Source organism: Cyrtonyx montezumae, unplaced genomic scaffold, assembly GCF_038088225.1.
Source record: "Cyrtonyx montezumae isolate F1298 unplaced genomic scaffold, pur_monq_1.0 scaffold_19, whole genome shotgun sequence".
Lineage (NCBI taxonomy): Eukaryota > Metazoa > Chordata > Aves > Galliformes > Odontophoridae > Cyrtonyx > Cyrtonyx montezumae.
In genome coordinates this window covers 9,045,029-9,102,795 of record NW_027071925.1, presented here as the reverse complement: position 1 = coordinate 9,102,795, position 57,767 = coordinate 9,045,029, and the positions used below count along the sequence as shown (strand labels likewise).

The following is a 57,767-nucleotide window of genomic DNA, read 5'->3' as shown; positions in this document are numbered from 1 at the left end:
AGAGCACGTCCCGCGGTGCGGGCGGCGGACGACCTCAGCGCTCCGCAGGGGGAGGACCGGGCCGCCCTTCCCGGCCCGAGGGCGGCGTCACCGACGGGGAGGGCGGGACGGGGCGCGGCGGGCACGCACCTCCCCGCCCCCGGACGGCACCGCCCGCTCCCGCTGCCCGGCGCGGCCCGGAGGAGTCCGCTCCGCTCCGCCGCAGCCATGGACGCGTTCTGCGGGTCCCGCTTCTGGGTAAGCAGCGCGGTGCCGCCCGCCCCGCTCCCTCCCAGTGTCGGCCGTGCTGTGCCGCCGCGGGTCCCGCCGGGGCGCGGCCGCCCCGCTCGGGGGAGGGGTGGGGGGGTCTGCACTCTCCGGACCGAACCGCGCTGCGGGACGGGAGCACCTCCGGGCCGGGCCACGCGCGTCGTTCTGGCCGTGGGATGCTCGCGTACCGCGGAACCGCTGCGCCGTCGGGCGGTGGGGCCGCGTGCCCGGCGCGGTGTGTCCCGCACCGCGGGTCGGTTTCTCCCGCGTGGACTCTTTGGGTTAAGTCCGCACGAATGGAGGACGGCTGTCGGCGGACCCCTGCGCGGTGCTGGAAGCTGTGGCAGCGCACAGCTGCGGAGCTTTGCTCGCACAGCCGATCCTCGCGTGTCCCCTTCGGCGCGCCCGCGGCCCATTGGTTTTGTTTCCAGGCGCTTCGTGCGCGCACCGCTACACGCGGTGGGTATGGGCAAGCTTGCTCCGACAAGTTTCGTTTCCACCTCTTATTTCTACTGCGCAGAGCAGGAACGAGCGCAGGCACACCGCTGCTTGCTGGTGCTGCCCGCCTGGCGAGCACCTTACCTTCGCACCGAGGGCTGTGCTGGGGCTGCTGACTGCGCCCAAAGCTTCGGCCGCTCCTGCTGAGCTGATGCAAAGCATCGTAGCAGTTTTGCCGTCTGTTAAGTGCGCGGTGTCGGTGCCGTTACCCCGTGCTGTGCTGTGCTGTGCTGTGCTGTGTCTGTTTCATGCTATCCTCAAGGCATTACCTTCTCTTACTTCTTGTAACGGTGCCATGCAGGCTGGATTTGCAGGAGGTGATACAAAGGTAATGCAGAGATGGGATTTTCATCAATGAACGTTTTCTTAGAGCCCGAATGATGGTGAGATCTAAGTATGTTTAACCAAACGAAATAATAACAAAAAAAAACCCCACACCTCCTGAGTTACTGGAGGTAATGGTGCCAATGTGATTAACACAAATTTAATCTGAAACACAGTAGTTGGATTAGCAGAGGAATACACTTTCTTTCCATGACTGTGGACGAAGACATCAGGTGCATGTTACAAGGCTCTCCAGAAACTTCTCTGTGTAATTTTCACACACACTGACCCAGGATATTACAGAAGAAGAGCAGTGCTCAGCATTTCTGGTAATCTCAGGGCTGGGTGGGACTGTCCTGGCTACGTCTCCCCCATCGTTCCTGCATCCCAGTCCAGGAGGAGCTTGAGATCCAGCAGGACGTGTTGTGTTCTGGTTGCTGATTATTCAGCTCAGTGTGATTTCATACTTGGAAGATGCTGTTCTTTGTTTCGGTTCCTGCGGTGCTATAAATGTGTTTTAACCAGGTTGTCTTTTGATTCATCGTTATCCTCTTCTGTGTACCTGGCTTTAGGCCATGGGGCAGAGTACCTGAGGACAGGCTTAGACTTCTTGCTGCTGCCTTGCAGTGCAGCATTGTTAATGCTCACGTGGTAAGCTGAGGATGGATTTTGGGCACAACACTCCATGAATGTAGATGTTGCTGTGTCTTAAAGAGGGCAGAAGGGGAAAGGCAGTTTCTGTGCACATCCACTCACGAAGTTCAGCCTCGTGGTTCAGATCAAGACTTCCATAAAATGCAAGCCAGTGCTCATGTTGGTTTTTTCATGGCTGGGGAGCTTAGGCACTTTGCTCATACTGCGCCAAATCAACTTTGGGTATTTTGGGAAGCTGAGTAATGTGCCGATGTCAGTTTTAAAGCTCTTCAGAGCCAAAGGAAACTTGGTCTTCCAATTTAAACACTTGTTTGTTTCGACGTTTCAACCAACTGCGATAGTTTTCTGATAAAGGGAGATCAGAACCAAGACAGAGCAGTTCAGAATTAGCTCACAGAAATGTTGAGGTTGAGCTCGGTCCACTTCGAAGAGTTGGTTGTTTTATGTGGGAATTTTTGGCTTATCAGAAGCATTATGGTTTCAGGACTTCACCCTTCTGCGAGGTGGGGAGTTTTGCTGGCAGTGACACAGGGTTGGCTTCTTGTGAGTGTGCAGAGGCAAAATGATTTCCTGTCCAACCCATTTTAGAAACAAAAAGCTTCAGAAAACGCTGTGGGTCACATTGGAGGTCTATGGGAGCTGCAGTCTTCTAGCAGCTGTCTAACAACACCAACACAGGGCATTCTGCATCTGGAAGAGAAACAGCATTATTTTCTCAAAATACAGCGTGGGCCATCTCATCACATTTGGAAATACCCTATATTGTTCAGTTAAGCATCAGAAACTAATTGTTAATATTTCCTGGCTGCCTTCCCATTCTGGATGCTGTTGGGGAGAGCTGACTGTGATAGCACCGTACCCGCGGTGCTCGGGTGTTCGTTCGCTGTTGTCTGTGCTGTGCTGTGCCACAGAACCACTGCTGGAGTGCTGTGGCAATTAACACCACACGCAATCTCTGTCCCAAAGAAGCAGACACCGAGGAGTTATCACCTTCGTGCCTACGTCCTCCGGGCAGTGCAGCACGAGCAGTTCCTCTTGGAAGTGAGCACAGTGCTCTGTTAGGGAGAGCTTAGAAAACCAGGTTGTTTCCCAGTGAGAAGACACGCTGCCTTCCCGTGGCACAGGCTCAGGGTGTGAGATGGCTCTGTGGCTGTGAGGGTACAGCATTCAGTGCTCTGCAGAGCTCGGGGGATGCTCTGCTGCTGGGTTGCTTAACGCTGCAGTCTGTGCCCAGGCTGAAGCACTGGCTTTTATTTTTATCAGTGTGAGGAGGAACTGGGAGCACAAGTGATGCAGCACCTCAAGTGAGAGGCCGCGACTCCTGGTTGGTCATGTGTGAGGTCAGGGCTTGTTCCTTTGCCCACAGAGCTCAGCTTCCTCAGCTGCACGCGTGCCTTGCTCTCCTGACAGATGTCTCTGTCCCACGAGAAGTGCTGCCTCATTCCTCACCCACGGGCTCTTGAGTAACTCCACAGGAAATTGCAGCAATTTTCTAAAGTAAACAATACCTCCGACTTGCCTGCGGCGCAGGAGCACCCCACCAGCCCTTGGTTTGCCTCCAGGCCTTCTCTTGAGTCCCTCTGTGGCCCTGGGGTGGGTTTGAGCTGGAGGTTGTGCTGCTCCCTGGCAGCACAGCTCTGCAGGGTGCTGCACTTCTCTCCACGTGGTTTCCCTCCTCGCTTCCTCATGTGCCACGCTTGAATGTGTTTGGTTTTCCTTTTATTTCATTTCAAGATGGCTTGGGATAGGTGTAGGAGGAGAAAAGCGCTTCTTTCAAGGCAGAGGACAAGGAGGTACTGCTTGGAGCATGTGTATAAGGAGATTTGAAGAAGGAACCACAAAAGCTCCACTGAAGCTGATCCTGTTTGGCCCCGCGGCACAGGGCGGTGGAGGGCTCAGCAGCGGGGCCGTGTCCACAGCAGCTCTTTGTGTTCCAGCTCCTTCTGCCATGCTGTGATAAACACAGAGAGTGTACGTATACCTCAAGGTGGAACTGATCTCTGTGTGATCTGTGTTAGCTGTGTCCACCTTGAGATAACCGGGTCCCACTCGCATAGACCTCTTCACAATCTGGTACATCAGTTATCTGATCAGAGATCTAAATGGGTAACTCGAGCAGTCTCTTCAGACATCAGGTCTGTGAAGTTGTTCTCTTACCAAGGGGTCTATGCTGGTAGCATCCTGAACTTAAAAGCAATTAAGTACTTAGATCCTCAAAGGGTGTTTGGATTCTTGAATTGGCTCAGTGCAAAGCTGTTAGGAAAGGATTTGGGCATCTAATTCTGCAGTGTCAGGAGCAGTATAAATATTTGTCGTTAGATCTGGGGTAGCGAGGAGCTATTACTCCTCAGTAAAGAACAGGCTGTCTGCAAATCTGTCTGGGAGAGACAAAGTCTGGGTTTGAAACTTGTGAGCAGAACAGCACCAGTGAGAGCTGCCAATGTCAGTAATTCGTGGCATCCCTCAGTGGCAGTGTCAGTTAATGAAGCGCGTGGAAATGACAATCCTTTCAGCTCAGTATGTGAATGTGATTGCTCATGTCTTTGTAGGAAATCAGCATTTGCTGTTGTCTTGAAAGCAGCATGCTGGCTGGTCAGACAGTCACTGCTTCCCAAAGGCCTTTTGGACAGTGAGCCCTGCTCCTCCTTCCTTCCCATGTGTTTCTTGGAGCGTGGGGCAGGAGGATGCCTGGAGGGGGGAGCAGGCGTTGTGGGGCTGGGGTCCTGCTGGAGGTGAGGCCCTGTGTGCTTGGGCTGTGACTTGAAGCCCCACGGGGACTCGGTGTCTGTAGCAGATCCATGTTGGTTCTGGGGCTTTCAGCACAGCTCTCCCTGACGGCCGTTCAGACGTTCAGCTTCAGTGACACAGCCAGCAGCTGTGCAGGTGGAGGTGTGGGGGCTTGGGAGCTGGATGATGCTGACCTCCCGAGGAGCAAGAGCTGGGATAAAATGACTTGCTGAGGAGCTCCTTAAAATGGAGCTGCATTAATCGCTGCAGTTAAGAATAAAAAGCATTTCAGGATGGGGCTCTTCCACCTGCAATACGAATGCTATACTGCTGAAGATACAATCCCTTTCCTTTCTGTGAGTGTTTGTAATTCATTAAAATGAAGAGGCTCTGACAGTTTAAAACGTAATTAAAAAAACACTCATTTGAGAAACCTATTAAATGGTACCTTTGATTTTTTTCCAGCGAGTTAATGCTGCGTTGCTCCCCTGGCAGGGCCGTGGGTTTGACGGGCCATTACCCATGGCACATTATTGGCAGAGCAGGGATGCAGAGCAGGCAGGCTGCCAGCGGTGTGCTGGGGGACGTCGGGGGACATCTGTGCCTCAGCACGGCCAGCAGTGCTGTGCCTGGAGCTGGCAGCTCGTGCCCTGGCAGCAGGGGCAGCCCTGGCATGGGAAGGCTTGTGTCCTTCGCAGTAACATCGCGTGCTGGTGTCTTAAGGCTTTGAACCTGAGCACCGTGAGGAATGAAGGAAGAGGAGGGAAGAAAATATTTCACAAGAGTTGTTTCCGATTGTGAAGACATTCGGGCTCAGACACAATTCATTTTTCCTTTCTGAGCTTTTTGAGAACAGAGAAATACATCTGATGCTTACGTATGTGCAGGTGTTGTTTCTTGCCTTTGCCTCTCTCCTGCCCATTGTCCAGATGTTTCTGGAGTCTCCCCTCCTGCTCCTGTTGTTTTCTTCCTCTTCTATTTTTCCCTTTTTATACATTTGGAAACGTGGGGAAATTAAAGGAAAAAATTCTCCATGTTCTGGATATCATCCTTTATTATGGAAAGGGGAGTGCAAGCAGGCAGTAGAACAAAAGGTGTTCAGAAGCTTCAGGCTCTTGAATTTAGTGTGCTCTGAAGAAGCAAGGTGTCTTCTGGGGAAGCAGGCTAACCAGTGTTACACCGCCTAACGGAAATTTGGTGGTGGTAGTAATATTCATAGGTACCAATGCTATTCTGTCTGTCTTTCTCTCCCTGTTTTCCTCCCACCCCAATGCAGAGATGGTTCCTCTTGCTTACGTGTTGGTGGCTTCCAGAAATCTGCTTTCCATGCGGAAGCTGTGGGTGGCACAGCATCCTTGGGGTATTTGGAGTGTAATTCCTGGGAGCGTTTTGCAGTTGGGCCTTTGCTGCCTCACAGAACTCTGTTACTGATGCACTCCTCTTCCTGTCAGCACTCGCTGTGCAGATCCACTTCAGGATGTTTGTACAGATCGCAGATAAACACAGTTCTTTTAGAGATACGGGGTTTATGAGTGTTGAGAATCAAGTGTTAAGCTTTACATTGACGTTGCTTAGCTGGTGTTGGATGGGAGCAGTGAGAGCAGCATGCCAGGAGGGCTCTGCCTCTCCTCTGCTTTCTGTGATGGGCATATCCCTGCTCCACAGCCACCGACCCCATCTTTTCTTTTCTCTTTGGTTATTTTTGGCTTCACAGCACTGAAGGTCAACCTCCCCTTGAATAAGAAGTGAAAAGCAATGGGTTGAAAGGGTGTGAGCAGCGTTTCCTCGCTGTGGTCCCTGTAGTACTGCACTACCACGGATAGATATTGCAGGGCTTTGTAAACAAAGCAAGCTCTTTCTGCGGTGCTTCTCAACCCTCTCGTGCTTTCAGCCCCAAGCAGTATTGCTCCGGTGTTGCAGTGAAGAGCGTTATTACCTTTTGCCCTGTTTTAAAGGGAAACAAAAGGTTTGTGTAGGGCACGGAGGAGTTGAGCTGTGCAGCAGTCGCCCGAGATCAACCACGCTGTTACTCCTTCTGTGCATAAAGGTGAAACTGTTCCTCTGGAAACGTAAATGGACGATCCTGCTCTGAAAAGGCCGTTTGAAACTGGCAGCCTTGTGCAGAAGCAGAGCACGGAGTTTGCTTGTGTTTCCTCTCTGAAGTGAGGATTGAGTTGAGCCCTCAGGGTCTTAGCAGCAAGGACCGAGGAGAGGAGGCAGATAACAGCTGGAAGTGGGAGGGGAGGCAGCAGGGCTGAGATAAGGCAGTGCCGTGGCTGAGCCTGAGCCCTGATAATTGTGCTGCTGTGTTGGGAGCAGCCCTTGTGCCTGGGAGGAGGCCATCGTTATTTGCTGGAACTCGTGGGTGGGATATGGACCAACTGTGGGCTCTCACTGTCAGTTGTCTTCTACATCAGGCACCGTTTCCATCTTTATTTGCTGCAGGAAAGAGTTCCAGTTACCGTTTCTGTTTCCCTGCCTATCTTTGCAGTCAGCTTTCCAATCTCGTTGTTAATCTTCAATAACCTACTGAGTAGTGATAACCGGCGTGGAGTCATTGGCACGGCACGCGTTAACCTTGCGCACGGTGTGAATGGCATCAGCGCAGCAGCCTTCACGTTCCCCTCAGATAAAGAATGGATTTGTGTTTTCCATCACTTCTGCAGTTCTTTCTGCTGTACAGCGTTCTCGGAAAAAGCACGTATTAATTTTTCCGTTCAGTGAAGGTAACTGCTTGGTACGGAGGATGGGAGCCTTCCCAAGGCTGGGAGCTCTCTGCTGGGGGCTGTGTGGGGAGCAGCACTGTGGCAGCAGCTGGCTGCTGCCTCAAACATGTGTCAGGCACTTTGATTTTGGGCTTCTCTGGTCAATAGGAGCTGGTTTGGACCTAAAACCAGGACCAGAGCCACAACCGGTCTGTGTCTCACTATTGCTGCTGGAGTTTGGGAAATGGATAGGCAGAAATCTCACTGCTTCTGTTTTTCAGCCTGGCTTTAGGTGGTTCGTCCCTCTCTTTCTTTGAAAGCTGTAGGGGATGACGTGCAATAAGCCCAAGATATATGGCTTTGTTCTGTTCTTTCCCTTATAGGCATTATCACTTTTAAAAACGATCTTTTCAATAGTGGTGTTCTTTTCCAGAGGGGAAAGTGTAATAGGAAATACTAAGCATTAGGGCAGATTTAATGTTGCTCAGAACTTTCTCTGTTGAATACCATCCTTTAAATCAAAGTCAGGGGTTTAACTGGTCATCTGTGTGTGAGCTCGGTGGCACAGGGGTCACACGTACCCAGAGACTGTGGCTGGAGCTGTGGGTACGAAGGATGGCTGTGTGTCAGTGATGTTCTTAACTGATCAGCAGGAGGGTCCACTGACTTGTAGGTTTTAGTCTCCAGGAGATGCCTTACCTGCTGGGAAGCTTATCGAGCACCTCTAAGCTTGCAGCACAGAGCTGGGAGCGGAGGGAATGTACGTGCTATCCAACTTCAGCATCACAGACCTCTTTCAGTGGCAAACCCGAAGGAAACCCTGCGGCTCAGCAGCCCACCGTGGGATTTTCTGCCTGCAGTCAGACCTGGCTGCAGTTAGCATCGTGCTTGTTCTGCTCAGCAGGTCAGAGTGCATTGTAGGCAAAGGCGAGGGAAGGCAGAGCTGGTCCCCCCCAGCCCGTGCTGCCTGTGTTTGTTCTCGAGGGTGGAGTCCTATAACTTGATTGCCGCTTGAAGGGAATTTAGTAACATTTAACAGTGCTGGTTTGGTCAGGATAGGTGGCCTTGAAACTCAGTGTCATGTCCCAGCCCGGTGTGACGCTTTGGGTTGGAGTGGGTGTTGGAATGTACACTTTCAGAGCATTGATTTATTGCGCAGCCAGCTCCACGAAAACAGCCCGAGCTTGGTAAGAAAGGTGGCTTTCAGATTCCCAGATAAAAAAAAAAGATAAGAATTCACAACAGAGCCCCTGCTCCGTGGTACATACGGGACAGCCCTGTCCGCAGCACTCTGGTCTTGGGAGGAGTTTTGGGGTGCACATAATTGTATGGAATTCGGTGTCTTGGGTACTGTGTCCTCGCAGAACTCCCTGGGATAACAAAGCAGAGCCGCAGTGGGCAGCTGGCCATGCTGCCTGCAGGTTTCTCCTTGGCCCACGTGCCGTACAAGCTCTGAAGCAGCAGGGCTGTGCTGGCCCTGTGCTGATGGCTGTGCTTCCATGTGGAATGGTTCTGCTTTTGTTCTTGGGGATAATTCAGCTGAAGTTCAAAATCTGAATTTTTAGTTGTTTATTTTTTTTTAACGGCAGAGTTTTTGTTTCCTGGCCAGCTGTGTTTTTTATGCTTGAAAACTCAGGTCCTTCGCCTAGTTGAAGTAGGAGTTAATGAAAGCCTTGAAACAGCTTGGCAGCCCTGCGGACTGTGTCTCAGGTACAATAGGCAGCTTGTGTTCAGTCTGGAGTTAATGGACATCTGGGGCAGTTTCTAGGTGGCTGTCAGACAGAAAACCATTTCTGAACACTCTGGTCCGATAGGAAAGGTTTAAATTAGCAGTGCTTTTTTTCCAACAAATTTTACTGTGAACAGAATCCTCGTGTAATTCTGTGCCCAGCTATTGCTGTCCTTCAGCTTTCCTTTTATCAGGATTTTTTCCAGCAAGCAAAAGCAGTAGGATTGCAAACATCTTAAGGCTCTGCTAAACCGTGTGTAATTTAAAGAGGAAATGAACATTTTGTTAAATAAATGAGAGTAGACAAGTGTCAGACTTAGAATTTGGGAGCCTTTCAGCTCCAGCCTTGCAGAGGGCATGCTGTGCCCCAGGCACGTCGCTGCTGGCGAGCTCATCACATTGAAAAGGAGTATTTAAGCATTATCTGCTCTGTAGCCACCAGAAACCTTCTCTTGGAGAAGAACAGAAATAGTTTGAATCTGAGGATGGAGTTCTGTTTGGTTGTGATCTTACATTTGTGTTGCAGTATAACTGCCTGCGTGGTGTTGACCCAGGGCTGAAGTTTCCCCTAGGTCTGGACAAAGCAGTGTAGGAAATGAAAGGCTTTTTTTCCCCCTGGGTGCTCACATGCCTCAAAAGGAATCATTCCTGGGCTGGAGAGGGGCTGGTCTGGGACAGGCAGGGGATCTGTGCCTTTTCCACTTCCAGAGGTCTCTGCATCCACTTTTAGTTTGTGCTGAAGCACCGAGTGACAGAGCTGTTCCAGTTCAGCCAAGCCATCCTGGATCCTGCCCAGACTTTGTCATTTCATTATGCTTAGGAGCTCCTCTAAAGTGTCTTAAGTGTCCTGAAGCAGTGATGCACGGCCCTTTCAGTGACTGTTTCCAAGACAAGGACTGTAAGCATGCTGTGGCTCTTCGGTTCTCCTAAAAGTAACCGTTGCTGTCAGCATTTGAGCTCTTTATTTGTGTTGGCAAATAAAACGGGCCTGGAAATACTTCTTCAGCATGTACATTTGGATTCTTCACTCCATCATTTCTAAGGGCTGGGGAGGCTTGACTGAAGCAGATGTCTGCTGAGAGCTCTTACCTGCCCAGAATTTGGTACAACTAAGTGATCCCAGCGCAGAGATACCTGATTCAGGCATGCCTTGGTTTTATCATCGTTACTGATAGGAGAAAGTAATTTCCTGCAAGTCAGTATTTATCTGCCACGTTTAGGTGACGTTCTGGATGGCAGAGCACAAGTTGTGAATTTCCCACAGTTTTCTGTTTCAGTTTGAACCTGCATAGCTGTGTGTGTGGATGCGGTGCATTCAAATCCTTTGCTGCAACTTGCAGGAGAGCCGAGGTGTCCTGGCTCACAGCTGAAGGCATCACCAGCAATGCTTACCAAGAAATCCATGTTCCTCGTCACATATTCTGTGTACCCCTATTGCCTTTGTTCAGAACAGGGAAGTAACTGTCGTTAGAGACACGTAAGGAAGAAGGATGAAATGTTAGAGATGCAGGGTTTCTTTCTGGGTAGGTATGCCTTCATTATCTAAATCTGTTTATTTTCTCCAGCACTGGATATTCTTGCTGACCGAGTTCTCTGATTTTGACTGGAGGGAGAGCTCTCGTTCAGGGGCTGCAGTCCAGGCTGGGAGTGCCTGGGAAATGTGGTAGTATCATTACCTGTAACCAGACAAAGCATGGCTTAAACGGCACACGTGTGCGCTACAGAGTGGAGGTCTGGCTCTGAGACACAGGGGGAAGAAGTTTTTTGTGTTTTTTTTTCTTTTTAAGCTTTTGCTCAGTGTTTATAACTGTGGTTGGACCTTTTATGATTACAGATTAACCACAAGTTGTCAGAAGAGCTGTTTTTGGAAGGCTTCAAGCAGGTCTTCCAGCTGGTGGTGCTTCTGCCTCTCTGTTAATGAATGTCTCCTTTTTTTCTCCAGGATGCGAATCTCTCAGTGCACACTGATAGTCCAGACCTGACACCGTGTTTTCAGAATACCATCCTGGCATGGATCCCTAGTGTTTACCTGTGGACTGCGTTACCCTTTTATCTTCTATACCTGAAGCGCTCTAAAAGGGGATACATTGTGCTTTCCACGCTGAGCAGGTTCAAGACGGTGAGATCTCTGCAGTGCTCCCCGAGCAGTGAGCGGGTTTGGGTTCACGAGTTCGTGCTTAATTCAGTGTCAAAGCGACTGCTGATGGGAGGGCTTAAAATTCTTTCTGGTTTGTGGGGAGAGTAAAGAACTTGGAGGAGGCAAGCATCGGTGTACCTGCTGATTTCCAAGGGGGCTTCTGAAGGACAGCTCACCTGCCAGGAAATCCTGAGAGCACGGCTTTCTGGGTGGGATGAAGAGTTTATTATTCTGCAGAGGAGAATTCACCTCCATGGTGGGCCAGCACTAAGATGCCTCACCACTGAAAGCTGCCGAGCAAAGACCTTAAGGTAGCTGTAGTGAAAGCTTCATCTCGTTGTGAAAATCTGCACAGGAAGGTGTTTTATTCAGGCCACTAAACCCACTTCATGGCTACATGTTTTCATCAGTATGTTGTGCCTAAGAGGTGGCTGGTGTCAACAGAACCTCTGGTTTATAAATGACTGGGTGTAAGGAAAGCACACAAGTCACTTTCTATCGGCCATGAGAGAGCTGGGTTATCCCAGTGAAAAATTCCAGGCATCTGCTTCTGAGCATGTCTGCCTTTAATTGGTATGCTGCCTGTGTTTTCAATTAAAACTAAATAGCGTGGGGAGAAGAATAAAGAACGAACCTAAGGGGTGACTGCTTTAGTCTTTCTCTTAGCTGTGTTTGTGCATCCTTTGCAAATCAGTTGAGGCAGGATCCTTGGTCTGAATGCAGCGGGAGAGTTCTGCTAGCAGCTGCAGCAGTGTTCCCTTTACACAGCTTTGTCTCGCTGGGGATCTGTGAATCATAATGGTTTTGCTGGCCCTGTGATTCCCCCTGGAGATGAGTGCACCGATTCGTGTTTCTGTTTGACTTCTTTCAGCTGTTCGGCGTCCTGCTGTGGTGTGTGTGCTGGGCAGATCTCTTCTACTCTTTCCATGAGCTCCTGCAAAGCAGAACTCCACCACCAGTGTATTTTGTGACTCCCTTGGTCATCGGCATCACCGTGGTTCGTAGCTCTTTCTGTTTATGGTGGCTGATAAGAAAACTCTGACATGGATGTGGGAAGAAGGAGGTTCCTTTGCATTTATAGTCTTATCCTGTACTCTCTTAACTGAATTTGTACTTAGATTACTGAAGCAAATTTTGCCAACTGAAGGCTGCAGTCACAGGCGTGTCCCTCCTGCAGACTCACCTATGTAAATTGAAATGTTTGTAATGGAGAGATTGTTCTGCCTTGCTCTTATCTATTTCTCCAGGCTTGTGATCCAAGTGTGTAGAGAATTTGGGTATGAAGCAGGGAGATAGGATTGAGTTGGCATGTGCATTGTTCATGTTGCATTGGACTTTGTCAGACTCTCTCTTATCTGTTGGTTGTTCCTCCATTAAACAGAAACCAAATTTTCTTTGCCTGAGATAGCAAGCAGGCTTGGGCTGTTGCATGAAAAATGAAGCTGTAAAATGTGGTTTTATGAAGCTGTAAAATGTAGGTTTTTTTCCCTGAGTAAGATTAATATATTTTTAATGCTGTTTTCTAGACAAGTCACAGTTGTCCATCTGGATAGGAGAAATAACAGGTCTTAAATTTGCTTTATATATTTGTAGTTAGTACTTAATTGCACGTGGCCCTAGGTACAAAGCCTGGTTTTAAGATCAGATTGTGTAGCAGGGGCTCTGAAAATGGTAGGACCAAATTATTTCACAAAGTTATTCCACGCCTCCCTCAGACAGAGGAGGTTTTGTTCCTGAGTTCTGTGGAAGTGTGACAGGAGCTGCTTTCATAGCAGTCCTGCTGCCAGCAGTGTGTGAATAAGGGCAGCAGTGGGACGGGGTTGTGTTCACGTGTTCCTGTGCTTGCTTTTCACAGCTGTTAGCTACACTGCTGATTCAGTACGAAAGACTGAGAGGAGTTCAGTCCTCTGGAGTGCTCATTATCTTCTGGTTTTTGTCTGTGCTCTGTGCCGTGGGGCCTTTCCGGTCTAAGATCGTAACTACAGCAGCGCAGGTAACATACCATCCTTGTTAGCACTTGGACAACGGAAGTATAGCACGAGCATCTCTGGCAAGGGAACGGATGGCTTTGCTTGGAGTCAGATCTGAACCTGGCCTTTGCCAGGAAGAGAGATTTGGTTCCACTGTTTTGGCTCAGACTTGTCTCACTCGAGGGGATCTGGGTTTTCTCATGCAATGCCAAATAGAGATTTTTCTGAACCTGAGGGTGTACTGGAAACCTGTTAGACATCTGAGGGCTGTACCAACACCGTCCATATGTGTGTATGTATGCACACACACATATAGGCACAGACTCTCCCTCGCTTTTTGTTTTCCTTCTCTTCCCTTTTTCTTGTCAAGCCCCATGTTCCTTCATTTTTTGTTCAAACAGCTTGACCATGTTATACAACTCCTTAGGCCTTCTTTTTGATGATCCCTTAATTAACTAAAAATTACAAGGACAGAGTCCTAGAATGTGTGTGGCTACCATCCCACCTTTTCTTGCAACGGCTGAGGATGAAATATTCTTTCTCTTACACCTCAGGACTAAATGTTTTAAGTGAACAATGAGAGCATTCACCACCGTGTGAGGATGACAGAACTGCATGAGGGATATACCCTCACAGCACCGAGTTTTAAGTCCACTGTGGACTCATATGAGTGGGAAAGGAGATATCTGTGGAGCAGATGGAAGTTATTTTACAATGCGGTGTTTTCTTCTGAAAGCGTTTGGCATTGACTGCTTGTAAAAAGTAAATGGATGTTCTCTGATCTGGGTTGACAATTCCTGTGCTTATGACATGATCCTGCAAGAATCCCTGGGGGTAATTGAAAAGGATGTCATGTAGTCCTGATTCCAGAGGGTGTCTGCGTGCGGTGAAGGTGAATAAGCACTTTGAAGCTGACAGAATTCAGTGGGAAGCAAAGTGGAGATGAGCATTTACTGAGGCACTTTACAGAGCACGTGTGTACTTCTGTAGGATAATTCCTACTAGTGACTACTTTGCAGTATTCAGCTGTGGGGGACAAAAGGTCCTGAAGCAGGCGGTGTGAGCATGTGTGTTGTGGTGGGAAACACAATGAAACCTACTGACTGTGTTTTTTTCCCTTCAGAACCATGTAAATGAGAGGTTCAGGTCTGCCACGTTTTACATCTATTTTGTTTTGATAATCATCGAGTTGATCCTTTCATGTTTTAAAGAAAAGCCTCCATTCTTTTCCCCCACTAACACAGACCCTGTAAGTATTTTTGTTGTGCTTTATTTATGTTTTACAGACTATGTCATGTCTTGAGAGTTCCACTGAGAATATTTGTAACTGCAAAAAGCTTTGGGTTGTTACTGAGATTCTAGCTGTAGTTGGCGATCCCCCTTAAAAAACAGTGTAGATGTCTTAAAAAGAGTGTAGGATTGGGATTTGAAGCCTTTTTCCATTGTGTGCCATCAGTAGTGACTAAAATCTATATAGTGAAAACATCCCTCCTACTTGCTGCTTCGTAAATGTGATTTATGAAAGCTCAAGCTTAATATTAATTGTTCCGGGACCATTTTTTTCTGGCGGTTGTTTTCTACTTGCTTAACATTCCTTTTGAGTTGACTGAGCTCGCTCAGAGTTGACTCAATAAACCAGTTTTGTATGTATTGAGAATAGATATGAGAAAAACATTAGTAACAGGAGATATTGGTGGCGTCATGGGGTTAAATTTCTTCTCCAGTTCATAAAATGCTCTCTGTTATTGGATTTATGCTTAAATTGAGAGAGAAGTTGAGCTCATTTTTTTTGAATGAACGTTTCAGAAACTATAGAGTGACCTTTCACTTGATGTAGTGTGATCTAAAGGCAGGATATAAAGCCTTTCTTAGAGATGAAAGGAGATCTGCACAACTTGGGAAATGATAGGGTTCGATTTATGTCTCATTGGGACATAGGTATGTACACGTAGCGCACTACACAGTGTAACAGAACTGATCAGAGTGGACTCATTTCTTGTCTCGATTTAATCTGTTTCCTGCATAACTTTGCTGTAGAATTCCTCCCCAGAGTTAACCTCGGGCTTCCTCTCCAGACTGACTTTCTGGTGGTTTACCAGGTGAGCTGCTCTCTCTGTGCGTTGGACAGCTGACAGCCGTAAGCTCTGTTTGTGATACGTGTTGTACAGTTACCGGTGTGGAGGTTTTTCCCCCTCAGGTAGTTGATGTTGGATGTTCTTTCACTGACAGCACTGTCAGCACTTTCAGAAAAATGAACATTTGCAAGAGCACTTTTAGAGACCTCGTGCTGCCCAGTTTTACCTAGAGAACAGTGGCAGCAGTTGCCACGACTGATAGCACACAGTCTGGTTGTGCATCCCACGTGCTGGAGTGTTACCTGAAACAAGTGCACGGTTGTGTTGCACAAGAAGAAAATAGCAGGAACTTGTCACCCACCCGGGATGCATCGTTTCCTTTTGAGACTCGTGGGTGAAGGTTTTTTTTTCACAAGGACTTTTTCTTTGCCTGAGGAAATTGGGTCATATATCCAAATGATTACTATCAACTGTTGCCACTGCGGCGCTATGGGATGGGTACTAGATAATCAAAAAGGGGATTGGATTTTTTTCCACTCCATGATAAAGAAGTGGAACCAATGCTGGAGGACCCAGTGTTTTCAAAGTGGTTGAGAGTTCTGACATCCTCACTCATAGATCTGTGTAACTTCAATGTGGCCACAGCCTTGTCAAATTCTTTGTAGTGAGAGTGACTTCTTTCTAAACGTTTAAAGTTCTGAATGTTCAGCTTTCCTGGAGAGATTTATGGCAATCAGACATGTGTATCTCCTGGCAATATTTCTCTTAGAGCTGAGGAATGGTAATTTTCATGCATTTGGAGAAAGAAATCTGGTTTTCCTTTAACTTAGGTGAGCTTCCCTTTGGCATTTCATTGGTCTCTGGCAGTTGATTCAGATTATTTTTACCTCTTAAGTTTTCACTATTACCAATTAAAATCATAGTTTATTTCCAAAGTTTTTTCTGAAGTTTGTTTTTTGAATTTCTAAATGTTGTTTTTTATTGCCCTTTTTTTTCCCTGAAACGATGTTTTCAGTAAAAGACTTGTAATCAAAACAGTGCAGCATCCTTTCCTTACTTGCAAACATCAAGGAAAGGAATAAAGAGAAATGCAGGCATAACTATCTCTGTTTTTTTTCCCTTTTTTTCCCTGTGTATGCACTCCTTCCTTTTGTTAGCTGCCGGCTCCCAGAGCTAGTTGCAGTGCTTTATGTGCTGTCAGCCAAACTGAGTTGGACCGTTTTTCTCTGTTTTTGCAGCTTTGCAATTCTTGGTTACAAAAAACCTCTTGAAGAGAAGGATTTGTGGTCACTGAATGAAGATGATATTTCAAAAAATATTGTACAGAAACTGAGTAGAGAATGGGACAAAGAAAAATCAGAGTGTAAACAGTAAGTAACTGAACAATTCTGCAAATGGAGATTGATGAGTCAGTTCAGCACTAATGAGCTGTTCATCCCTGAAAAGGAGCCGAGTAAACATGACATCTACCTCTAAATCCATCTGCTCCTTATTAATATTAATAGTCAGATTTGCTTTTTTAAAGATGTCTAGGCAGAGGCAAGCAGGAACCCTGCAGGGCTTGTGTACGACCTACATGTTTTTTAACTAGGTGCTTTAAATACGTGTGGGCAGGTAGTGTTGTTTACTGTGTGGAGAAGGGCTGAAGATGTACAAACAGAAGGGGATGAGTTGGTTGGAGTGGAGAAAGTGAATGACTTTCATTTCTGGGCTGGTGGGTGTCTGACCCTGTAATTGCATCCCTCCTAGGCACGTTGGAATGCAATTTTTGGGCACCATAAATCAAAGGAATTCTTTATTATTGTTGTTGTGAGGTTTTGACCATAGACTGATATTAACCTTAAGACTTTCAGCAGTAAACAGTTCTGCACTTCCTAGAAATAAGAATATGGTGCTATCCCAGCACCTGAAGGGAGAGTGTGGGGAGAGGGATGTCCCACTTGGAGCTGAGATCGTGCTCCTGTTGCCTCAAAGGTTAGCAGCAAAACTCCCTTTGTCTTTTATGGAAATAGAATGAGGGTCAGAATTGGCATGTGGCCACATCCATGCTGGAGAGGATATCCTTTCTGTTACATGTTCTGTTTCAGCCCAATCTTAAGAAGTCATCTGTTCTGCAACTGCATTTCCTTCTCTCACTGGTCAGTGTCCAAAACGTGTCCAAACAAAGAGATGGGCTGACAGTGTTACACGTGAAGAGCCTCAATGAGGGGGATGCCTGCGCTTCCATTTCCTCTCATTGTGAAGGTTTCTTTTCTTATGGAGGCTTTCCTCTCTTATTTTCTGTGCGTATCCGTGCCAAACTGGAAAGACCCTTCGATGTGATAATATGAGGAAAGTCATAAGCTCCTTGGCAGGGCTCACAGTGCTGTGAGAGTTCTGCTTTGCAGCTCAGATCTGAAAGGCTTCCAGCACTCGTCCACTCATGCTCTGCATGTGTATTGTGGCTGTGGTTTTACTTTTTTTCTTTTTTTGGCTTTTGCTTCCTTAATGTCTCTAGTTTTATGGTGTGGAATAATGTGCTTTGTCTGGTTCTGGTTCTGGTCTTTTGCAACACGGGGATAAATCGCACCCTCAGGCCTTCCTATAGTTAAAGCACATCCACTACAGGAAGCACCCAGGGTCCAGGAGAGCTTTTGCTGGAAAAGCAGAAACGGTGCCTGGGGTTTTGTCACGGGGCTCATTGCGTTCTGGAAATGGTTCATGTACACTGGGGCCACTTGGCAGTGAATTCAGCCGTATGTTCTGCCTTGTATTAAACTCAGGTGAAGTGCAGTGGTGACTGCATTAATCATTCTCAGGTGGGAAAAAGGGCAAAAACAAAGAAAATCACTGTACTGTGATGGCTGGGCTTCAAGGAACTCTAAAAACTGCGTGGCTGTGCTTCTTCATTTACAAGCAGGCATTCTCAGTTACTTCATCTTCAGTCTCATGGGTAGCTGTGGGCTGGAAGCCACTGGAAAGGCTTTTTTTTTTCCCTTTCCTTTTTAAACTCTGATTAGCAAGGTTTTATGGCATGAAAACGCTGTAGCTGTTGGGCATGTGTGGAGAGGATCATGGAAAGTAATAGTGGTGTGCATGGTGGTGGTGGTTTTTAGCCAGCTGCAAGCTACGATGTCACTTAACTGTAATGATTATCACATTCCTGTATAACCTCCTCCTTAACCTACAAGACTTCCTTTGCATATTGCTTCACGGTTCTCTTGCAAACCACCCTTGTGAATTACTGTTAAATAATCGCTAATAATTCATCCTCTGCTAATGAGTTACAGGAGAGCTCAGTGTGGGTTTCAGTCAGTGTGGGTTCAGATCATGGGTTACAGATGATACTGGAGACAATAACTTATGCTGGAAGCATTTTTCCTTTGGTTTTGCTTTGGCTGTATGGCTGAAATCTCTGCTTGCTCACTGACTGCATTGCTGCTTCCAAGAAAGCTAGAGCTGTGCTGGAAGGATGAGGGTGTGCGGGGTACACAGCCTCCTTTTGGTTACCTTCTGCTTTTGGAGAGTGATGATTTGAAGATTGAGGGCCTTGATATTACCGTGCTTCCCATGGGATAGTCAGCATGTATTGCCTAGCGAGCTATAAATCGTGGAAGCCAAGCACATGCTTTTTGCTTTGAGAAAAAACTGGGTGCGACCGGGCACACTGCTGACCTCTCCTTGCTACCCGTAGTGAGCACTGGGAGTGCGTTTCCTGTGGGATTTCTGCTGCAAGAGAACTATTGCATTGCTGTTAGCTGGCTGATTTAAACATGTTTAACAGTACAAAGCCAGGGGCAAGTAGATTTTTTTCTCCTTCAGTGAGTTTAATGGCTTGGTTGCCAGAAAATCAAGCTTTGCTCATAAACTCTCCAGGTTTGATCTGGAGGAATTAAGATGAAGCTGTTTGTTCTCATCTGGAAAAGAAAACAGATTTTTTTTTGCCTGGTTTAGGTTCCCCTACCCCACCCTCAGACTTCGCTGCAAACAAATGAGACTTGCACACTTCTTCATTTGAAGTGATGTGAACAAGTTTCTGCCTGTGGACTGTTAGCCACAGGGATCCTTCTGAACACTCTCAGCCTGCTGGGATTACTGGGCTCTGTAGCTCCAAAAAAATCTGTGTGCTCTTTGGGAAGAATCATAAATCCAACCACACTTGGTAGTGTTTGCAAGTAATTTTTCAAATGCCTTTTTATAAGCCTTCGCTGTTTCTAGGGTCTCTTTTCCATCTGTCCCTTCTTAGAAGGCTTAAGCATCTCAGACTCTTAATTTCCTTCTCGTTGTTCCACTCTGACTTAAACTTCCTGGCTGCCGTTCATGGGATTATTCTTGAGGTCCTCGGGAATTAACAGAGATTTGGTACTTTCTGATAGAGGAGCTGCTAGGCTGCTCTTTGAGAGCAATATGTAGTGTAATCGTTTTCCAGAGCACTCAGTCCTTATTGATAAGTGACAGAAGTGAGGCACCTGAACCCAGGAGATGCTTTAGAAAGCTCACATGGAGCCCTGCAGAGCAGCACTTTGGAGTGACTTTTTCATAGGTTAGTCTCAAAGTCTTTGCAGAAGAGTTGGCTCTCACTGGCTTACGTGAGATGTTTCTGCTGCGTGCAGAGGGCAGAGATGTTCACGCTGTCGGTTGTCTCTGACTGTTTGGTTTGTTCTCCTAGGAAAGAAGACGTGACATACAGGAAGAAATCTAACCACGCACTGAACCATGTTGGTGATGGCCCAGAGGAAGCAGAAGTTCTGATTAGGGACAAGAAGCACAATAGGAAGCCTTCCTTCCTCAGAGCTTTGTTGAGGACCTTTGGGCCGTACTTCTTAATCGGTTCCTTCTTCAAGCTGATACAAGACCTACTTTCTTTTGTCAACCCTCAGCTGCTAAGGTTGGTTTTCTGTGAGAGTCGTTTCTATGTGCAATCACTACGGAGGCTTTGGCAAGCAGTGTTTATTTTTGAAATGCATAACTAGTTTCCCTCGCTGTGCTGCATGTGTAAGATCCCCCACCCTCCCACTGAAATGCCCTCAGACAGGAGCTCCTTATCGTGGACCAAGCTGCAAATCGGGCAAGTTTCTTTGAAATGAAAGGTTCATAAATTACCCATCTCCAATAGACAGCTTTGGATTGCAAATTACCTGTTGTGCCACGTAGCAGTCCAAAGCAATTTCTTCCCAGGTTTAGAAGATCAGTTGTGAAGTGGAAGCAGAGCCCTGCTTGCTGAATCTGGTGTCTGTGTACATCCGACACCCACGTGAGCTGGTAGTGGTGCAGCTGTGGTGTGACAATACAAATGAAGCGTGGTGCTCAAGTATGCGATGCTTTGAGTGTGCTGCTATTATCTCGGAGAGATTTTGGAGCTCCTGGATGAGTTTGTGCATTCTTAGTAATACAGAGTGATAAGAATATGTAATACACAGATGCAGTAAAATTTTGTGCAAAATAAAATAAAATAAAAAAAGGAGAAAAAAGGGAGAAAAATACTGTCAAAAATTATACGTCTTCAATTTCTCCCTGTATGAGAAACATCTGTACTTCCCTCCTCCAGGAGCTCTGTCATTCAGCTTGACTGATAACAGTCTACATGATCCCCACGTTCTTCTCTGTTAGTGTCAGTCTCGAGGTGAGAACATCTCCAGATGATCATCATCTGAGAAGAGCAGAGCAGTGGAAATATCAGCATCTCAGAGAACAGCAGTTGCTTTCTGTCCACCAGCTGTTTCCAAATCTGTGCAGAGGTGCACAGTCCTGTTAGTGCATGAGAGAGGAGCAGAGTTCGGATGGGGGCTGTGGCTGTGGACAACAGGGAAAGAGAGAGCCCTGCTCCTATATGAGTGTCTCCTGAAATAATGGCAGAGTGGAGCTGTGCTCTGAGACCATCTTGTTCTGTGGGTGGTTGTGGTATACCCAGAAACTTGCTGAGAAGAAGGTCCAGCCCAATATGGTGGTGTTAATAGCTTGCAGTCTGTCTCCTTCCAATGTCCCTAGTGAGGAGGCAGCTGGCTTCCTTCTGGGAACACTTTAAATATAATCTATTCTGGGGATTTCTCCAATTTGCATAAATTCCTGGATATGTTGTCAGTGATATCTCAAGACATATCATGGGGAATTTCTGCTCTGGTCTCCCGCAGCCTTGGAAGCTGCACAGTAAGAGAAAATGAAAAGGCCATGGCTGTCTGGCAAGTTGCACAAAAATTGGTTCTGTGTTCCTCAAGCGTTGTTTCCCACTCGCTGGTGATTTGAACCATGGAACCAAATCTGTTCCTCTCTTACTCTGAAAATTCTACTCTCTGGTCAGCAGTCTGTATCACAGATGTGATTTCTGAGGAAGAATTTGTACACATCCATGCAGGAAAATGTCTTCTAATGCAGTTTTTTTTGTGGGGAAGCACTCCAGGCAGAGGTGTTTGTTGGGATGCTGGTGCTGCCTGCTGTGCTGCCCTGCCCTGCTGTGTCCTGCTGTTCACCTCCAACCCTGTGGGGCTGACAGTGCAGTCACTGAGCTGTGCGTTCAATCCCTGGATCTCAGGGGAGGCCTGCACTTCCTTGGCATATTTCATTTTCTGCAGGCTCATTGGCAGATTTTTCTCCCTGGCAGAGCCTCGAGTTTTGCAGTGTTACAGTCTTTGCAATGTTGGTTGGCTGAGCTGTAATTCAGCTTGCATTCTGAGTGCTGTTAACTTTCTGTGGCTACAGAGAGGATGTGGCAAGATGCCACAGACCAGAGAAGCTATGTTTTGTCCCATTAAACTTGCTGTATGTTTTTTTTCTTCTCTTTTCTTTCCCTTATGTTCTGAAAAACAGTGTATTAATCAGCTTCATCAAGAACAAGGATGCCCCAGCCTGGTGGGGATTTTTGATTGCAGCTTTGATGTTTACCTGTGCTGTGCTGCAGACCCTCATACTTCACCAGCATTTCCAGTACTGCTTTGTTACTGGGATGAGGCTGAGAACTGGGATCACTGGAGTGATATACCGAAAGGTAAGAATGGAAGCTTTACATGGACCAGAACACTGAGCATAAAGCCAAGGAAGAGGCCTCAGCTGTGAGACATGTTGGGTGAACAGGCATACGGGGGAAGAGTAGCCTCCTGGGAAATAAAAGAAGTGATTTTGTTTTCTTTGTTTGTTTTTGGTGAGTTTTTCAGAGTACCTCTATTACAGTTTCTAGAACTTTCTGGGAATGAGCAGCTTGGTGTGGGTGTGCTGCTCAGTCGCCAGGCACAGCTCAGTAATGAGTGGTAGTTCAGGAAAGCAGTCCAGGAGAGCAGTGTTCGTGCTGTGCCTTCATTCCATCCAGCTGGGTTTTCTTCAGGGTGCTACAAACCGCTGGACGTGGAGGAGTGCCGTGCCCTCAGACCTTCTTTGGGGGTGAAGAGTTAATGTTGGTGTGAATTGTATTCTTGTTGGGGAGTGTCATATTTCAGTATTTGAGGATTTCTTCTCCACGCTTCCTTGGACGTATCGAGACCACGCATCCACAGGATGTCTCTTGTTTCCCAGTCCTTAGTCATCACAAACTCAGCAAAGCGCTCGTCCACTGTTGGAGAGATTGTCAACTTGATGTCGGTGGATGCGCAGCGCTTCATGGATCTGGTGACGTTCCTGAACATGCTGTGGTCTGCACCTCTCCAGACATGCCTGGCGTTGTATTTCCTGTGGCAGGTACAGGCCTTGTCCCCTTCCTTCACAAATGTTCTAAATGATGTGCAAGCATCTTTTTTTTTTTTTGATCCTTTGACCCACCCCTGCTTTTTAATATGCTGATTGTGCTGCCTCGTTTTGGTATAATAACCTGTACTGCTGCACAAGATCAATTTGTTTCTTAATGATTGTGTTCATCTGGCAGGCGAGACAATGCATTAGAAGCAGAAGATATCCCTCCCTTATGTTTCCATTGTCTCTAACGAGCTTTGGTAGCGCTGCTGAGGACTCATCACAGTGTTTCCTGTAGCTGATACAAATGAGAGCCTGGGAGAAATTATTAATAAATAAAAGGAGGAAATACAAATCACATACAAAGATTATGTTATGCCATAGAAAGAAGCCAGCGTGGAATAAATGAATAGATCGTAGTTGGAATGAACTTTTTTTTCCTTTCCTTCAGTGAAGTTTCTTGTTTATCCCATGTTCATTTTCAACCCTGGCTTTCATCCTTAAAGCATTTCCCTACCATTTATCTGTGTAGAGCAGTAGCACCAACATAACCATACGGATTTATTCTGTAGAGCCATAAAACTGCAGCAGCTTTACGAGGCACTGCTCTGCTGCTTTGTGCACTTCCATCCACGGTGTGGGACCAGCACTAATTCAGTAATTACAGTTCCCCAGGTCAGAGAGAAGTCAGTGGAAAAATCCCTTCTCTTTAGCTTATTTGTTCCCTTTCTGTATTGACTCAGTAGCTCTGTATCTGCATCAGTTCAGGCTTCCGCTCCCACTGGGAACCCCTTGGCAGGTAAGTCACAGAGCATGCTGCCATCACCAGCGCTGGCACAGTCATGACTCGGAGTGGATGCTTGTCTTGTTGTCCTGTCTCCTCACTGTGGTTGTTCTGTGGAGCAGAACACTTGGCTGGGAGGAGCTGCTCTATCTCAAATACTCATCAGCAAGGCAATGTGTTTCTGTTTCTATAACCTTGCTGGTTCTTGCATGTTCCCCACTGGGGATGTAGTGCTCCAGTACAACTTACCTTTTCTCTTCCAATCAAGGCTCTGGGGCCCTCTGTGCTGGCTGGAGTTGCTGTGATGGTTTTACTTATCCCATTCAACTCTGCAGTGGCGATCAAAACCAGGGCGTTCCAGGTAAGGTATCAGCAGAGAGAGCATTGTCTGACTTGGTGGCTGTGCAGTGAGAGGCGAAGGCATTGATAATGTCACGGTCATTACTGAGGTGTCATTTGCACCAGTTTTCTGACAAGATTGCACTGATGTATATATCACTGCTTTTCCATAGTGAACTGAATGCTATTTAAAGGTGTGGCATTGACTCAGTGACTCACGCTGCTGGAGCGGCTGCTGGGATTAGTGAGAAGTTTTTGTCTCCACGTCCCTCCAGCTAGCAGCTCTGGCTGTGAATGCTCTTGGAGCTGGGAATGGCTGCTTTTAGGGAGGGAGCTGAAGCCTGGCAGCTCGTTTCTTGATTTTCATTGCTACTGAGCTGAGCTAAATTTGCATTATTACCTTGAGGTAAAAATATCCTTTATTCCCTCCCCTCTTCGTTTTCTGTAGTCAAGAAAGGCTGAAAAGCAATATCATAGTGCCCTCTGGCTTTGTGCTGCACGAATGGAGGGAGCAGCAGTGCTGTGCCACCTATCAGGGACCAGGAAGCTTAAAAAAGAATCAATCCACAGATGTAAGCAGGGTGAGAGCAGGAAAACAAGTACAAACGATAACGTGTACTCACGACCTCAGTAACAAGTGCTATTATGACATGCCTGAAGGAGGCATCCAGACTGCATGACATCCCTGGGCTGGGGATGTGTTAGCAGTTGCATTCCTTTGCCCATGGTAACGTGCTCAGCGCTGTACCTCGCTGCGTGTGAACGCTGTTTTTCATTTTGTCTGTCCTGCTGAGAAGGGGGTTGACTTTTCTGAAGTAGCTGAATGAAGCACTGTGTCCGAGCGTATAGAAGAAAAATAAACGAGGAGTAGCCACAGATTTCAAGGCATCCCACGAGATGCACATCAGGAAATGGTCTGAGGAGATCAGAGGAAGAGGTAGGGCAGTGCCTTTCTGAAATGCCTGAATCTTTCTTAAAAGTGGTTTTAGAAATGTAATTCCTAACAGTGAAGGTGGGTAGAAACCTGGAAGGTGGGTACTCATCTTTTTCAGCATTTTCTTTGATTCCTGCTTCCTCTGGAGATGTGAACTTGCTCATGACCTTACAGATAACAGGCTGGCTGTTTTCTTTCTTTGATTTCCTCTGACAGCCTCTTTAGGAACGGCCAGGGACCGTCATGGCTGTGAGACCATGTGTTCAAAGCTCCCATGCAGTCACCCCAGTGACACGCTGTCTCCTGTGTTTGCCAACAATCTAGGTGGAACAAATGCGATACAAAGACTCCCGTATTAAATTAATGAATGAGATTCTGGGTGGCATCAAGGTGCTGAAGCTGTATGCTTGGGAGCCATCATTTTCAGAGAAGGTGTTGGAGATAAGAAAGAATGAGCTGCGAGTGCTGAAGAAATCCGCCTATCTCAACTCTTTGTCCAACTTTGCGTGGATCAGCTCACCGTTCCTGGTAAGCTGTGTCTGTGTGACTTTCTGAGCTGCACGAGCATCCTCGAAGGAGAAATGTGAAGTTCATTATTTGCCACATGAACCCAGGGACGAAATATAAATACACTTTAGGGGAAAAAAAAATAGTTTTTCGCATGCTTTGAAGCAGGGTTCCTTGTTCTGTAGAGCCCTTTTGCATCAAAGTATTTGTTGGCAAAGCCTGCTGCTGGAAACCTGTTATGGTTTTATGATTTTTGTTGTATTATTGATATTCCACATCATAACATCATGTGGTGTATTGGGAGTTAAAAAAAATATGGAACGCTTCACGAATTTGCGTGTCACAGCAAACCATAACAAAACCAAGGACAGCTGTCCCAGGAGAACTTCCAACCACTGCAGAGTATTTCCCATAGCAAATTGAAACTAGAGTTTGAAACGTCACAGATACTCACACATAGCAGTCCTCACCAAAGGAATGTAATGTTGATCAGTACTGTGTCTTATTTCATTTCTACCTCTCTTCTTACAGTACTCTGTTCTAATATTTTTTTAATTGATTTAATGTAAAAAAATAAAGCATGAATGACACCTTTACCAATTCTGAAATGACTATTTTTCCTCTGTTTTCTCTTCTTCTGTTTTCCACTTGGTTGCCCCACGGTCCTTTTTGCATGGAGAGGTATGGTTTGCATGAACAGAAGCATCCAGACGAGTGCTTTGTTAAAAGTATTCCTCCCAGGGCTTCTGGAGATCAAAGGGCCGACCCCGTGGATATGTTCTGGAGGGTCTCCAGGTCATGGCTCTCACATTAAGCTCTGTGTGCTCTCCCTGTAGTGCAGTGTGTACGGCTCTAGTGCCGCGGGCGCGGTCCCTGTCATGCACTGACACACGGCTTGGTGCTGCCTTTCTTATCCATCAATCAGTTTAGTTTGCTTAGCATGCAGTGTACAATGGGAGAACATGACTGGGCAGCGCTGGAAATGCAGCCAAACCACAGCCTGATAAACACTTCTCATTTGTATTTACTGCAGCTCTGCAGTTCACCTTCTAAATCCCCTGGTTCAGCTGAACGTGGCATTAGTAAATCAGCAAGTGACTTGATTCTGCGTTCCTTTTCTTGTTGATAACTGGTATCAGCTTGTTTGTGTGATAAGCATGTGGGAAAGGCCGAGTAGGAAGGGTTTTCCTGATGCTGGTGTTGATACTTGTATTTCAAACACGGCTGTCGGGCTTGGCTGCTGCTTGCAGTGTCAGTGTCCCATACATCTGGCAGTGAGTTCTCCTTCTGGCTTCCAGGTAGCACTGACAACGTTTGCTGTCTATGTCTTGGTGGATGAGAATAACACCCTGGATGCAGAGAAGGCTTTCGTCTCGCTCTCCTTGTTTAACATCCTGAAGTTTCCACTGACTATGCTTCCACAAGTCATTAGCAGCCTTGCACAGGTAAGGGTGTGAGCTGTGTCAAACAGAAGAGCTGTGGGCATCTTTACTTTCTGGGATGCAGCAGTGCCCCGTGTCTGCCCCTGAGCTGGTTTTCTTTCTCATATCCTTTCACCAGAACTACACCACGCTGGAAATCCAGACTTTTGAGTAAACCTGTGTGTGTGTGACATTTCACATACAGAGATTTTGCTTCACTCAGGTGAATTTAGCTTGGTCTAATCACTCTTAGAGCTGAGAATTGAATTTCAGTGTAGGACTGCTTGAAAGGAAAGAATGAGTCAGCATTCAGGACGCCCAGGAGTGAGAGCTTAAGCCGCTCCGTGTGCTTCCCTCTCCAGCAGTAAGAGCATTAAGTCCCCGTTAAGGGAATGACAAAATAATGCTGCTTTCTTTTCTTAGACCAGTGTATCCCTGAAGAGAATTCAGCAGTTCCTGAGTCACGATGAGCTCGATCCAAACTGTGTGGAGAGAAAAGTGATCACACCAGGTAAAGAGATCAGTATGTTTGTAAACTATGCTACTGCAGCAAGCCTCCTGTGTTCGTCTGGGGCTGAGTTTCCAGAGAAGCAAAGAGAGTATGACGATTTTTTTATTTTATTTTAAAAACAACTTCTCTGAAGAGGCCGTGTTTGTCATTTAGACTCTGCAGCTGGAAACTTTGGTAACTGCCATTGTTTGGAGCTTGGCACTGAGTAGTTGGGCCGTGTAATGGTTGCTGACAGCACTGAAGATGCTCATAGCTTTCACGCTGCACACTCAGGAGCAGTAGCAGTTGGGGTTGTGTTCCGTTCTGCTGCAAACTCAGTATCCCAGAAGCAATGAGCAAACTGGCTTGTCTTCAAAGCCTGTGTTTTCTCATGTAATGCACTTCGGTGGTACTGCAGTTTGGAGGGCTTTGGGTGTGTGATGCTGTGGGAGGAGGGATGCTGTGCAGCTGCTGTGTGCTTACTGTTATTCATTGCTCCACCGGGAGGTGAAGAAAGCCTGCAGATCTGTGACTTGTTAGTGTGGCAAGCAAAAACCTTTATAAAGGCAAATTTCATCTGAGTCACCAAAGTCAACAGCGTGCTGTTGGTCTCCTGCTGACTTGCAATTGGTTTCTCAAGTAAATCTGTGCTAATGATGGCACAGACTCTGGGAACTGCTCTGAGCAGCAACTGTTGGGGCCAGCCTCACCTGGACAGAGTGAAGCAGGATGATTTTTCTGCTCTGTAGGTCTGTAAGCTCAGTGTCAATGGCTTAAGCTATAGATAAGTTATTTTCGCCCTGATAAACATTCCTGCCTTGTGACCAGTGCAGTCACAAGGCTGTGCTTCCCGTGGCAGCAGAAAAGGGAACTGCAGCATAGTGAAAGAGCCGTGAATAAAGATTCCTCCGTCCCAATCTCTCGGTCACACTGTTCTGTGTAATAGTTTGCCTGCCTTCTCTGTTGTTGCATTTTTGTCATACAGGCTATGCCATCAGTGTAAAAAATGCGACGTTCAGCTGGGGAAAGGAGCTTAAGCCGTCCTTGAAAGAGTAAGATTTCTTTATGCAATTGCGATACATCTGCTTGCTTTGTATTTTTCTGGCTCCTGGGAAGTCTGTTTGAAAGATGTCTGGTAATATCTGCAGGCTTACTTCTGGAAAAGGTTGTTACTGCACACCCCGTGGTGCATCTCATCTGTCTTTAAAACATCTAGCTAATCCTTATGCCTCGTAGCATGTAGGCATTATAGAACAGTGCTGTGAAGCTCTGACTGCACAGGAACTAGCCTGAGGTGGCTGTCTGTTAAAGGACAGGAAGGCTGGCTCGATTACTTAAATAAGTAATTCTTTTATTTCTGATTGAAGCAGTGGACAAATTAAATTAATCCGTTGGCTTATGAAGGCGGTTCTGATGTGTGTGGGTTTAGGTTTAATTCTAGCTCACGGGCACATGAACAGTGGTTCTTCCTTCAGGATTGTTGTAGCAGGCACATCCCTGCAGTGGTATGCACAGCATTTCCAGGCTGTGGAGGTATACGTTTTGCTCTTTTGCCTCTCTGAATGAATGCAAAAGACATTTTCCTGGATGCATATACTACCCTGTGTTACACTTTGTTGTCTGATCAGAATCACAGAGGCTTGATAAATATTCGTATACTTCCCTGTCCAAGGGGTTCCCAGTGCTGTGCTGGGTTTGTTACATGGATAACCTGTGAAAAAGATGTTTAAAATTCAAAGGATTTGCTTTGAGTTGAGCAGCTGTGTTGGCTTCAGTGCAAGTTGCTGTCTGCCTGGGCCTGAGCATTGAGCTGTGACTCCATAAAATAGCAGCAAGGCAAAACTCAGCAAAAGGGAAGTAGGAATGAAGAAAAGTTATCGTGCTTTGGAGTTCTCTTGCTCTGATACCTTTAGTAACAGCGAACTAGAAACCTCCAGCAGTGTGCTGAACACCTGCTGCCTGTTGGAGAACTGGCAAAAGCATCAGGATTCTGCATCAGAATCTTTGCAAACAGAAATCTGAGTTGATTTCATTAATGAAAGACATTGTGATGGTGAAGAAAATATGCGTGTCTGTGATTTCCAGAGCAGTTCCCCATCAGAACCAGAAATTAAGGCAGTACTTTTAAGGTCTTTGTAGGGAAAACAGTAAAGGATTTTTACTGGGGAAGATTCATTGTGAACCCTGCTTGTCAGCATTGGAAATAATTGAGTAAGACAGAACATTTTCAGGTGTGGTGTATTTGCCCACTGCTTCAGTACAGTTGCTCTTATTTTTTGAAACAAAAAGTAAAACCTGGAAGGCTGCTTTCAAAATGCTTCTTAGCACTGTTTGACTTGCTGATGGGCTGACATGATGTGCCAAAGGTTCTCAGGAGGCTTGCTATCTATCACTCTGGCTTAACAGCCCACAGAATAGATTAATGGGTTTTCATTTACTCCTGCATTTCTGATTACAGTTGGCTGGACCCAAGAAAGGGAGGAGAGAACCAGTGACCAAGCTGTGTTTCCTGTATCTGTTCAGGTTGAGGTCATGCTGATTTGTCACTGTGCATTTCAGCCCGTTTAAAGACTCATCGTGTCTTCAGTAAACTAATGTTTAATTAATTTCCAGTCTGTTTCCTCCACAGTATAAACCTGCTGGTCCCCAGTGGTGCTTTGGTTGCTGTTGTTGGCCATGTTGGCTGTGGGAAGTCGTCTCTGGTGTCTGCTCTCCTGGGTGAAATGGAAAAGCTGGAAGGAGAAGTGGCTGTCAAGGTTGGTGTTGTTTATAATGCCATTTAAGAGAGGAATGGAAATGTACTTCTATGCTTGCCACTGCTTGTGTTGCACTTCAGGAGGGAGATGGAAATCTGTTCGCTCCTGTGCCAGCTTGTCTGTGTCTTTATTTGTGTTTTGCCCATGTGTGTTTACTTATGTTTTACATGAAATGACTTTCCTGATTCAATCAACTGCAGACCAGCAATTAGCACACGAGTATGTATAATGTGAATATATATTGAACACAAACAATATGTGTATGCTGAAGACCTCAGTAAGAGTTTTGAGCACAAACTGCTGCTTATTTGTATATTCCAAGTTTCCTTTCTCCTTCCTCATCGTAGGGTTCTGTTGCTTACGTGCCTCAACAAGCCTGGATCCAGAATGCCACACTGAAAGATAACATTTTGTTTGGCCAAGCTCCTAATGAGCAAAAATACCAAAATATCCTGGAGGCCTGTGCTTTAAAAACTGACCTGGAAGTGCTACCAGGAGGAGATCACACGGAGATAGGAGAGAAGGTAATATTTTGTTGGAGCTGCTGATACATCCATCTAAAGGGAGGGCACTGCAGAGTTGGGTCTTGGTTCCATTTGGTCCCTTCAATAGCACCACTGTTAAAACACTGAAACGTGCAGGCAGTTCTGTGGAAGGTTGTCAGACCCAGCCTTGTTCCTAACGCAAGCACGTGTTTGCATATTTTGCATGTCTAGATGTGCAAACTGTGTTTGTAGTCCTATTGTAAATGTGCGTTTGGACAGAATACTTGTGTAGGGAAAAAAACATGGGTTTGAGCATTTGCATTTTATGCCCTTGTAGATGGTCCTCTTTTTTAGTTTTACACTTTACCACTCTCTTCGGGAGCTTACTAAGCAAGAGGTGTATTCTGTCTCCAGATTGCTGGGTGAGTGGAAGTTTGGCAGTGAACAAACGGATTTAGTGGCGTTCTGTTCCTGTCTCTGACTCTGAGTGGGTTATTCTCTTCAGCATCACATGTTTCATTTAGCATCCGTGTGCCTGATGGTGTGAGAGCCATAAAATCTCATAGCTGTTGTTTGAGCCGAGTTGTGTGATACATTTGCTCTCTTTCCCTTCAGGGCATCAACCTGTCAGGTGGCCAGAGGCAGCGGGTGAGCCTGGCTCGCGCCGTGTTCAGCAGCTCTGACATTTACCTGCTGGATGATCCTCTCTCTGCTGTGGACTCTCATGTTGCAAAGCACATCTTTGACAAAGTTATTGGTCCAGATGGGGTGCTTAAAGGAAAAGTAAGCTGACATTTAGATCCTCTGATGAGTGCACACAAATGTTGAAACACTAATGGGTAACCGGAGAGTTGTTTCACCAGGACTGCAGCACTGAGTCATCCTGTGTTTCTGGGATGGGTTGGCAGTGCGGACACCTTTTTTCCCCAGCACAGATTCTGCAGTGAGTTTCCATTTAAGGATGTGATCTAGACAGGACTGGTAGAGGCAAAAACATGTTCTCTTTTGTGAAAAGCTCTTTGGGATGGCCCAAAGCAAGGCATCTGTAGGAACTTGTCAGGGTTCTCAGCTCAGTAAGGCGAGCTGTTACTCGGAAGCAGTGCAGTGCAGAGCTTGAAGCAGCTGACTAATTTTACAGAGGTCTTTGGCAGTTTGCAGCCCCTTTGCTGCCCCTTCTGCTCCTGTTATCATCTCAGACTGTCTCAGCGTTTAAGAGGGAAAGAGTGCAAAGAAGCGTAGCACGTGGGGAATAGGGGAGTGATGATTCTGTTGTTTTACTTCCCTCTGTTGTAAGTTCATGTTACTCCTTTCCAAGTGCACCAACTACCAAGTGTAGTTTTATTTCGCTTGGCATTTCCCCTTGAGATGATAATTCATCCCTGTCTCAAAAATGTGGTCTCCTGTGAGTTGTTGAGCAGCCCTAGTGCACTGCAGCATTTGGTCTCAGCAGTGACAACTGAGAAATGTGGGTGTTTTTTCTCTCATTTTCCCCATCCAGACTCGAATTCTGGTGACCCATGGCATTGGTTTCCTGCCTCAGGTAGACCACATAGTTGTCCTAGCAGATGGCAAAATCTCTGAAATGGGATCTTACCAAGAGCTTCTGAAACAAAACCAGGCCTTTGCAGAATTCCTTCGAAATTATGCACTCGATGAAAACATTGAAGAGGATGAACTAACAAGTACAGTACTGCTTTTCCTCTGTCAACCAGATTGCAGATACTTTCTCTGTATAAATAAGAATACTGAGAATGTGCTTTCTATCTCTGTGTGAAGTGTCCATTGCTTCTTCGTGACATCCTGACGTTTGTTCTTACTTTCTTCACTGAAAATATTGTGTATTGACAGTTCTATATTACTGATAAGTGTTTTATCAAGGAAGTTTAATTCAAAATTGATTGCAACTCTCACCAGATGGGCAGAACGAAAAGCATGTGACATCTTCTAGCAATAGCAGTAGTTTCAGACATGAGACCCCACCTTGGGCTCCGTCCCAGGATCGTGCCCAGGGAGTGCTGTGTGTGTGAATGATGCTGTCACTTAGTGTTTCTGATGCACTCAGACAATGAGATGTAAATGCATTTGGTTGCCAATCTGCATCACGAGATATCTAATTCAATTAAGAAAAGTGAGGCAGAGTACCAGAGCCATTGTGGGTGATGCTGGGGTGATTTACTATGATTTTCCTGATGTGGGGTTGGCTTTCATTACTCTTGCTTTGTCTGGATGCCTGTTTCTGTGCCGTTAGCTTTGCTTAGCAGAAAGTGTGAGATGTAATCTTGTCTTGCAGTGATGGAAGAGGAGGAGGTCCTGCTAGCTGAGGACACCCTCAGCATCCACACTGATCTGGCAGATAATGAACCTGTGACAAATGAGGTCCGCAAGCAATTCCTTAGGTAAACATCAACGCTTCTTGAGTTTATAATCTGTATCTGGGGCAAAGCACATCCGAAGAGTGTTAGTCAAATACGTCACGCAATTGGAGATGTAGTTTCCTCTCCAAAATAAACTTTTGAAAGTAAACGTGAAAGAACATGCGAGGAAGATGAAAAACCCACTCCAGCAGTCTTCTTTGTAATCTGAATTGAACCAAATTCCTGAAGCAACTTTTTCATAGCAGTTGCCTGGAACATTGTGCAGCTACTCTAGCTCTGGAAGCAGAGGAGCTCTGGGGTTAGCTTTGGAAAGCCTGGCTTGTGCTGAGGGCTCTAGTAACTGTATGAGTGTCTCCTGCCATGGCCTTTGTTAGGAGCAGTGTTTCTGCCATTACTGAACAAGGTTACTGTACATCCATGGGGGTCATACAGACATCACCTGTATCTGTGAGTGGGAACTGAGCAGAAGAGCTGGGAAGAAATCCGAGCTGCTGCATCCTGTTCTGACCCCAGCGCGGCCACGATGTGCCCCTTTTCTCCTAATGGCTCTGCTGTTTCCTCTAGGCAACTTAGTGTAATATCTTCTGAGGGAGGAGAATGTCCCAACAAAATGTCAACGAAACGAAGAGTCGGTGAAAAGAAAGCAGCTGAGCCGGCTCTGCCAAGAAGGAGTCCTAACGAGAAACTTATTCAGGCAGAAACCACAGAAATGGGAACGGTATCGTGTGATTTCCTCTCTTCCTTTTTCTTCATTCTTTTCCTTTTTGGAAAGAAAAAAAAAAAAACTTTTTTATTTTGTTAAGTTTGATCCATTTTTGTTAAACGCGTTGTGTAAATTATGACAGCAGGTTTTAGGCATTAATCTCATGGCCACTGGTCCTTCAAATCGAGCTCTTGGCAGAGATGTATGCACCTGGCAAGGGCTGTGCAATTAGGAAAGAAAAAGAGAAAGAGAAAAAGAGAATACAAAAATAGGGGGCAGAAAGAAGTGGATGGAGCAGGAGTGGGGTGGTTTTGTCAAAGCTGCTTCCTGCCACTCACTGTGCTCTGTTTACTGTCTCTGTGGCACACACAGTTAACTGGCTGTTGCTGTGGATTATTTTAGCTGTCAGAGTTCCCAATCAGCAATGCTCCATCTCTTAATTGTTATACTTTTTTTAAAGCCTGAGTTGAGTCCTGAGCCTCTGTCTCCTCGACTTTCTGCTTTTTTGCACTGCCTTAGAGAGAGCATCTTTTCTTTTTGCTGCAAGCATTATCCGTTTATGTTCCTACTGGGGTGAATTAGCATTTGTTACCTCATTTAAGTTGCAGTGAAGACACTTAAATGAAGGCATATTCAGAATGTGAAGGGCCTGCTTGGGCTCTTCAAGTAGTCTGGAACTGCATATATCTGCCAAGTTGCTGCTGTTGCCTGGAAGCCCTGGCTCCCGTTCCTGGATCCATCCTTTGCAGCTGATTAATCTGCCTCTTACCCTACTCCTGGCACAGTCTTAAAAACTAAAACCCCACAAAACTAGTACATTACAGTTCATTGGAGTGGAGGAAGGGATTATTTCAGGGATGCTTCTGACCTATTTATGAAGTCTTTGCCCTGACGTGGGGCTCACACAGATGAGCTGTTCCCTGTGCTGTGTTAGATTTGGAGCAGTTTTGAACTTTTTAGTCCCTCTGTGAAGATTTTTTTTTTCTTGTGTGAACTCCTGGTGCTGCAAGTTGTACAAAGCAGCTTTGGTGTGTGATTTTGCAGGTAAAGCTTAAGGTGTTCTGGCAGTACATGAAGGCCGTCAGCCCTGTCGTCTCTTTAATTATCTGTTTCCTATATTGCTGTCAAAATGCTGCTTCTATTGGGGCCAACGTGTGGCTCAGTGACTGGACCAACGAGCCAGTGATAAACGGGACTCAGCACAACACATCCATGCGAATCGGAGTCTACGCTGCCTTGGGCCTCTTGCAAGGTGAGACCAGATAAAAGCGTGATGTCTTCACATTTAGTAAGGAGGATTTAGGTGGGATAGCCATGGGGCTAGTTGCCAGTGGCCCAAAGTTGCCAACAGAAGCAAGGAAAGTAAGGTAACTTAGAACCAGCAAGTTGAGCTCAGCCCTCCACTTTTAATTGTGTTGTGAAGCCTTGAGAGGGGTTTGAATGGGTGACGTATGAGTTTGGGAGAGTTAAGTTGGTGTGAGTACATGAAAACATAGGTGCAGAAAAGGCAGAAAGGTCTTGTGGGGGGAGTTATGGGGTGAGGGCTTTGTGGCTGTACATCTGCCTTGTGGGGAGGGCGTGGTGAAATCCTACAGGACACGTTCCTGTGAGCGCGGTGCTGGTGGGAGAGCAGTGAAACAGAAAGGCAGCGAGCATCCTGAGAGTCAGAGCTGCACGTCGGGCACAGCACGCTCGCTGCTTAGCACATCTCCTCTTCACTTGGAAGGCTTCATCGTGCTCGTCTCCTCGTACACCCTGGCCATGGGAGGCATTAATGCGGCGCGGACGCTTCACGCGGCTCTGCTGGAGAACAAATTCCACACGCCTCAGTCCTTCTATGACACCACTCCGACCGGGCGGATCATCAACCGCTTCTCAAAGGACATCTTTGTGATCGATGAGGTCATCCCCCCGACCATCCTCATGTTCCTTGGAACACTGTTCACCTCCTTATCAACGATGATAGTGATTGTAGCAAGCACTCCGCTCTTCGCTGTGGTTATAGTTCCACTTGCCGTTCTGTACTTCTTTGTGCAGGTAATGGAAAAGATCTGGGTGCTGTTGCAGTGACCGTTGTTCCGTTGCTTGTGCTTCTCTTTAGAAAAAGCAGCCAATGTGGGGAGCAAATGAGTTACCCGAAGTAACTTCCTTACTTCTGTGTACTTATTCTCCCACAAAAGGCCATAAGTTGGCATCATCTTTTGTGCTTTTCAGTAATAGCCACTAGAGATCGAGCTGCAGTGTTTTTAAGGTGCAGAGGAGTTAAAATGTTGAAAACAGCATCAACGTTAATGACTTCTGAGCAAACAAATGGTGCTTATTTCATGGTGTGTAAATAGAGACTGATGGTGGAGTTTCAGAGTCGTGTTCTTTTTCTTAGGACATGGCTCTCCTACAGATGCATTTGTTTTGTTGGGCTGTGCTGACTGAACTGTAAAAGGGATATGGATAAACTCAACTTCGTGGATGTAGACATTGCAGTTACCCAAAATTCTGTTTTGGAATGAAACAAGGATGCCTTTGCTTGAAGTATTTCCTAATTACAGGGAATATGTTGAAGGCTTGAAGTGCATCATTAAGCATCTCCTTCATATCCATAACCCAGTAATTATTTCACTGCTAATTAAAAGAGAGTATTTGACGTGCCCTTCAATTTTCTCCCCAAACGCAGCGGTTCTATGTGGCCACCTCCCGGCAGCTGAAGCGTTTGGAGTCTGTCAGCAGATCTCCCATCTACTCACACTTCTCAGAAACCATCTCGGGGACCAGCGTCATCAGAGCCTACAGGAGACAGCAGTCCTTCATAGACATCAGCGATCTGAAGGTGGATGCAAATCAGAAAAGTTACTACCCTGGCATCATATCAAACAGGTCGGGGAATAGTGCTTCTCGTTTCCACTTATTGTCTTGTGTGTGCGTGACAGCCCTGAGCAGCCCTTCACCTCCTGTCCTCTGCCTTTCAGGTGGCTGGGCATTCGAGTGGAGTTTGTGGGGAACTGCATTGTCCTTTTTGCTGCACTCTTTGCTGTGATAGGTAAAAACAGCCTGAATGCTGGCTTGGTAGGACTTTCAGTATCCTATGCGTTACAGGTACGTGTTACGGGTTCGTTGTTGGTATATTAGCAGTAAATAAGTGCTTGCCAAAGTCTGAATTAATAAAATAATAAAAATGAGTTGTGGGACATGTCTGAGCAGTAGAGATCCGCGCTGAATGTGAGCAGGCCATCAGCTCAAAGGGAGCAGCTCCTCTGAGCAGCGTGGGCTCGATGTGTCCCACGTGATGCCTGCTGCACTGAGCTAACATCAGGATTCATAAATAGCAAGGTGAGCTGTACTCGCCTGAGCTGGGGACAGCTGAGCAGATGCAGAGGTCTCATTCATGCCAGAGGCCTTTTAGGTAGCAGGAGTATGCGGGAATGCTGTTCCTGTTTCTCCAGTGAGACACGTGGCTTTGGGGCGTGACTTGAAACCAAAAGCCAGTTGTCTTAATGCTGTGAGAAAGAGTACTTCACTTGTTATCTGTAGGCTTCTTGTCCCAGGATCTGTGTTCATGTCAGCACAAACTCATTGTGTAACACTGGTGTGAATCTTTGTCTCAGCAGCAGTATCTGCTGTTGTTATTAATATGCTGTTCCTCTGTGGGCACTGTTCTGTTCCTTGTTTTCTCCAGGTGACCCTGTCTCTGAATTGGATGGTCCGAACTACTTCTGATCTTGAAACTAACATTGTGGCTGTTGAAAGAATAAAGGAGTATTCAGAAACCGAAACAGAGGTCAGCTACTGGAAGTCAAGCATGTTCACTTCCCAGCATGGCCTTTACCTGGTCCTTCTTTAGATGCTTGAGAGACAGTTCCTGCCCTGAGAGTGTCACCATTTAACCTGAACAAATGTCACTCTCAGAACTGTAATGTATACTACTACAGCTCCAAATCAGTACTGCTGTTATGCAGTCTGTGCTTAGCACCTCATTTTCTGCTAGTGTGAGTGGTTATAGCACAACAGAGGTGGATTCTGCATCAGAATATTGCCCCCACTGGGTCCAAAGTGCTCAATGCTGAGTCCTACCTGCATGGATGGTGCTGCCATCCTGCTGCTAGCACAGCTGTGCTACAGTTTTCAGGCTATGTGCACATTTTCAATAGTATTTATGTTTAATCAGATTAATCAGACCTCCTCTCCCACGAGAAGAATGTCTCCAGTAACACTGCATTGCTTAAACCAGAAAAATCATCCAACTGCTTTCCTTTGTTGCCAAATACTCATATAGGTGGCAGATGGAGCAGTGCTGAGAAACCTGCTGCTCTGCGGACCTGTTGGGTTTTGTTAGCCCTGCATACATGGGAGCCTAAGAACTGGGAAATGGAGGATCTGAGGAAAGCTGCAGTGTGCCTTTCTGGAGATAAAGAGTTTGATGTCTTAGCTTCTTTTTCTAATCCAACAAGATACACAATACGTGTAAGCTGGCATTTGAGTTGGCACAAAACAGGCAGTGTCCTACTGCAGTTAATGGAAAGAATGTTAATTCATATTAGTTTAGGATTTGACTCTATATGCTGAGGTTTTTTTCCTGCAAACTTCTCAACAGTGACCAAACAGGATAGTAGCCTGAGTTTTTCCTCTACTGTTACGGTTTTGTTAATGGAAATGTGACTTAGTTTGCATCAGAGTTTGAGTTACTCTTCTTTAAACCTTTGAGGCGTTTCTGTTTCCCTCAGGCTCCCTGGGTAATTGAGGATAAGAGGCCGCCAGCAGATTGGCCATCCAGGGGAGAGCTGGAGTTTGTGAACTATTCAGTGCGGTACAGGAAGGGCCTCGATCTTGTGCTGAAGGATCTGAACCTCCGAGTGCACGGTGGGGAGAAGGTGAGTAACCAGCCCTGCAGCTCTGTTTGGGCCCCCAGTGACGGCCGTGGAGCACCGCTCAGGGCTTCATGCACAGTTGCCCACTGGTGGGGATGACACAAGCTGGCCAGCACCAGCAGCCATGGCAGCATCCTCCAGGCAGGAAGCAATAGAAATGCCTGCGTGGGGATTTCTGGACTTTCCAAGTTAGGCTGGCATCGATCTGTCGTGTAGGAGGCACCAGAGATTGCAAGTGACAGAAGGAATTCCAACTTTTTCCACAATCTGGCTTTGCCTGTTGAAATTTTTAGCGTGGAAGAAAATGATAAGCTTTGCTTCCTTAATTGGGAAATTGTTCTGAGAGATTCTCTTCTTCGTGCTTTAATTGAAAGCAGTGGACTGTGTGTGCTATTGACAGAAGAATTAGTCTGGGAAATGTATGGCTTCTGGTTACATTCTTTTTTGTTCTGGGAGAAATCCTGACATTTTGATTGCTTTTGTTAGCAGTGGTTTCTGTTTTTAACTGTATGCTTTATTGCTAATCCTCCAATTTGTTGTAGATTGGGATTGTTGGCCGAACTGGAGCAGGGAAGTCTTCCATGACCCTCTGTCTCTTTAGGATCCTGGAAGCTGCAGAAGGGGAAATTAGAATTGATGGTGTGAGAATTTCAGAGATTGGCCTCCATGACCTTCGTTCGAGGCTGACAATTATTCCTCAGGTACTGCTTCTACATATCATGGTTTAGCAAAGCACAGGTAATGGTTAAGGCTGGTCCAGTCCTGCCACCTCACAAGCTGATGGTGGGTGATAAAACAGAGATTGAGGTAAAGGATCTTCAAAGTCCAGACTGGAGTTTTCACTGTGTATAACGCAATGTATTTTCAGGGTGGGTGGGACTGGAAGGTGGCTCAGCTTCAGTGTGATGGACCCTTATCAACAGCCTTTTATACTAATATCTGTACCTTGAAACAGCGAATGGACTTGTCTAATGAAAGGTGGCTTTCTGTCCAGGATCCTGTTCTCTTTTCTGGAACGCTGAGGATGAACCTGGATCCATTTAATAAGTATTCAGATGAAGAAATATGGAAAGTTCTTGAACTGTCTCATTTGAAGAGGTTTGTCAGCAGCCAGCCCTCCATGTTGGAATTTGAATGCTCAGAAGGTGGAGAAAACCTCAGGTAAGGAAAGTTTGGATTAGAAACATACTCTGAGCTTTCGTTCAGCCCGAGCAGTGAGTAACAGGTTTATGCTGTAGCTTGTTGTGTCCAGTGGTACGTGGACACCCTTTTGTTTCAAGAAAACCAGCAAGGCTCAAACACTGAATCGCTGTTCTGCCACTTCTGGGAAGGATCCAATTCTCTTTTGCTGCTGGGAACAATTTCTGCCAAATCAAACTCCTGACTTACTGGTATAGGAAGAAGGTTCAGGATGACACTGTCAGGAGCAGGCAGCCCCTTCAACGTTTGCTAGGTTTGACAGGGAGGGAAATGCTGTGGTCATGTGTAACTGTTGTGCTGAGTGAGGATCCTCTGCCTAAAGTGACACATCAGCAATGGTTGCTTGTCATTTAAGAAGAGCCACAAAGAAAGACATAAATGAGATGATAAAAAATCATGCTTTGATGTGCAGTATTGGCTTCTAAGAGCACAGTGTAAGCAGATGGTGTGTCTGATGAATGCTCATCTACTTCTTGTCCCACAGAGACACCCAAAGGCAGTGTCTGGGGTAGTGTGGGCTGCTCAGTTATTTTATTTGATGGTAGAAAGTTCTTACAGCCTCAGAACTTTGAGTTTATTTTTGTAAGCCCACATGTGCTCAGTGATGTTACAACTGTGTGTGCTGACAGCTGAGGCAGAAGCACTGTGATATTACTTTCCCTGGTTTTTGACATAGTGACAGAAAGGGGACGTTTGGTGGCTCTGTCCAGGCAGTGCTGCAGCGAGCATTTCTTTGCTCCAGGGCTGACAGGCCGTTTGCTAAATACCTTTTGTTGTTTTGGTTGGGTTACTTTATCTGTTGAGGACAAGTGATTGGGAACGATGGCCTCCTCTCTGCCTGCAGTGTTGGCCAGAGGCAGCTCGTGTGTCTGGCAAGGGCGCTGCTCCGCAAGACGAGGATCTTAATCCTAGATGAAGCAACAGCAGCCATCGATCTCGAGACGGATGATCTTATCCAGATGACAATTAGGACTCAGTTTGAAGACTGCACGGTGCTGACAATAGCACACAGACTGAACACCATTATGGATTACACAAGGTAAGACTCCTGGTGGTGTGTGGACAGCGGGGGCTTGCCTGCGTGCTGCATGTGAGAAGTGGTAGTTGGAGGGCATGTTTTGTCTCCAGTCACTCTGATGCTCTGGAGATAAGCCTAGGATATCCAGCCCTAATTTTGCTTCTGCTGACATAAGAAACAAATTTCATATCCATCAACCAGAGCTGTGCAAGAGATACTGCCCACTTGTGCTGTATTAATTAGTTTGAAAGCTGTTACTATAATTCATGAGCTTTTCCCTCCTCAGCTTTGTGGTACAGCATTCTCAGTTACAAAGCTACCACTGTCACCGTTTTTTTTCTGTGTACCTTTTTCAATCAAACATCAGTTCAGGGGGAACATCATTGGGCACAACGAAGTCCAGGGAAAGATGGGAGCGTCGTTTGCTTTGCAGTAGAGATGGATATTAAATGTTCGCAGTTTCTCTGAGATACCTTCTGCCCCCTTTGTTCTGCACAGGATTCTTGTGCTGGACAACGGAACCATCGCAGAATTTGATACTCCTACAAACCTGATAGCATCAAAGGGGATTTTCTACAGCATGGCCAAAGATGCTGGGCTGGCGTGAGAGGAAGACCCCCGTGCTGAGGGTGCTCTGGTTTTGGTTTGTTTGCTTTTCGTGTTACTGACTTGCCACAACAGTGACTTGTGAATGTACTGTAATTTACATAAGTTCTTGTAGTAGACCAAACTTGTGCTGAATGGACTGAATATTTTACAATTGTAAGGACCAGAAAGTGAATTTTTTATTTTTAAAATATTTTCTATAAAGTATTTTATTATGTTTTTTCCCCAAAGAATGACAAGAAAATGTCTGTGTCATGAGGCAACATGTACTGCAGTCCGTTTATAATTAGTAAATTATATTCATGGTACAAAATACACCTGTTTGCATCTTCAGGATAGAGGTCTGTTGGTTTTGAGGTGGGAGGAAAGGCTCAGCTTGGAAGCACAGCAATTGAATGTTGAGTTCTGGAGTGGTTGAACGTGAACCCTGCAGGATTTCCCAGGATGAGTTGGTGTCCCCTGCATAGGGGAACTTCAGGGTTATAAAGTTCCTCTTCTCCTTCAGAGCTATGAATAACTTTATGCAAACCTGAACCCACAGATACAGCTCCACGTGAACACGAAGGACAGAATTCCTGCTCGCTCAGGAGACGCCCACATAACCCTGCAGGGATGTGATGGCACAGTTATCTGCTCTGCATCCCTCAGTATGAAGCTGCAGGGATTGTGGCTGCAGAACCGCGGTGTTGGGATGGGGGCAGTACTTCTCCCTGAAAGCTTATCAGCTGAACTAATGTGATTTGTGTTACAGAAACGTGTGCCTTATCTTTGGTGTTGATGGTTGGGCCTCAGACGAAGGGCAGCGCTGTGTTTAAGCAGCATTTGCTGCCCTCTGCACTGCAGCAGAGTAGCTTGAGAGAAAAAGTCCCGTGTTTTTCTGTGAGAAAAGTTCTGGAAACTTGGAGAAGACGAAAATAATTGTTTATTAATTGTTACAAAGGATACTTCTCAAATGGAAACAAGCATTCGTTTGAAATTAACATCTGAACACAGTGATGCACAACGTAACCGATCATTTATCATATGGCTGTACACTGATCCGATGACGTTAGGAGCATTAATAATATCTTCTAGGTATAAACTGCTTGTCTATAAAAATACTCTTGTGAATGCATAGTTATCTCTGTGCCCACACAAGAGCAAGGTGCCAGCCCAGCAGCCACGCTGCCAGGAAGGGCAGCCCCCCCTGTGCCCCATCTCACAGGGCAGAGGCAGCAGTGGATGCCCAACTCCAGCCCCAGGAGCGTGTCTGAGAGGACAGGAGAGGAAGAAGTTTTAGATGCAGGTGCAGCTCAGCTCCCCCCACTGCTGTGCGTGGTTCCCTCCTTGGTGTGCAGCTCTGTGTGCAGTGCACAGTGAACTCGGGCTGCCATTTCTGCATGGCAGGATGATGAAGTCCTTTGGTTGGTGCAGTTTCCAAGGAAAAGGGGATAGGGAACAAAGAAGCAGTGGGAAAACGCGGTCCCGTTGGGAACGTTCTGTCTGCCTGCCACACCTGGTGCTTCACTTCTGCCACCCAACTCACACGACGTGTCTATTCAGTTACACTGCCAGAACAGCACTCTACCTCAGGAGCAGATAACTGAGCAGAGATTAACATCCGAAACAGTGAGATAAGATCCAGCTCGCTGTCATCTTTAGTACTTCTCATTTTATTTATTCCAGAATGTAGTATCAAAGCAGTCTCATTCTGAACTTTATGGAACACAGAAGTTGTTTTTTGGTTTTGTTTTTCCTTCCAGGAAGCACATGGGTAAGAACAAGAAAGCCACATTGCATAGGAACATGAGGATTTCAGTATTAGCTCAGAAAGTGCTGGCACTGCACTGATTTCCTCTCACATAGGCAAGCTTAAAGTTTCCAGATGAGGCCTTTCTCAGAAACACAGACAAAAAAGGACAATAACATTACAGTTCTTGTGCTTTTAAAGGGGAAAGTGAAGCAGCATTGGATAAATGTGTTTTTGATACTTAACAAAAACAGTATTTGGAATGGCACAGGTCAGTGCCATGCCCCGACACACAATGACAAAGTGGGTCTGTGATTTTGGAGAAGTGGATTAATGATCTGGATGATCACTGTCACTTCATTTTTGACCTGAGAAGTAGGGAAGGGTTAAAGAGGTATTAAGAAATCACAGGCAGTAAGTTACTTAACAGCATTGAAATATCATATTCTTGTGCTTTCTCCACAGATTTAAAACCCTTCTGGTTTTTTTCCTTCTAAAGAAGATCTGACTACAAACACATGCTCTGGAAAGTGAGCAGCAATGGTAACAGACTCAGTACAAGCAGGAAAAATGGGTTTTGGGGAGAGCTTTTTAGCATGAGAACCCCTGCTATGCTGTAGCACACTGCCTCAGGCACAGTGTCAGGTCAGCCTGTCCCTGGGAGCTGCCACTGCAGCCCTGCTCCAGGATGAGGGTTTGTACCAGTACCACATCACACTGAGTACCTTTACATCAACTACAGGCTAACGTCTTTAGTGCATAACGTCTTTAGTTTATTTCAAAGTTAACAAAATAGATTTTTTTCACATCGCTAGCCCTTATAGATACTGTATGTCAAATGTTATTTTAAAATGAGATACAAATAGTTTGTTTTGTTCTTTAAACAATTAATAGGTCAGCTCTGATGCCTTCTTGTTATAACCACTCTGTTCAGAAAGTGCTGGGACTCTGAAAGGGAAGCTTTTGTCGCTTACTGTCAGAACAAGTTCCAGTTCTTGGAAATCCTGTAGCCTTGCCACATCTTTGTCCTTGGAACAAATACAGTAAGTTGTTAGGTGACAAACCATATGCTCCACTTTGCTGTGGTACACTAAAATAATAGGCTTCTACTAAAACAAAGCATGTAATTATCCATGAATGTGGCAGTTCTTTAGAGTGAACTGGGAAGCAGAGCTCCCACTGCACTGTATCTCTCATGGCATTGTGTGCAGCTGCTTTGGAGAAGGAATGCAGTGCTGCTGCTGAGCACAAGCGACGAACAGAATTACACTGCAGAGGACTCCTGTGTGTTTTCTTCCTTTTGTATACTTTCCTGAGCTCCACCCCAGCCCCCACACTTCCCCCCTTTGGTCATCCTTAGGTCCCTGGCCAGGAGTTGGCCACTGGTGCTGCCCACGGTGCTCTGATGGCACACGAGAGCCAAAGAGGCCAACGGGTACCAGCACAGCCGGGCAGGGGGACCCCTCTGCCTGCTGCACAGAAGCAAAAAGACAGCCCTGTGCTGAGGGCCACGCTCTGATTCTCTCTTAACTACAGCACTCAGCACTCACTGCCAGCAGAGCTCATCCTCTCTGCTCCCTGGGACTGGTGTTCAGTGAACACTTTTTAACAGTAACCTAAACAGCTTTCTCTTATTGAAATCTGCACTCAGAATTAAGAGCTCTTACCTTTCTTAGTGTTGTATTTGGTAACTTTCTGATCCTCTGGACGTGTTCAGGGTTAACACCCAGCTCCCGGCAACTCACTTGGAGCAGTTCCTTATAGGTCAGCTCTTGTCTGTCCAGCTCAATTTCAATGAAGTCATTTTCTTTAAGACTCGGGTTCTGTATTCTAACTTTAAGCACCAGTTCTATTCAAAATAAAAGGGTACATTCATAGGCAGATGTGTAAAACAATTGGAAAACACTATACCAAGTATTTCTATGTCCTGTCAGCCTGTCTTATTGTCAGTATCAGCACAAGAACCCCCCAGAGCACAGCAGGGCAGCTGCCCCACAGCCTGGTTTGTGTGGGTGATGTTTGCCCACAGAAGGGCCAACCCCCTCAGCTCCTCCTGCAGGCTGACCCAGCTGAACTTCCCTCCTTGGTTCTTTATTTGGAGGCTACGCCACTCAGAGAACAGCATTACCTCAGTTTCTCTGTGCTTTTATAGCATTTGAACAAACCAAAAACGATTTCATCAATATTTCACTAGTGGTTCCAGCAAGAACAGCACAGCTGCCTTCTGTACTGCCTTCAGACCCAGGTGCCAAACACACGGGAACCTGAGCATCTCCAGCACTGTGGAGAAACGTTCACACCGACTCCTCCACTCACACCGTCCAAGGTGACAAAACCAAGGAAAGATGAGGAGAAACGTTTACCATTACCTTGCATATTAAGTGGAAAAGCTCCTGTGAAGAACACAGGCTGGAAGGTCGGCACGGGCCCTGTGCTGGAGCTGCTCCCTGGTGGAGCTCCGGGCTGCTGTGCTCCGATGGGGGAAGGAGGAGCTCTGCCCCAGGATGCCTGGAACAGCGTGCTCTGAGCTGCAGCCCCGGGGCACCGTGCCCCTGCACAGCCCCCGGGCACGGGCGGCAGCGCTCCGTCAGCCATAGCAGGAGCTGTGTCCTCGTGCCGCGCCGATGCCTGCACACACGGCTCTGCAGTGGGCAGCAGAGGGGAGGCAGAGCTCTGCAGCTCCCCGTGGGGCACGCTGCCGTTCACAGGGGGCTCTGGGATGCTGCTGCTCGGGCAGTTATAAACGTATGGGAAAGGCGGGTTAGCCAGGTAGTTCGGGATGATGGGCAGCTCTGAATTGGTTGTTACGTCCGGGAGTTCGTCCTCTTGCACTGCGAAACAAAGAACAGAATGTTATCTGAGGCTGGTGTGAAAAAACAGAAGTGCCACTATTGCACTGTGGGTTTTCTATGTGTACCTTTTGTGTGTGTGGTGCTTGTGGGGGGGGGGGGGACAGTGTAAAAACACCACAGGACAGGAGGGAAATTAAGGAGCTCTGCACCATCTCTCTACAGTAAAAGGAATCGTTCTCAGGTGTTGCAGTACAGTGAACACAAAAGCAGAATCTGATCCAAACAATGCTGGGAGCACTGTTCCCTTCTGAACACTGCCCTTTTTTTTCTTTTTTCTCTTTATATTCCTTTTTGAATCCGTTATTGGCACATCATGACACGGTCTGTGGTGGCACAATGCCATCATCTTCATAATGCAAAAGGCAATGAAAGACAAAGAGCAATATCCTGCTTGACAGGAGGCAGGGGATAAAGGGAAAAGCACACACAGTGCTGAACTGAAACATTACCAGTTCAGCAGCCAGGAGACAGTGGTGAAGACAAACAAGAAAACAAAGGGAAGGAGAGAGGCAGCTCATTAACCACAGTTCAAATTACTTTACCACCTGTTGCAGCAAAGCCTGCTGCACTGCAGCCATTGTGAAACACGATAGGAATGCTCCAGCAGTGTGCTTAATGAGCTGTTTCTCTGGCAGATTATTCAAGACAGTGTCCAAACTCCAGAGAACAACAGGAAAATGAGTAGTTGCCCATGCAGCATGAAGTTGTGTAAGTATCAGAAATGTCTTCCCCTGTTCAGCTTTGGAAAATCAGAGTTTGTGTCCACGTGTGACTGCTTGAATCATGGCATCTTTCAAAATACAGCTGGGTATGGAACTTGTTGGTAATCTCCTCCAAGCTTTGATTTCCCACCAAGCACACAGCACAGGCATCGAGTCCCAGCTACTGCCCACGTGTGACACAGCACCACAGCGCACAAAGCAAAGCCAGACACGAGTGCTCCTGCACACAGCACACGCACCTCCCAGCATCCTGTGGATCTCCCTGCGGGATGTCAGCTGTGCTGCCCGCTCCCCCTTCCTGGTGAGGATCTCCTTGTCGGCACCACCGAGCAGCAGCTGGGCCACCACGGCCGCGTGGTTCCTCCTGCAGGCCCAGTGCAGGCACGTCCTGCACACCAAACATGGTAAGGCTGCTTGACTCAATTACTGCAAATCCCCGCTCGTTCTCACTGAACATAAGAACAAGACCTAATGCGTGTCTAACAGACAAGAAGCTTTCAGCAGCAGCACCGCTTGCAGATGTGTGCTCTGGAGCCCGCAGTGACACCTGCTGATGCACTGTTCCCTCCCTCGTGATCTTAATGCCCAGATACCACAGCAGCGTTGTTACAGCTGGTTTCAAATGCTCACTTATTCGGATATATTTGGGGAAAATCGATGTAAGCTCGCTTACATACGTGCTTTTTTAACCTCTGAAAGTGCAAGCCCCACAGTGGCGTGTGAGCCACGAACACGCTCCCCTAGGATGCCGTTTTTAGTCTTTACTTAATGCTTTTTTGGTCTCTAGTTGCCACGGTCAGTTCACTGAGCTGAAGTGTCCCAGCAGCGCCGTACGCAGCGCCCTTCGCTCAGCACGCACCGCTGCCCATTGATGACCGCTTTCCCGTTCTCCGCGCTGTGCAGAGGTCCCCTCGCGGCCCGGCCCGGCCCGGCACACCGCCCTTCCCCTCATCCCCGGCCCGGAGCCGCCGGGGACCCCATCGTGGGAAGCTGACGGAACGCGGTGCCGTCCCGCTGCGGACCGCCCCCCCACCCCCGGCTCTCACCACCCGTTGACTTCGTTCTGCGCGTTGGGGCTGACCCCGAGCGCCAGCAGCCGCCGCACCTCCTCGGCGTCCCCGAGCGCCGCCGCCTCCCGCAGCCGCTCCTGCAGCTCCTTGGTCTCCATCGCCGCCGGGAGCGGCCCCGCGGGCCGGGCCGGAAGCGCCGCTCGGCCGCAGCAGGGGGACTCTATTCAATGTAGCAACCGCGGGCGGGAACTTTGGTTCCTACCGAGAGCGCGGCGTGCGGGCTACCCCGGCTGCGGTTCGAGCTCCTGCAACCGCGCTGCCCGAGCGCTCGGCTGCCGCTCTGCCCTGCCCTGCCCTGCCCTGCCTTGCTGTGCCCGGTCCGCGTCCCCGCGGCTCTGAGTGCCCCACGGCCCCGCCCGACGCGCCGCACTCCGCGCCGTCCGGGATGTTCCCCCCGCCCGCCCCGGGCCTCCCGCGGTGCGGCGCGGCTGAGCGCGCCCGTTCTTCGCCGTTGTCATCGCCACCGTCGGAAGAGCTGAAGGGTCGGGACGAAAAGAAGCGCGGGACAGCGCGTCCCGAAGGCGCGGGGCCGCCCCGCCCCCTCCGCCCGGCGCGGTGCACTGTGGGTCGGGCGAGGAGCGCCGCCGCCATTTTGTCTGTGTCAGTCCGGCGCGGCGCGGTGCGGTCGGGGCGCGGGGCCTCGGACAGCGGACGCGATGATTTCGGCCGCGCAGCTCCTCGATGAGCTCATGGGCCGGGACAGGAACCTGGCGCCGGACGAGAAGCGCAGCAACGTGCGGTGGGACCACGAGAGCGTGAGTGCCGCTTCTCCCCTTCCCCCCCCCCCCCCCCCCCCTCAGCACGGCCGGGCCTGGTCCGAGCGACGCGGCCGAGGGGCGGCGGGCGGGGCCTGCGCTGAGCGGCTGAGAGCCGGGATCGGCGGAACGGGGGGGAGCGGGCAGGCCGCGGCCCCGGCGGGCGGGCGGGCGGGCGCTGTCTGCGCGGCGCCGTTAAGCGGAAGTGGCGCGGGCGCTGCGGTGCTGCGGTGCGGGCGGTGCAGCGCGGGCCGCCCCCGATGAGCGCCGCTGCGTGGGGACGTTCTCCGTGGGTACAGCTGAGTTTCGGTGAATGGTGACTTGTAACGTCCTAACGGCGCGGCCGAGCGGTTTCCGTATGGAGTAACTGAAACCAACGGGCGGCGGTAGCGACTGAGGCCCCGTCGGTATTTCACGGAGCTGTGGCGTTGCTCGGGGGGCCGCGGCTGGATTGCTCGCGGCGCGGTTCTGAGCTACGATGCGTCTGATACAGAAGGACGCACGGTTGGGGCGCGATTCCTGCGCTGTGTTCGCCGTCTGCGGTTCAGACTGCAAACAAAACACACAGGGCTGCGCTCTGCGGGGCTCCTCCCACATCAGCGTTCTCTCAGTACGGATTTAAGTGGGGAGGAGCGCGTGGCTGCTGTCCTCAGCTGTGCCGTGAGCAGCAGAGGTTGGAATGTGATGTTTTCCAAGCAGAGCTGTGTTGCTGTAGGGGAGGTGGGCAGCCCGTGAGATACGGGCATCCGCTGCTTGCCTTGGGCTGGCAGCTCCCAGCAGCTTGCTGTTTTTAATTCCTGTTTGAGAAAATGCTGCTGCGTAGGTAAGTTGTACGTGTCCAGAAGGAAGCTGTTAGTTCAGGAAGTGTTTGTGATGTTCTCGATGTCCATCTGCACGTCTTAGCCAAGCGCCGTTACTCAGTTGAGTGTTATTTATTTTCTTTTCATTCTGAACCCGATATAAAAAGGGGACCATCAGCCCTGGGGATACAGAGTACGTGGGCCCGGCTGGAGTAGCAGAGGGGATGGTTGGGTTCATTTTGGAGGTGTGGAAGACTGCCTATTTTCTTTGATCAGATTGAGATGACTTTGTGAAAGAGAAACAGTATTTATTCGCCTTGAGGCCAAAGAGGCTGATGGTAACTGTGGGAACCTCTGCTCGGGAGCAGGGAGCTGTCCCTGTGCAGAGTGCCACTGTGTCTGTGCACTTCTCCCTGTCCTGAAGAGATCTGGAGCTCCAAAAGGAGTGCTTTCCTGGCTGCTCTGGGCATTTAGCAGGTTTGTAGTGGACATTCGCTGGCATTGAAGTATAAAGATAAATTTCACTTTTAATTCCTTGTGTCACACAGAGATGAAATCTGTAATGCTGTCACGTTTTGGAAGTCAGCAGATGCAGGAAAGGTTCAGACAGTGGCTGTGTTCGTGTGCTGGAGTGCCGTCCTGCTTTCAAGTGAAGCACCCGTGTTGCTGTCCTCCCTGGTGGGACTGCCCAGCTTTCACAAGTGTGTGTGCTGCACTCTCCCAGCAAAACATTTCAGTTACGGAAGGTGACCAGGACGAGCTGGTCTCCGTTTCCTTCGTCACCTGTAGGTCACACGTGAGCAGGGACGGGCAGTGTGGCAGTCCCTGAAGCTCAGTGTTCATTTGCAGTATCAACAGGTCGTGCTTCTCGTGAATTGCAAAGCCTTCTGTAGAGCTTATGTTCTCACTTTAGGATTCGATGTGGTGAAGGCTTTAATCTTACAAAGTGGAGGGTCCAGCAGGGAACTGTAGGATTTGGTTTTGTTCTGCTTGGTTTTCTGCTCCAGCGTTGCTTAGTGGGAATGGCACAGCGGGCACAGGTACACAGCACCTGAGCTGCAGACTGGCAGACTGTACAAGAGGGGATTTTTACTTTTAATTCATGAGGGAAAAGAAATGATGCTTGTTTTTCTCTCCCTTGACAGGTGTGTAAATACTACCTTTGTGGCTTTTGCCCAGCTGAATTGTTCACAAACACCCGCTCTGATTTAGGTAAGTGTGTGTCGTGTCATTATAATCCATCAATGTTTTTACTATCAAATTGCTTTGGAAATGACCATTTTTTGAATGGTCACTGGCACCATTTATTAACAGCAATATTTATTCCAAATCCTACTCCTAAGGGGAAAAAAAATGACTGCTTTATGGTGCAGATTTAATCACTGGAGGCAGAGCTGTTCTGTTTCTTCTCAAGTGCTGTGTCCGTGTTTGCCTTATGCTGTTGGGGTGGTGTTGGAACTTAATGTCACTGCACGTTTTCAAGCTCTTACTTCAAGTAAGAGAAAATCCACTGAGGAAGGTGGGGGAATTTCACTGTGGCTGTGCTTTGTGCTCACAGATCTCCAAATTCTGCTCCAATGATGAATACTTCAGTTAGGCATTTATCTTAAAGCGATGCCAGGAGTTTAAGAAAGTGCCTTTAATTGCATTTAATGTCATTTTACGTTTTGAAGGCTACACTAAGTATTGTTTTCTGTAGTTCTACTGATGTAGAACAATCTGGGGATTATATTTTATATGAGAACTTTGTGTTGTTCAGAATTCCCCTTGGTTTTCCAACTATGGAGCCAGATGGGCATTCTTTCTGAAATGTTTCTTTCAGACTCCAAGCAAAAGCAGCAGAAAGGTGTTCTGTATGGATGTGTAAAGAAATGCTGCTAGAGTGTGAGTACAGCGTTCAAGAATGCAAGCCTAAACTTGATTTGTGGTCTTTTTAGGTCCTTGTGAAAAAATCCACGATGAAAACCTCCGTAAGCAGTAAGTACGTGGGTCGCTGTGTTAATGCACGCTGTTCTTCCAGTGCTTGAGCTCTATAAGCAGGCTGCCCACGAGAAGCTGGCTGCTGCTTGATTCATGCGAACATTTGTTTGGACATGCAGCCCTCTGTTACCTTCAGCTGGAATTTTAAGCATGGCCACAGGTCATTGTTTTTGGTATATTAGGAAGTGGTGTGAGCTTTCATTTGAGACGTGTCTTACCATACAGGTATGAGAAGAGCTCTCGTTTTATGAAAGTGGGCTATGAAAGAGACTTCCTGCGCTATTTGCAGAGCTTACTGGCAGAAGTAGAACGCAGGATTAGAAGAGGTCATGCTCGTTTGGCACTGTCACAGAACCAGCAGTCTTCCGGGGTGAGTCTGGAGGAATCATTGAGGCAAATAATTCTTCCTCTAGGTCATGTTTTCATATTCCCTTTACTTTGTCTCAAATGTATTGCTTCCCAAGAGGAGCTCACTAGATCAGTCGGTGCTGTGGGCACCAGGCTGTGTGTAGTCACGTTGGTTGAGCTGAGTGGCCGTGGTTGGCAGGAATCCCTCTCTGCTTTCCCCAGCACTGTTTTATCAGATCACTATATAGTTCCCTCTCTGGGACCCTTAATCCTGTCAGGTGTTTTCTTCACACTGTTAAACCTCAGTTTACCTTCTGTCCCAGTTATGTATTTGAGTTTGGGCTTTTGTTTTTATGGGCCATGGCCTTGAGTGCTTTTGTTGATTGTGGAGGAATTGATGTGAATAGAATTTGCTCCACTCAGCAAGAGAGCACTGTGTTGAGGAGTGTTTTATGTTAGACTAGCCTACTTGTGGCTGCAGAGGTGGGAAGAGGCCGTTCCCACAGTGTCTCTGGAATGTGAGAAGGCACAGTTGTTGTGTTTCAGAGTTTCCTGTTATGTGTTGTTATTAAATAAATGATGTGTTTGTACTGCTTGGCAGGCAGCGGGACCTACTGGTAAAAACGAGGAGAAGATCCAAGTGTTAACTGACAAAATTGATGTACTACTACAACAGGTGAGTTTTATGCTCTGTAACAGAGCTCTCTTATTTTGGTCACTTGCTTTGAAGTTTTAGATTGTTCTTTATTGTCCTTTAGATTGAAGAACTAGGTTCAGAAGGGAAAGTGGAAGAGGCACAAGGAATGATGAAACTTGTCGAACAATTAAAAGAAGAGAGGGAGTTGCTGAGGTCTACAACTTCAGTAAGTAACACGTTGGTAGTTCTGTCAGCTGTAACTCCACGTTTGGTTTTATATTCCTAATACCCTTGTCTGTATGCTGAAGGTGTAGAACAACTGAGCAGAAATGGACAATAAGGACATTGACATGTGTTACTGTGCACTGATATGTATGGTGCACTGTCTGGAGTGTGGGCTTAATGCTTACGAATTAGGAAATGATTTGCACCACCATCTCATAGAGGTGTGTGTGCAGCTTATGCTAGTTCAGGTCTTAGTTAAACTTTGTAGTGTAGTCTCCTGCTTTTTAACCTGTTGAGTATCTGAACACCACACAGCCGTTTCCTTTCTCTCTCCCAGTAGGATGGGAGTGGGAATACACAATTTAATTCTTGTCCTGTTCATCCTGGGGGGTACAGTGCTCCAAATGGAGCTCTCACTAGCAGTCTGGGACTTAAGGGCAGTAATGGTCAAATTCTAAATGTCTTTGCTGTCACCTGTCTAACATTTGTTTTTCTTTCATCTAATATGTTCTTTTGCAGACGATTGAGAGCTTTGCAGCACAGGAAAAGCAGATGGAAGTTTGTGAAGTTTGTGGAGCCTTCTTAATTGTAGGAGATGCACAGTCCAGGGTAGATGATCATTTGATGGGAAAGCAGCACATGGGTTATGCCAAAATAAAAGCTACTGTAGAAGATTTAAAAGTAAGCACATCTTTAGTTACTGAACATTAAAAATTGCTTGGAGGCTTCCTATGGTAAACAGAGGGCTCACCCATAGACTTCCTCAAGTGTGTGGAATACTCCAGAAGTGATGCATGTAAAGGTTGCATAGAATCCTGCTCTTGGCATTTGGCACTGTGCTTGTGCTGATGTTCTTGCTGGTATGTGATTGTGCTGTATGTAAGTGAAGGAGTAAATTCAGGTAGGAATTTTGTGGGCGTTGTTGAGTACTGTGATGCAGCCTGTGTTCTTGGGAGAGTTACAGAGAGGACTTTTCTCCTTGAGAGAGGATGGTAATTTTGGGGGCTGTAGGAAGTGCTTCCACGTCGGCTGTCCTTGGCACAAAATGAATGTCTGAGCTTCTGCATGCTGGGATTGTGTAAACGAAGTTATGTTCAGAGGGTTTTCCTTCAGAGTTCATTTTTTGCTGTGCCTTATCTTTAAGGAGAAGTTACGAAAAAGAACAGAGGAACCTGACCGTGATGACAGGTTAAAGAAAGAGAAACAGGAACGGGAAGAGAGAGAGAAAGAGAGGGAACGAGAGAGAGAAGAGCGCGAAAGGAAGAGAAGGCGTGAGGAAGAGGAGAAAGAAAAGGAGAGAGCCCGTGATAGAGAGAGGCGTAAAAGGAGTCGCTCCCGGAGCAGGCATTCGAGCAGAACGTCCGACAGAAGGTGCAGCCGTTCACGAGACCACAAGAGATCGAGAAGCAGAGAAAGAAGGCGGAGCAGGTACGGGAACTGAGCGTGTTGGAACGTTGATCCTGTGTGGATCTGATCTGTCAGCCTGGGCCGCATCCCTGATCCATTAGCTTTGCCATTCTTCTCTCTCGACAACACACGTAGTGTTCCTGAGGGCCAGAAGGCTTTGCTGTGAGTTTATTGCCTTCTCTGTGTCTTTGTGGTGAAGTGGTCGTACGAAGGAGCTTTGAGTACGCTTGCTCCTGAAGGACAGAGTTGGGTTTATTGTTTCTTTTTTCTCCTCTCCTTCCCCTCATCCCTTGATTTTCCAAGGATTTCAGTTCACGGTGGATATTCTTAAGCTGAGGTTGAATGTTTGAAATGGAGAAGACGGTGTGAAGCCAGATCTTGTGTACTGAGAAACGTTTGCATACAGCACACTAAGTCTTGTTGTGAATAGTTGGTTTCTGTAAACAGGGAATGTTTTGGGATATCAAAATGGATTCTGTTCTGTGAGCTCCAGCTGACGTTGGCAGTGTTTTCTGTTAATGTCCAGGAGTCGTGACCGAAGGAGAAGCAGGAGCCATGATAGATCAGAAAGGAAACATAGGTCACGCAGCAGGGACAGGAGACGGTCAAAAAGCCGTGATCGGAAATCGTACAAGCACAGAAGCAAAAGCAGAGAGAGAGAGCAAGACAGGAAGTCAAAAGAAAAAGGTATGTTTGTGTGAAGGCTGGATTTGTATCAAATTCTGTAACTGATCTTTTCCTGACATCTGAAGAGCTTGTAGTTTTCCAGTCAGGGACTGAAACTTCTTTTTAGCAACAAATCAGAACTGGTATTATAAGCTGAGAGTGTTGTTAACTGATGGTGGAGCATTTCCTTCTTTCTGGTCACTGTTAATGTCCATACACCCCAGCATCCACCTCTCATATGTTACAGTAGTAATTATGAGTTTATTACTTTGTCTGCAAATTAATCATGCCAGATTGATATGTGTTTTAAAACCTGTGGACTATTTACTTTCAGAAAAACGTTTGCACTGTGATCAGGTTTTTTTGAATGAGTATTCTCCCGTTCTTACTGCTGATAGATGTTTTTGTGGTTACCCTTTGCTTTTATGTGTTTTGTGAGAGATCAGAAGTTGTTTGCACTTGTAGCATCTATTAATTATCTACACTGTCATTTCCTTTATTTTTCTTCAGAAGACAACTAAAAGCTCTGTTAATCTTTGAATGCAGTTGAAGATAAATCTTGCAGAATTCCTCTGCTCTAGGTGACAGTTGCGTGCTGTCTCTCCCCAGCCTCCTGCTCCTTTCCCTCCGTGCTCTTTCCCCTCCTTTTTTTTTAATGTCTAAATGAAGTGAGATTTGCCTGGTCGATGTTCAGGTGAGTCAGAGGAGTGCCATGCTAGTGCTCAGGGCGCAGTGCAGGCAGCGTGGTGGCAGCTCACTACTGCTCCCCACAGACTGAAGTGTTAGGAAGGGTCAGAAAAAGAGCTACAGAAGAGGCATATGACAGATTCGCGTTCTGTGAACAGACATTGATTTGTTGTCATTGCTAAATTCCCACTGAATTTGAAACTTCTGGAGGAATGCAGTACTAACTTCTGGCTGAAATGGTGGGCTTCGTTGGGGTATTAATTAAAGTCCAGTCCAAAGCAGCCACCTGACTTCATCGTTCGAGCTGACTGACAGCAGTGGATGTCACACTCCTCCTATGTTTCTAAGGTACTGCTGAGGCTCTCTGATGAAAGGTGCTGCGTGCATGTTACGTGGTTACCTGGGCCTGTTTGCTGTACCCCTCCCACAGACATCCTGTCCAGGGCCAGTTCTTGGAAAGGAGGTGATGCTTCATGCGTTTCCATTGCCTGATTTTCTTGCACCATTTTGTTTTTTCTGGTTTATACCGCAGTGCATTCTTAGCATTGGTCCTTCTCTCATTTTGCTGTGCCCTTTATTGCAGAGTGGGTTTTGTTTTGTTTTGCTGCCTGCTTGTTGGCAGAGGGACCCATGTGTGGTGTTTAAGTTCAAGCCCACTATGACAGTTTGTATCTGTCCATTCATTTCTTTCTTCCTACCTGATATTGTGCCTTTTTTTGCCTACTTCATGACTAGATTGTGCTCTTCAGTGTGCTGTGTTTGTCTGTCCATATAAACAGCTAATCTTATTTATTGAAATTTGGCCAGCTTTGTGGGGCTCATGGCTTCTCAGTTCTTTCCTGGAATCTTTCCATAAGTAGAGAGGCTAGTGAACTTCCTTCAGCATATCAGGATTTTCAGTTTAAACTTGACTGATTTCCTTGCTGTCCATTTTGTTTGCTGCTTGCTACCTTCTTCCTCCAGAAATGAGCTGTGATACAACTTCCACCTGGGGAAAATCAGTTACACTGTTTTTCATGTGTAGAAATGTGAATAGGCCTTTGAGGAGGACTGTAATGCTGCAGAGGTTTGTGCTCTTCACCTCAGAGGGACTTAAAAAAAAAAAAATAAATAAAAAGGTGGGGAGGGCAATTGGTGTTTAAGAAACAAATGCTGAGTTCGTACGAGGATGCTGTTGACACCATGACAGCCTCGTGCTGCCATGTAGCACTGCAGGCAGTTAACTGAGCAGTTTGCTTTGGATGCTCATGTATGTGCAGTGTGAGGCTGGCTGCTTAGCCCTCGCTCGCTGCGAGGAAATATGTTGGAGATACAGCTTCAGAGTTGAATTGTCTCCATATACACCGTTAATCTCAGCTTCATACAAGTAAGCAGCAAAGGCCAGACTGTAATACCCAGAGTGCCTTTCATCTTGAGATCTCAAACTGCTTTTTGAACATGAGTCTAGCAGGAAAAAAAGGCAAGGCACAGCACAGAGCCAAGGCTTGCCTACCATCACACATTAAATCACAACCATGCTTTGAAAACTGCCAAGTCCTGGCTGCAGAATTCTGGAATACAGTGACCTTTATGGTTATATGAGGAAGTGTAAGAAGTCTGAGGCACATCATTTCAAGCTCCTGTTCCAGGAACAGGGAGACACTTGCTGAAGGAGAGGAGACTGCCAACCGTAGCCTTGGGTTGAGCATTAACACAACTGCTATTTGGGTAAGCTAATCTCAGCATAGGTGGAATAAAAATCTGTTGTTCAGGTGCCTTCATTGCACGAAGGGTTAATGCTGGAAGTACCACCAGCCACTTTCACTTGGCTTACCACCTGCAATATAGATTGATGAACCTGTGTAAAAACAATTGGTTTTGTGATTGCCTTCCTGTTAGTCCTTAAACCTCAGAAGTAATGTCAGAGCACTCACACCATCAGTAACGTAGGCTATCGTGTTGAACAGGCTGGCTTTTCTTACTCGGGGCAGTAAAACTGTTTGCATTATCTTGGTAAGAGTTCTTAGAGAATATTACAGTTTCCCACACAAACTGAAATGGAAAAATGTGCATGTGTTGAATCAGGAAGCAAAGTGAATGTGTGATTATACATGGTAGATCACAGCTTAAATGACATGTACAGAGAATCAACAAGCTAACGGTATGTGCCTTTTCAGAACACCCTAAGTCTTACTGATGGGGAGTACAGTGAGGGAACATAACTGCTTGCAGGTGCACCAGGAGTTGAAGGGGTTCCAGGTGGTTGAACTGTTGGTCGGTTCTGCTTGGCAAACAAGTTTGCTGTGTCATTGGAGGGCTTAGTGGAGTACCACAGGTTAATAGTCATTTTTAATCTTAAAAGCATCCCTCCTGACCTCACTCGGGAAACAGACAAAACAAAGTCCTGCACACTGCGCACCCATAGGGCCATTAAGATGTGCCGTATCTACATAGGACAGAAGATAATCTTATTGGACTCACTACTAGTCCTCTGCGGGGAAACGACTACTGTTCCTCAGTGGATCTACGTGTGCATCGGAGATACGTTTAAGACACAAAAAGAAGACTGTAACAAGGTTAGTTAGAGTGCCATCGACCTGCGGAGCTGCACAGCCGAGGGCAGGCACATGCCACTGCAGTTGTGAGGTCAGGGGCTGCTCCGCTGCAGCTCAGAGCAGTGTTCGTAGGCAGTGCCCTCGTGTCTGTGCGGAGGTTCCCTCCCTTTGGTGG

At 47.0% G+C, this 57,767-nt stretch overlaps 3 protein-coding genes across 9 annotated transcripts in view; 2 read left to right on the top strand and 1 right to left on the bottom strand.

The window, feature by feature from the left end:
- Positions 1-207: 207 nt before the first annotated feature.
- On the top strand, positions 208-41,315 carry ABCC3 (ATP binding cassette subfamily C member 3). Its single transcript, XM_065735516.1, has 31 exons — positions 208-237; positions 10,829-11,005; positions 11,895-12,020; positions 12,879-13,016; positions 14,117-14,242; positions 15,031-15,092; positions 16,307-16,438; positions 19,717-19,935; positions 21,852-22,029; positions 22,551-22,712; positions 23,756-23,848; positions 25,085-25,288; positions 26,566-26,712; positions 27,112-27,199; positions 28,164-28,230; positions 29,808-29,934; positions 30,282-30,458; positions 31,035-31,202; positions 31,918-32,101; positions 32,710-32,815; positions 33,359-33,512; positions 34,542-34,749; positions 35,224-35,534; positions 36,169-36,368; positions 36,461-36,587; positions 37,168-37,269; positions 38,213-38,359; positions 38,899-39,057; positions 39,351-39,517; positions 40,401-40,595; positions 41,073-41,315. Exons 1-31 carry the CDS (start codon positions 208-210, stop codon positions 41,179-41,181), a joined length of 4,590 nt encoding a protein of 1,529 aa, XP_065591588.1. The 3' UTR covers positions 41,182-41,315.
- Positions 41,316-43,660: 2,345 nt separating this feature from the next.
- Positions 43,661-47,796, bottom strand: ANKRD40 (ankyrin repeat domain 40). The gene is made up of 5 exons (XM_065735496.1): positions 47,530-47,796; positions 46,723-46,871; positions 45,279-45,740; positions 44,577-44,758; positions 43,661-43,937 (listed from the first exon to the last, which is right to left on the bottom strand). Exons 1-5 carry the CDS (start codon positions 47,649-47,651, stop codon positions 43,797-43,799), a joined length of 1,056 nt encoding a protein of 351 aa, XP_065591568.1. The 5' UTR covers positions 47,652-47,796; the 3' UTR covers positions 43,661-43,796.
- Positions 47,797-48,134: 338 nt separating this feature from the next.
- LUC7L3 (LUC7 like 3 pre-mRNA splicing factor) overlaps positions 48,135-57,767 on the top strand; it is a 12,865-nt gene continuing 3,232 nt past the window's right edge. For 4 of the 7 annotated variants that reach the window (XR_010622142.1, XM_065735492.1, XM_065735491.1 and 1 more), the window contains exons 1-9: positions 48,136-48,308; positions 50,254-50,320; positions 51,046-51,085; positions 51,314-51,458; positions 52,038-52,112; positions 52,195-52,299; positions 52,818-52,979; positions 53,443-53,726; positions 54,232-54,392. Coding sequence is in view for 6 of the 7 variants with exons in the window: in XM_065735492.1 (XP_065591564.1) it covers positions 48,210-48,308; positions 50,254-50,320; positions 51,046-51,085; positions 51,314-51,458; positions 52,038-52,112; positions 52,195-52,299; positions 52,818-52,979; positions 53,443-53,726; positions 54,232-54,392 (1,138 nt within the window). In the remaining variant the exon portion in view is untranslated. Of the gene's footprint in view, positions 48,309-50,253; positions 50,321-51,045; positions 51,086-51,313; positions 51,459-52,037; positions 52,113-52,194; positions 52,300-52,817; positions 52,980-53,442; positions 53,727-54,231; positions 54,393-57,491; positions 57,661-57,767 lie in introns of those variants that run through there. The other 3 variants (XM_065735495.1, XM_065735494.1, XM_065735493.1) reach the window with 3 other exon arrangements.

Coding starts and splice junctions, on each gene's coding strand:
- ANKRD40 (XM_065735496.1), bottom strand. CDS start 47,651: ATGGAGACCAAGGAGCTGCAGGAGCGGCTGCGGGAGGCGGCGGCGCTC. Junction 45,741..46,722: donor GATCCACAGGATGCTGGGAG/GTGCGTGTGCTG, acceptor TTTGTTTCGCAG/TGCAAGAGGACGAACTCCCG. Junction 43,938..44,576: donor CAAATACAACACTAAGAAAG/GTAAGAGCTCTT, acceptor ATTTGTTCCAAG/GACAAAGATGTGGCAAGGCT.
- ABCC3 (XM_065735516.1), top strand. CDS start 208: ATGGACGCGTTCTGCGGGTCCCGCTTCTGG. Junction 12,021..12,878: donor TGGTCATCGGCATCACCGTG/GTTCGTAGCTCT, acceptor TGCTTTTCACAG/CTGTTAGCTACACTGCTGAT. Junction 37,270..38,212: donor ATTCAGAAACCGAAACAGAG/GTCAGCTACTGG, acceptor TGTTTCCCTCAG/GCTCCCTGGGTAATTGAGGA.